The 70,726-nt window shown below is 35.3% G+C and overlaps 4 protein-coding genes across 4 annotated transcripts; 2 read left to right on the top strand and 2 right to left on the bottom strand.

Moving 5' to 3' along the window:
- Positions 1 to 6,069: 6,069 nt before the first annotated feature.
- On the bottom strand, positions 6,070 to 6,861 carry LOC143572236 (uncharacterized). Its single transcript, XM_077057452.1, has one exon. It carries the CDS (start codon positions 6,859 to 6,861, stop codon positions 6,070 to 6,072), a length of 792 nt encoding a protein of 263 aa, XP_076913567.1.
- A 13,732-nt stretch (positions 6,862 to 20,593) lies between these two features.
- LOC143572223 (glutathione transferase GST 23-like) lies at positions 20,594 to 24,790 on the bottom strand. The gene is made up of 2 exons (XM_077057440.1): positions 24,460 to 24,790; positions 20,594 to 21,091 (listed from the first exon to the last, which is right to left on the bottom strand). The coding sequence occupies exons 1-2, from the start codon at positions 24,769 to 24,771 to the stop codon at positions 20,726 to 20,728; spliced, it is 678 nt and encodes a 225-aa protein (XP_076913555.1). The 5' UTR covers positions 24,772 to 24,790; the 3' UTR covers positions 20,594 to 20,725.
- A 1,676-nt stretch (positions 24,791 to 26,466) lies between these two features.
- Positions 26,467 to 27,105, top strand: LOC143572234 (uncharacterized). Its single transcript, XM_077057451.1, has one exon. It carries the CDS (start codon positions 26,467 to 26,469, stop codon positions 27,103 to 27,105), a length of 639 nt encoding a protein of 212 aa, XP_076913566.1.
- Positions 27,106 to 27,840: 735 nt separating this feature from the next.
- Positions 27,841 to 28,464, top strand: LOC143572233 (uncharacterized). Its single transcript, XM_077057450.1, has one exon. It carries the CDS (start codon positions 27,841 to 27,843, stop codon positions 28,462 to 28,464), a length of 624 nt encoding a protein of 207 aa, XP_076913565.1.
- The last annotated feature ends 42,262 nt before the right edge of the window (positions 28,465 to 70,726 follow it).

The raw sequence follows: 70,726 nt of genomic DNA, 5'->3' as shown, positions 1-70,726 counted from the left end.
GTTCAAGATGCTGGGATCTAAGCAAAGATGAATCAAGTTCACCCCGTATGGTTTGCCTATCACCCGAGAATTCAATCCTTAACTTTCGGGTCTTATGCGACATTGCATAGCTAATGATCTCCCTAACAAGCGGAAAGCCAATGAAATTGGATCGGAAGTCAATGGTGGAAAGTTTTGCAACGGCATCACGCCTAGTTAGAAACTTGTGCACAAAATCTGGAAATTTAGAGCCACTTGCCCGATTGGGAGATCGAATGATCTCGGTGCTCAATTGGGACTGGGATTTCCAGGTATCTCTCCAGTTTCTTGACAGAGCACTAGATTGAACAACATGTTTAGTATCGATGAACGAGAAAATGTGTTGAATCAAATCATCTGGCAATCGGCTTAGTCGATCATCATCATTCAACGCTTCGCTACCCCTACGACTAATTTTCTTTGATTTTCTCTGCGCCATTTTTAGGGACAAGTGGACGGACCCTAGCGGAATTCTTTGTTCACCAAAAGAAGTGACGATAAAGGAATTGAAAGGAATCGATTTGGAGTGTGTGTGCCTTTGTGTTGGATAAAGGAATTGAAAGGAAGCGATTTGGAGTCCTAACTCTGTATAAGCCCTCGAGTTTTGATTTTGGGGATGCATATTGCCGCTTACCAAATTTATTTATTTGCGTTTATAGCTCTAGGTTCGCTGAACTTGGACAAATATGGATGCCGACAGAATTAATGCGGTATTCAACTGTTAATCAACACGCACATTAATGAATAATGTAACACGAAAAAGATTTTAAAGTGGGACTCTTATACAAAGATCACAACTTCTATAGAATGTAAAAAATGACATCCAATGTAAAAGATATACCTGATTTACATTACGATAGTGCAGCATGCTTTAAAGAGAATTTTGCTGACAACATTATAGTATCCTGAATTGATTTAGCAAAGCCAAAAGTGCAATTATCATACACAATCTGAAAATGTTTTGGATGCATATTCAGAAAGTATACATGCCAATCAAGATTCAATCTTTTTTTTGCAAAGTAATGATCCCAAATGTAATTTTCAACTTGAAGTTCAGGGTATGCATAAACTCTTTGATATAAGATAGAAAACCAATCAAGATCCAATCTTTTTGTATGCATGCTCATGCCACCAATTGTAATTTTCAGTTCAAGATTCAAAATATTCAATTTTTTTCTTGAAATCCTAACATGGGTATGTATAATTCCTGAAAAGGAGGTCAAAAAACCAATCTAGCTTTCAACTGAAAAATCAAATTTCCCTATATTTTATCATGAAAATCTGATATGCATGTGTACAGTTGTTGTACATCATATCAAAATACCAACTAAGATTCAGTTTGTTTGGTTGCAGACTTGCAGTGTTATTGGACAGTTTCCAAACAGCAAGAACAATATAACAAATAATGGACATAATGGAAAGACTAATGGAGGAAGTGGCTCATGTGGATCACAAGGTGAACTGCAAGCAGTCACAGCTATATGTAACTGCATCCACATAGTCCCATCTTGGCCTTTGATGCCCCTGTTTCCAGTTTTCCAGGGTCAGCAAGTTATCCGGTCTTCAATATAAAATGCCACCATATGTGAATCCATGATCAAATTATTTTTTTAATAAAAATAGCTGTAACAAACATATTCTCTAAGATGAAGATCACTCCATTGATCTTTTGTGTGTATATCAGCAGTGGCTGCAATTTATCTTCTTCACTAATAATCAGCCAAAGCTACAAGATCCATTCTTGAACAAATGAAAGCGTCAAATTAACCGATGCACATCTTTAACCAAAAACTCCCCTTGAACAATCGTACAAACCCGTAAATTATTTATTACCTGAGACAATGTTCTAGGTTTATCATTTTACAATCCAAATGAAATTGCAAGTCTTTCATTATGCCCACAAAAATATCTTTTTTTTTTTTTTTCATTTTCATTGACCTCATGAAACACAGATCTAAAGTTAGCAGCATACCCTTCTTTAGCTATTAAACCATAGAGAACCTCAAAAAATTTCTTAACCTCTTCATATTGTTCAAAAACCTTATATCTGCTACTAAAAGCATTAATATTTTTATCAATATCTACCCAACTTTTATGAGCATCTTTTCTTGTAGACAGAAATGACAATAAAATAAATCGAGTGGGACTGGCTGAACACTTGGCAGAAAATTAAAAAGCCCATGGGACGAGCTCCAAATAGGATGCAAACTAAATTGGACAAATGGGTCAAATGGGTCAAAAGTGGCAAGCAGCCATCACCTGCATATCGGTTTATCATTTTTAAATGCGATAAACACGGGAAAGAGGAAATACATTTGAAACCTGCCAGGCTTAAAACAGTGGATTCCAACTTTTCTTTTAGGCCCGTTAATGCAAACGTCCAAGATGTCAAATCTTCATGCGCACTTTGACCAAATCATAGGCAATTGGAAGAGTAAAGTCACATAAATCAAATGATAAAATAAAAGAAAATTTTGCTATTGTGTCAGTATAGCAAGTTCTTTATCATCCATATATTAAACACCAATCTGACCAAATCAACTGATCATCATAAAACAATCTGTTATCAAAGAGTTTATGCACCCTACATAATTATATATCTTCTGGTAACTGTGAAAGTAATTCATTACCACCTTAGCAAGGGCGCTAAACTTTCAAATTCCATGACTCTAAATTCATTCCTAAATGACGTGGTGCGTATTTCAGTTAGCTATCAATAACTCTCTTCAAATTATTCATCAACGCTTGAAATTCAAAATTTCATATTCCTTCTCTAGTCATCAGCATATCTAGAGGTATACTGTTATGATACGTCATCTAGTTTTGTTCTTAATCGAATTATATTAATCGCTTCCATCCACCAACACATGTGTCACGACTACGAACTCGTCATAATGTGAGAATCGTGGTCGACTTTTTCAGATCTTGTTCCCCCTTCAAATACCTGGACTTCTAAATGGGTTAACATTCCCATCCACTTGAATATTGATACACCTACGCGTCACGGATCATGAAAACTTTCTAACTTGAATTTATGAAGATTGATGATCGAGGGGTCAGAGTCGATACAAGATATGGAAAAATGTTGAATATCCCAATATTGATAGCCTTTGTGGACCTGATCATACATGCTATCAAAACCTTAAACTTCCTGAGATGGGTAATAATAATATGATCATAGGGATAGAAGCAACCTAGAAATCATTGAACATTAATACAGTTAAAGAATTCTAAAATAATTCAACTGGAAATCTAGGGGTTTGTAAGAATATTCGTCATACAATATTATGATTTAAAATCCAAATCAAACCAATTTTAGCTGGTATGGAACTATATCAACATCCAATTCTATAATCAAATTGTGGTCTTATTAAATACTTATGATCAGGGTGTTCATATCGGTTTATTGAGAGCTTGAATAAATCGAGCTTTCGTTTGTTAAACTTCATTAATATTTAAGATTCATTTTGATGATTTATGAGGGTCTGAATGTGAACTTTAGATATGGTTGCATGGAGTGCCAACGGGGTGGGCTCGGGCTTGGTCTCGGGACCGCGGGGAGCACCACCCCGGGATCCTCGGTACGTAAAAAAATTCCACCCGTGCGGCACAGTAAATCCGACATCCCGAAATGTTTGCTAAGAAAATGGAAAAATCAGAATAGATGCTTGGTTATACTTTTGGCATTGACCCAAAAACACCATTTCGAACCTCACGGTACTAACGCAAAACTTATCCCGAACCACCCCTTCCAGAATCACTCCCATCACCCTTAGGGGTTTCGAAAATGTTAAGTAATTTTGCGAGTTATCGCTAGAATTTAAACTATTGGGCATATCTTGATACTTTTTTTTAGATAAATGCATCACCTTGGGTGTATATGAACTGTTAGAATTAATTTGACGTCTTTATGAAGACAAATTCAAGATTTCATTATATGGGCTTTGGAATTTTTGACCCAAATTGATGATTTTGGAAAGTTTAAGGTTAAACAAATTAGTGGGTGCGAAATGTCATGATTGTAAACATAAATGGGTGAGTTTCAGTGGATTGATCACCAAATGAATCAATGGGTCAAGAAAAGAGGGAAATGGTGATGAATGAGCTAATATTGGCGCTGAGGTGTTGATAATCAAGTTCTAGTAATGAACTTAAGTGATCATATGTTGTAGTAGTGTTTTATGCCTTTGAATTGCTTTTAAACATGTAAAAGTCAACAATTAGGGGAGATATTGTGCTATAAAAGGGTCATCAAGCAAATATGAGTGTTTACTCAATGCAAACATGCAATAAGAAAGTATTTTTGTTTAAAATATGTGGAATGGACCAATTTGTTTTCACTTGTGAAATGGGTGTGAATGTAGGTAAAAAAGATTTTGAACGATGATGACTATTCAAGATGTTTACCTAGAGCAGGTCATCTTATGATGGCTGTGAAACTAGGCAAATAATGTGCCATTGAGACTACGGATTCACAATAGGTATATGGTCTAACAGGGAATTTTGTTTCACAAGAGAGTTGTGGTAAATGGGTGAAATGTGTTCCACACGAATAGATCAACACAAAATTTAGCACCTGTGGGAGATGTGATTCGGGTCACATGGAAATGTGCCCCAACACTGAACATGAGAGAAGGGTATTGTACGCCTGTACGGTGATTGTTTATGGCATGGTGGGATGGCTTGAACTTAGTAAATTACTTAACATGTGTATGGTTGATGTGTGTGTACACACACAAATAAAGGTAGTGGTGGTGGTGTCGTGTGATGTTCGACAAAGAAGCCACGTGGGTTGGTGGTGGCGGTTATTTGGTTCTTGAGGACGGCACAAATAGACTTTGCCAGAGTATGTCCTCGCCATCGAATATCACAAAATAATCACTACTAAGTACTAACTGACAATTAATTCAGTCAGCTGCATGTTTTTTCAGGTTGCTAATAATGTTGTGCAGTAATGTAGCCGGCTTACTTGGTAGCACAAAGTCTTCCACGATTAACAAATATGCATTTCTGAAAAGAAAATAATGTGTAGACAATAACCAAGTAGAAATATTCACAACCCAGAGGGTCTTTGACCTAGTGGTAATAAGGCTTAACCTTTCCGAGCGGTGAGGGATCAAATCTCATGGGTGACATAGATATAAAAAAACATTTAAAGAAAAAGGGAAAATCTTCCACAAGTAACAAATAGAGCATTTCTTTCTGAAAACAAAAAGAATATCTGCTAAAATGCATATCACAGTGCTGCAATATTAAAAGTAATGCAAACTAATAAGCTAGCCAACATAAAAATATTCCACAAACAGAAAACTTAAAATACCTGAAAACTAAACATTGTGTGCAGACAATAACAAAGATAATTTTTAAGCAGGGGAACACCCTTGTATTCTTGTCCACAGTACGGCTTCATATCCGGTATCAAAATATTAAGCAACCTGGAAAATAAAAAAATACATAAAAGAGTGGGTAAGTCCAAAATATGAACATATGAAATTGATCTATTAGTTTATACTCCCTACATCGATATTGGGAAAATTGCTACCATTTGGCATATTCTTGTATATGCGCATGTTCATAATATGTGTCGTAATCTATTGTGAAAAATACACTAGCTTACATTCTATGCAAATCACATGATCATAACATATTTTTTCTAAAATTTACAAGTCACTTTGTATCAGCTTCATGTCACTGGAAAATAGACCGGCCGAAATGTTATATAAATATTTTAATAGAGAGGATAGAAAACAGTCACGACAACTTTCCCTACACCAAACATTCAGTTACGTTGACATGTTGTACCTGTTCAAGAATATGTAAGTGAGAAAATATAGACCAAAAAACAGAGTGATTATTTCAAATACGAACAAGTTTAGTGATTATTTTAAAAGCCAAGATCATAACAAATAATACGGCATGCTTACTCATAATAGACGACAATAGCAGTTGTAAGTTTAATAACAGTACAACCAATATTTAGCAAAAATAAAATAATTTATACTGAGCATACCAGACGATGATTTCTTCAAGCTGCAGGTAAATGATCAATAACTAGAACACAAATGATTCCTCCATCCATGGCGGTGTTAGTTGAGTTTTAACAGGAAACTTTAAACCTGGAGAGCCGCGACAGAAATAATTGATGACAACAGCAAACTCAGCTGGGGAAATATGTACCCAGCGTGCAACAATAGTCATATTTTGCAGACTCGTGAAAGGGCAACTTTGTAATTCTGGGAACTCAGAAAGAACCCTCAAGGTGCCTGAGTTTAAAGTAAGAGAGTCTGCCTTATACAGTTGCCTGAAAGTTTTGATAATCATCTTAAGAACCTTTGGTTGCTTCTTAAGAGATCTACGATAGATTATCTGAAAGTTTACTGTCTTTAATGAAAGAAGATCATTGACAGATAATGAGAACTGAGCCATGCCAATATAGGTGAAAGATGAGAGATTTGGTGTTGAGACCACAAACTCACATGAATTAGGAAGATTTATTAATGACAGACTCTCTAACACACTTGAATTGATGATAGAAGTATCAATATTAGCAGACATAATACAATTTTCCAAGATAAGAGTTTTTAGATTTGGAAACTGGGAAAACAAATCGATAGACTGTAACTCACTGGCATCATCCAATTTGAATGTGACGCGGCTGATACCCAAAGTGGTTAGAGCCGGAAGATCCCAAGTCGGAGGTGGACTTACTTTTAGCCCAAAGTCAATTCTCAAAAAGAGATGCTTGAGATGTTGAGAACTAAACAAAGTTGAGTCAATTCCACCACGTCTTGTTCGCTTCTCACCCGAGAATTCAATCATTAGCTTCCGGGTACTATGCGACATTGCATACATAATGATCTTTTTGAGAAGCGGAAGACTGATGAAATTTGATCGAAATTTTATGGTGGAAAGTTCGGGAACGTCGTCACGCTTAGATAGAAAACTGCGAACATATTTGGAAAATTTGGAGCCGCTTGCCTCATAGGAAGGTCGATTGATATCAAAGTTCAAATAGGGGTGGAATTTCCATATATTTCTCCACCTACTTGATAGGCGACCACTTTGAGCAATAGATCTGGTATCTAAGAAAGAGAAAATACGATGAACAACACCGTCTGGCAATTGGCTGATTCGATCATCGTCATTCACAATTTCCATAGCACAGCAGCTAACTCTTGATGATTGCTAGAGACAAATGAAAGGTACACAATGTAGAATGGGTTGGAGTTTCTGTTGGATAAAAGAATCGAAAGGAAGCGATCTGAAGCTTTAATACGGTATAAGCCCTAGAGTTTTGATTTTGGGGCTGCATTTTAAGGATTAGCAATTTTGTTTACTGCACTTGTAGCCTAGGTTCATTGCACTTGGACAAATAAGGATACCGTCGGAAATGTGCATATACTCAATACACACGCTAAGAAGTTAATAGATCATCATATATATGAGGATGGTTAGCCTTTGCTTACTAATACATAACTCCTATGAATGATAATGAAGTAATGGACAGTAGATCAAACTTCAAAGAGAATCTTGGAGAGGTGAGAACCAATGTAATTAGCACTACAAAATAATCTGTCATGAATGCAGCACTACGAAACACAAAACTACCACAAATGACTATTTTAATTAAACAGAACACTACTTATGCATGTTCTTAATGAGGCAATATGCTAAGATCGACAAATGAATAATGTAAAAATATTTATAGTGGGATTATTCTTTTAAAAAAATTCCATAGAATGTAAACAGTCACTTCCAAAGAGAAAGAAATACCTAAATTTCATTAGCAAAATGCAGAGCATGCTTCAAAGAGAATTTTGACAATGGCAATATAAATATCCCGAAATGATTTGGCAACGTAGAAGGGCAACCACCTTCCACACCTGGAAGATTTTTTTGGTACTATGCTACATTACGGAATGCCATATCAAAAAACTTCAACTTGTGAATAAATATGACTATATAATGGTTTGAGATTGTTAAAAATAAAAAATGATTCAAAATACAATGGTTAATGAGCTGAAGATTACCAAGTAACAAGGATTGCTGAGTCTTGCTTCTTTTCAAGAGATACTTATTAATGCATCTTGATTGAGGTCGCTAATGATCTGTTCCATCTTTTTCCTGTGAAGCTGATGGGAACATTGCAATCTCATGAAGAGAGAATTAATAGTCGATTAACTAAAAAGCATGAAGGTGAAGGTGTTGTGAAGTTTGAAGGAAGTCATGTGGATCATAAATTCGTATCTGATGTTTATATGCCCCCACAACTAAAATATAATCTAAATTAGTGTCCGACAACAAACGAGGAAGGGGTATGCCCTGCAATTTGATAATGATGCTTGTGTGATTAAGAATAAACAAACATGTGTTGCACTTACGAAAATTTGGATTGGTGCTAAGAACATGTTCATGCATGTTTAATGTGTCCAAGCGCACCTGTATGCTCTAAGGCCCCGAGACAATTAATAAGAAAGAACAGAAGCACAAAACGCAAGATGCATTTGTCCTCGTAGCAAGATTTGAAAAATTCGATTGTTTTTGGCGATTACAGAACACACTGGTTTGATAGTGCATCAACTAGATGCTAAATCAGCATTTCTGAATGGAATGTTACAGGAAAAGATTTATGTTGAACAGCCACAGTGATATGAAGTTAAAGGAGAAGATGGTAAGGTCTATAAGCTAACAAAAGCCTTGTATGGGATTAAACAAGCCCTTCGGACTTGATATGCTAAGATCTATAGAAGTCAGAATGAACGAACGGCCAAAAGCTTATGCAAAAGAAATTATGAGTACGATAGCATTGCTATTGGTGGGATATACTGAGTACGATAGAGGTAAGGCTGTCTACATCTTACCCTCCTCAGACCCTACCATAGCATTGCTATTGGTGGGATATACTGAGTACGATGATGATGATGATGATGAGAATGAACGAACGGCCAAAGGCTTATGCAAATAAGTAAATTCTGAAATTATTTATGTATGCTTAATACGAATCATGTTAATATTGTTGCAGATTGATCAAGCTAATGGAAATCAAACTTGCAAGAACTATAGCAGAGGGTTGAATATATGATGAATGGTCAGTTGGTCACATATAAAGCATTAAAAAGATATATGATGGTCCGAGGTTTCTAATGTTCTGAACTACTTGTTTCTATATAAATTTGCAATTTGACCACATCACAGCTAATTGAAATTTAAAAGTGTAAAGTAACAGAAATCAATCAATACTAAAAAAAATGATTTTGCAGGTGTGTCAGTTAGGTCACATCTGTGGTTATCCATATATGATTCAAGTAGGTATCACTGCAAAATTAACAACAATCTTAGAAACACGAAACATTAAAATGCAGAAGAAATTATGAGTAATTTACAACTGACTGTGAAATCTGCAGTAAGATCATAGTTTTAGAATAAGATTAGCAATTCCGAGTCAAAAATGAAAACACAAAGACCTCAACTGATTTCCTCACATCAACAGAGATATCGAACTCAATTTAGCTTCTGAAACCACACAGAGCAATGCAGTAAAAAGGATCCGAAAATAACATAACTGGAAACCTAGGGCTTATTAGAATTGTCATACAATCCTTATGATGATCTTAAATCCAAATCAAACCAGTCGATAAAAAAAACTTACTGGAACGAAGGTTGTTTCCGGAAAATGTTAATTGGCTGCGGTTAGGGTTAGTTATCTGTCATATCGGTTAATTAAACTTTAAATTGAAGATTCATTTCGATGATTTATGAGGGACTATAGGTGTTTAAGAATATATATGGGATGGAACTAGTAACTAGAAAATCACTTGCCCTTCTTAAGGCATTAACAAAGGCCATGTCCAAGATAAAAATGAGGGAATAAGATATCAAGGAGGATGATTGAAGGTTTTTAATAAAAGTAAATATGGAAATCAAAGAGCTAAGATGAATGAATCATCTTCAAGTGAAGAAAAGCTAGGTAAGTGATTTTCTAACTTAAAAGGCTAAGCGCGCGTCTGGATCATGGAATTCGATGAAAGTGAAATTTAAGTTCGTTCTCTTGATGTTTGGTTCGTAAAGTTCGTTGAAATTGGATTTCAGTTTCATTTTCAATGTGTTTAGTTCGTAAATAATTGGAATTTAAATTTAATTCCAGCGAATTCCTTCGGATTTCATAAATCCTTCCAACATGTTCATGATTACACCCAAATTAAATGGGATCCCCTCCGATGCATATCAGCCTGGATACATTGGCAGCGATAAAAATAAGCGCCCAACTCCGGGAATGCGTTCGGCCCGGTAATGCGTTTGGCGCGTGTTAACACGTTTGGCATCCTTTACGCGTTCGGCACTGGTTACACGTCCAACACCAGTCTGGTTTCCCAGGCTGTTTCGTGTCTGGTGCTGGTAACGTGTCTGATGCCAATTAACACTTAAGAAACCAGTTACACGTCCGACATAGGTTAAAGAAGCAAGCGTTCATTGTTGATTACGCATCCGACACAGTACCTGTTTATGCGTTCGATACTGGTAACCGGTTAAGCGCCCGACACCGGTTTCACGTCTAACGTCAGTTACTCGTTCAACAATGGTAACGTGTCTAGCAACGGCCGGTTATGGACCCGGCGCCTGCCAGTTCCATGTCCAATAACAGTAACCGCCTACTCAACGTTAAGATAAATCAAACAGACTCAACCAGCCTAAAAATTAAAGACAGAAAACATTGAAATGCGGATGAGATGATATGAATAATTATTTTACAACTGAATCTGAAATCTGAAGTAAGATCATATTTCATAAACAAGATAGCAATTCTGAGTCTAAAATGAAAACACACTTACCTTCAATTGATTTCCTCACATCTATTTAGCTTATGAAACCTGCATACAGCAATACAGTTAAAAAGATCCTTATTGAAAATCTAGGGTTTGTAAGAATCGTCATACAATCATTTCAAATTCAAATAGAACCACCATATAGAACAAAGAAAATAAAATCACACGAAATTAGGTGGTTTGGCGGATGATATAATATAATCTATATCTATATCTATAATATCTATCTATTCTAATAAAAGACTACTCATTCTTGCCACTTGTCAATCTCTTAGCCATCCTCACATTTTTTTCAACAATTTCAATATATGGTTATTAGCTTTTAAATCATTTCAATATATGAATTCAACTTTTATTAAATGTAAATCTTAACTCATTTATTCATTAACATTACTTGTGAAATAAGAAAATGAGAAAATATCAAAATTAAGGTTGTAAGCCTATTAGAATAAAAATTTTAAAGTCACAGGTAATTGCAAATTAAATAAAATAAAGGTGCATCATTGTCGAAGAATTCATATTTGTATGGAAACTACAAATTGTTTTTAAACTGAGATTCGGATCACAATGCATAAATTTTTTTATATAAGGTTGGTTTTAAATTTGGATTTAAAATTTTCTCATATGCATTTGAACTCTAGAATTTATGTATTTTTCTTAATTTTCTTCGAACATTTTGTATAAATATCGCAAACATGAAAATACCTATTATATATATCTTTAACATTATAATTATAATCCATATGTATAAAGATTAACTATATGAATGATTTGTCATTTATTTATATGACTTTTTTCGGTAGTATAAATGGTTTTAGCGATAAGAAGATCAATATTTAGTTTTCAATATTTTCTTCCATAACTCAGACCGAGATGCTTCAAAAATATATATTTTATGGTTTGATTAATACTTTTTTAATATATTTAATTTAATATGTCTTATAAGACAAATTAGTTAACAAAAAAACATTTAAAATGTCAAACCAAAAAATTTGTTTCAATCTCATTCCACTGTTTTCGTTTGCCAACAGCAATTTATCATGGTTAATCAATTTCAAATTCTTAAGATTCTAAGGATGATTATCTCATCAAAGTTAAGGTAATGTGGCTTTTGAGATAATCATGATTTTTGGATAAATATGAGTAGATGATCTCAAATAACATCATATTAAATGATTAAAAGATATGATATTTTATGTGTGTGAATATTTTTTTATTAGTTTCATTTATTTATGGTTGGTATGTACTTGAAGAACCTTACTTGTCACATGGAATAGTTATAAGCAGAGCTATATGTTACCTTATCTTACAAACAGACATGTACTAAAGATTTTGATTTTTAATAAACAATGTATATCGGCCAATACAATCACAAATGTAGTGTACAAAGAAGGTTTTACTTATTTGTAAATATTTGTATAATCTTAGTTATGTAAAATATTTCATTTTAATGTAAATTTTAATTTTATTAGCAATATATGATCATGTTGTTGATTGTATTTCACTTAATGGTTAACGTTTAAAATTTTCATCAATTACCCTACCCGTGTAATACACGGGCCTCAAACTAATATATAAATGACAACATAAAAATCATATGTGTCGCGATGTGGTCGCTCCCCTTTTTTTTGTAGTCACCAGATTTGCTTGACTTTTAATTGGAGGCTTCTCATGCATTTGACCCGAATTCACGGGTATGGGTCTCATCAAACCCAAATATTTCTTAAACGAGTTATAACATCCCATTAAACTAAAAACTAATCTCACCAAATATTTGATATAAAAATCCTATAAAGTAGTGATATACTAGAAAGTAATATATTTTCCCTTTACTGATGTATTATATATAATATAGATATGAATACTATATTGACAGAATTACAAATTTTGTCCTTTAAAAAAAGCCAAAATTACGGTTCGTGTCCTTTTTTTTAGTTTCTTTGCAGGCGGTGTCCTATAAATATTTTTTTCCTACACGTTATGTCCTTTACGCTAACTGGGTTACAAAAACTCAATTAAATACCCTCACGTGAGACGCATGTGAGGCCATATTGGTCTTTTCAAAACAAATTTATAAACTCATATTAATAATAATAAAAATAAATTCACATACACAAACACACACACACACCACTCTCCCTATCCAAATCTTCTTCACCCTTCTCTTCTTCACATCCAATCTACCAAACAACAATAATAATCAACAATAAGAACAACAAGATGACCAGAAGAACAATAATAATAATAATCGACCACCAATCACCGGAGAAGATAACGTCGGAAAAGAACCCACAAACCCAGATCCAAACGGCTACGGACCCACAAACTCAGATCCAAACTCCGACGGCGGAATCTAGTTTTTCGGTCAAACTCGCTGTGATGGCGGACACGACCGGCTGAAGAGAGTGTGTGTGTGTTTGTGTATGGATAGGAGAGTGGTGTTTGTGTGTGATGGAATTAGGGTTTAGAAACCATAATTCGGAAACTAGTGGTGGAAATTTTGGGGTTTTAGGTTTGATCTGGAAGATGGAATTGGGTTTTGGAGGGGAGGTTGGTGGGCGGAGGTGGTGGTTGCTTGAGGTTGAATGGTGGTGTGAAGGTGGGTGATGATGATGGGTTTGGTGGTGGTGGATGAGTTCTGGAAGAAAAAGATAGTTTTATATAAACTTTTTGCAGGTGTAGACGAAAATACCAGTATACCCTCACATGCGCCTCACGTGAGGGTATTTAACTGAGTTTTTCTAACCCAGTTAGCGTAAAAGGACATAACGTGTAGGAAAAAATGTTTAAAGGACACCACCTGCAAAAAAAACTAAAAAAAAGACACGAACCGTAATTTGACTTTTTTTAAAGGACAAAATTTGTAATTCTTTCTATTATATTAACTATATTATGCTTTAAATGTAAACATATATTAGTAATTGTTGTTACAACAAGATATACAAGATATAATTGTTATACGTAACTATGAAAACCAAGATTGTATAAAATTACTTGCAAATTCATATAATTTCATTATAAAATATTTTAATTTATAGTTTAGCTTTTATGTTTTTTTTTATTATTATGTGTATCAATCTATTTTTCTTTGTTCACGAGTCATGTTTATGGTGATGAATTTTGACAATACAATAAACTGAAAATTTAATAACTAACATCTACCTATACCGAACATTTGAATATATAAAGATTATTAATCTATCCATCTATAATATATATAAACGAAACCTTTAAAAGTTCTCTGCTTGCTCCTTAAATTCTCTCAAGCCATCAGATTGCATTATTTATATAAAACTAACGACTTGGTGTTTCCCACTTGTTATACGCAGAAGACACCCTTATTATTGACAAGTAAGGTGCTTAATTTGAGTCGTTTGTTAACTTAAGGTGTTTCATTTGGTCTCGGGACTTAAGGGGTGTTTGGGATTCCTTATTTTCATCAACTTATAACTTAAAAACTTTTTGAAAAGTTAATAGAGTGTATAAGGTGTTGGCAAACCATAAGGCCTTATGAATATTAACTTATGAAGAATGCAAAATAAAGGGGTTTTGAAAAGTTTGGAATTTCTAACTTATTAACTTAATGGTTTGATTTACCTATTACACCCCTATAACCCTTAAAAGTTAAAACCCATTACATTTCTTTTTAAAAAAATGTCATTTTGGTTTTCCCCAAGTCATAAACTAATCCAAACATATTTTTAAAAACTTCTTTTAAAAAATCATAAGTTAATAAGTACTTTTAACAAAAGTCCTTTTTTCACTTAAATAAGCAATCCTAAACACACACTTAATATCAATTTCAACAAGTCTAGTTTATTTTGTATAAAAGTGGGCCTTAAGGGTATTCTGCAGCAACGAACTCTATTGACGAACTCTATTGGTTGTTCTGTAGCCTCGTTGTTCAAATATCTCGATCTTATGGTAGGAGTCAATATGAACCGAACCAAACCTCGAATTGGGACGATATTTGGGATACGTTTGATGCTAGGCTTTCTGGATGGAAATCCTCTACTCGGTTGGGGTACGTAGCCTAACATTGTTGAAGTCGATTATGGAGACTCTTCCTACACACTTTTTCTCACTTTATAAGGCTCTATTAATATTATCAAGAAGTTGGAGGCTAATGGCATGAAGTATTATTATTATTATTATTATTATTATTATTATTATTATTATTATTATTATATATATTTTTTAAAGGGGGAGGGGGGTGCGGAGAACAATAAATATACCTTGGGTAGTTGGAGTAAAATTACGACTTCGAACGAAGCTGATTTGTAGGTCTCGACACCAAATCCGAAAAACGAATGGATTTTGTTCTTAATAAACGATCAAGATGGGTGCGGTGAAATCAAACGAACGATGGATAACATAGAGATAATATAGATAACGAATGATACCGTTATCGGTAAAATATTTAAATATATTAAAGGAATACTGACCCCACCCAAGGTGAGCTCCAAGGTGAGCTCCCTTGGGTGGGTGATTAATTACACCATACAACACACACATACATATGACTATTTATAGCTAAACACAAATATTCCAACATTCCCTATTTATAGTTAAACACAAATATTCCAACATTCTAGAAGATCTCCTCCTCGTTGAAACTAAATGTGCGCACCAAAGCTCTCGTCTCGTATTAGGATGTCTCTCCCACTTTAATTGTTAATTTGACCATAAATATATTATGAGTTTCGCATTTTGATATCGCAAGTCAAAAATTATTGGCCTTACAATCACCCCTTGACTTGTAATATCAAAACTTTGTCAAATCGTATCTCGCATCTTCACAAATCACCCGATAAACAGAAGACTCTTCGTCTCAATTCACCCCTCAAGGTATGACCCGCCTAATTTCATCCATGAAGGAATTCTCGCTTATTTATCCATTCTCTTGAATCTTAAGCAATATAGGTTGAGATGGCTCGAATATCCACAAATCGTTCTCTAAATACCGGTTTCAATGGTCGAATGACAAAGCTTATTAATTTGTTTGAAGTTCACATTTTCCAACTTCTCAAACGTAATATAGAAATAGCAAGCTTTGAACATAGTCAAACAATGACAAAACTCGAACAAGTTTGACTTTCTTCGGTTTGGTCATCCCGAATAATAATTCTAAAAAAAGCATTTCACATAAGTGACCCAAGCTCTTAAATATTAGCTTTAGAAGAGAATCACATCATAGCCCATCATATTATATAGACCAGGTCCAATAAATAAAGAAAACTCATTCAACCCAAAATGGCACAAGCCCCAAAACAACCCAAAAATTATTACCCCGCTGGCCTAGATGTCGTGACAGCCTGGTTTGTTTCTCATTTGAAAGAAGCAAACCCTAGATTCCAGCAGCCAACATCATCATCACATCACACCAGAAAATCTGGTCACCGGCCGCCGTAAAGTCATTCACAAAAAAATTCCGGTTCTCAGCCCCCGTAACCTCCTTCTTCTTCCACCGTGGTTCATAACCACCAACAAACTGAAAAAAGAGTCGGGTCTTCGTGAAACAAACGTGCACCACCCTAACGGCATATGGATAGCCGCCACTCCAATCTGACCAGCTGGAACTAGTCGGAGTTCACAGCCGCTGATTCGACTCAAATTTCAAACTCAAATCTCCAGAAAGTACACTTTCCACCTTTCGTGTATGGAGCCTTTTCCAAACACTTTCTTACCCAAATTTCAACTTCCAACACCTTAAGAAACCCGGAGAACAACACAACACCCTTAAACACAACTTTTAACCACTTTGCAAGCTTGCACAAACACGTTGTAAACCCGAAACCCACTTACAACACTTGAATACTCTTTGTTTCATAAGAAACCACATAACGAACACTTAAATAAGATCAAAATCCAAGGTTGTGACCCAATAACCTCAACTAGCAGAGCCGAAATTGTAGGTCCCAACACCGGATCCGACAAACAAAAATATTTAGTTTTTGATAAGCGATCGATACGGGTGCAGTGAAATCAAACGATCGATGAATACTATAGAGATAATATATATATAAAAATGATCTCGTAATCGGTAAAATGGATATATATATATATATATATATATATATATATATATTAGAGGAATACAAGGTGAGCTCACCTTGGTTGGGTGATTACACTATATAACACACAAATACATATGACTAGAAGTCCCTGTTTATAGCTAAACACAAATACTATAACATTCTAGAAGATCTCCTCCTCATTAAAGCTAAATGCATGCACCAAAGCTCTCGTCTCGTATCCGGATTTCTCGCCCACTTTAATTATTAACTTGACCATAAATATATTACGAGTTTCGCGTTTTGATATCGCAAGTCACAAATTATTGGCCTTACATGGTTGATTGCTCACACCCTTATGGGATGCGGATATCTCCCTCCTTATATAAATGATTGTGTGGGTTTAAAATCGAGCAAACACATTATGGAAAATTCATTTAATTAGTGATACGTGGATCAAATCGAACTTGGCCTATTTTGCCTCATTCCAAACGTCTCAATGTAGTTTGGGACACCGTTGTAAGTTGGAGAATTCTCTAGTTTTTAAAAGTTAAAATCTTTCAGTTAATCTCGCAATAGGTAAAAATGGAGATGGCTAAAACATCCAATTTCAGGCCGATTCTTGGATCTCACTACAACCTCTCAGAGTCCAGTTCCCGAATTTGTTTTCCATTTAATATTTTAACGTCATAAGAATATAATGGCTGCAAAGTATTTTAACTGGAAAAACCGACCATGGGTTTGGAAGTGCATGGAAAAGGCGAAACCTAATCATTATTGAAACCGCTGGATTCACATATTTGAAGAACCTTTTATCGCATGTGAAGCTATCGAAAAATAGTGACAAATGGGCTAGACTATGGTTATTCCGATTCCTTTGTATTGCCTTGGAACAATTGGGTGCCAAAATATTAGATATCTTCATTTGGAAGGTGGAAATGGATAGGTTGGCTGCTAAAGATGCCTTTTTCCCTATAAACATGCATGTTAATTTGACTAGTTATCGCTTATGTGGTGATAGTGTTGATACCTCATACCATCTCTTTACTGTGTGTCCCTTGCAATTGCGGTTCGGGATGCTATAAGGTTTTGCTGTCGGATACCCTGATCTATGCCTACTCTGTTCGAGACCTTCTTAATCTTTAGACCATGACCACATTGTGTTACAAAAAAGAAGAAAATGTTTTGCTCTATATCGTTGTCAGATCTTGTTGGCGCAATTTGAAGATAAGGAACAAGGTGGTTTTCTCCGGTATCTCAAATAATGTAAGGCCATGTTTCCGGTGCCTTACTTTTGACGTTGGATTTACTCATAAACACAGTTCTAAATATCAGAGTTATTTAAAACTTTCACGGAATAATAATAATAGTTAACCATTTATTACAAACATTCGTATATTGTCTTTTTAAAACAAAAATAAAACATAGTATCAAAACATCATGACAAATCTTCAGATGTCAGCCTCTTCAATCATGCCATGTGTCCCGCTCAAACCAGCTGTCTCAGTCGATTAACCTACGTGCATACTAAAAGTCAGCTACGCTCCACGTCTCGTCGACGTACTCAAGAATCACAAGGGACTCGCATATGGGCGTTCAATCATGCAACAAAACCGGGACTTTTTTGTAAATTGGATTATATCGAGTAGTAAACGACTCTTGTTTCCAAGATCCTTGTACATTGTCTCGTACTCTATGCCTTTTATTTTGAGGGCCTACACAACCCTTTGAGCATATGGGCTTGACCATGTCCAGAAAAGCTTTACCTCTCCCATATCTTTACCTTTGTTACTTTGGCCTAAATCTTCCTTTTATGACTCTTTTTATAGAGGGTTGATAAGGTGAATTGGTTTTTCATCACAACTGTAAATTAAATAAAAATTTGTATTAGTGAAGACCAAGGTTGGTCTGGCCAAAACAAACCAGTCAAAACAGTTAAGTTAGATTCGTTTGTTTTTGCAACAACAAAAGTCGATATGAATCCCAACACCACACTTAATAATTCAAGTCTATGGCCAGTACACTTTCACACCAACCCCCCACACCGCTCCGGTGGGGGAGTGACCCTCTTTCTATCGCCTCTCCCTCCACGGCGTGAGGTAGTTTGTTTCTTTATTTACTTTTTGTTATCCAATTACAAGCATACACCTCACTTTCCTTTTAAAAATTACGAAAAAGTGGAACCCTTATAACACCGTCACACACCTTATTGAGTGTCACAAGGAGAACCACTTCTTTGTACGTGGTGGTGACGTGACAACACTTTTTACTTTTATAGGTGAGAACATTACACGTGTCACAAGGAGAACCACTTCTTTGTACGTGGTGGTGACGTGACAACACTTTTTACTTTTATAGGTGAGAACATTACACGTGGGCTAAGGGTATCTTTAAAGGTTACGATTATGACGTGGCAACAAGTAACCTTTTTAGTTATATGTACGACAATGCAGGGAAAATACAAAAATTTTGAGAAAATGAGAATTCGATTTTCTAAGTAATTATCTTTATTAAACCTGGGGTTGTCACATATCTATATGCATACAGGTATTTTTATATTTTTAACAACCAAATCTTTGAAATTCAAACCATTTTAACCGATCAGACAAAAATTAAGTCCTGAAATTTTCTCATAGAGATCAGAAATTTTTTGCTCAATACAGAGTTATATAAAAAAATTTCCGGGTCAAGTCAAACCGGTATATAATTTCTTTTTGGTCAGGTTAGGTCATTTCGGTCATGTCGAATTGGGTCGGGTTATATACAAACAAATAACCAAACAAAATATTATTAGAAATACATAATTAACATACAGTATATTTAAAGTTGTTCTATACGAGTTTTCATTTTTGAAATCTAACCAAAATATCATCTACTTTGGCATTCTTAAACAAGTCTTTCTCAATTAAACAAATATAACTATCGATATCATCACTAGTGGCCGAACCAAAAATTTTCAAATGAAGTATAGGGTTCAGGTTTTTTTTTACATATTCACCACAATCATATGTAGGCTATTTTATTTTTAAATAACCGATATACATCATACACAGAATGATTGTTGACCCGTTACTTTAATTATTTTTTTAGGGTGTCAATAAATAATATTGTAAGTTTTTCAAGAAAGTAGTTTAGTAAAAGATATATTTTTATACACCAAAAAATGTTAATTCAAATATTAAGAAAAAACGAGGCTTATTTATATTAATTAATAATAAACAATTTACTAACTGATGGACAAAATTTAATTAAAAATAAAAATAAAACGAAATTAGCCTTGTTCAAAAAAACCAAAATAAAACAAACATAGTGGAACAAAAGTTTGAAAACAATCATATATTCAAAGTTTCATTACTAAGTGTTAATTTAATATTTTTCTTGGACCCTTGAGGTAATTTTGTTAAATATTGGGCTTGTGGTTTAGAGTTTGAAGAGCCCAATAGTTCTTAAAGTAAAATTAGGTCGTCTTCTACCTATTTTCTACATCTTTTAATGGTCTGACTCAGCTTTGCACCAATGACCGGAAAACGCTGCTAAGTTTCACTTTTGGTTCCGGTAATGGTCATTACCAACCCGATATCGAAATTTCGCAGGGGTCGGTATCAAAATTTCATAAGGATCGGTCGTGATTTTAATACTACAATAACACTAAAAAGAAAATTTTCACAGGGGTCGGTCGACCCCATAACCAAGAAGATAGGTCCGCCCCAGATTTTAACTCTAGATGTGTACCAAACATACAAAATTACAAATTAGCATATCATTTCAACTCTAGAAGTCATCAGCATCTGTCACCGTCACTTGAAAAGTATCAAATAATTATTGATCCAAATTTCCTTAGAAACGTTCATGAAATTGATCGCGAACTTATTAGTTGCAGCTTGCAGCCACGGAAATGAAATACTCGCGCATAAGCTTAAACTTGGTGACCAACTCCTTTTGATCCGGCCAGTTTTCTTTAATGACTAATATATCACAAAACTTGTCCTTCCATGCTATTATTAGTGGGAACCTCTCTTCTTCTAAGATTTTAATGCCACCCGTTTCTTCAAAAATGCCAAGATATTTGGCAATCCATCCAAACACAAGATCTAAGAAAACGAAAGATTCTCCGTTGAAGAATCTTTTTCCGATTAGCTGTTTTTCAACAATGTCTAGATTTTCTAAAGCTGGACCGACTGCTTTTTTTTGTTTCACCCCTTGGCTCACATAAGCACGGAATATGGATGGTGCAACCTACATTTGGAGAAAGTCGTGTACTAACTGTTAAGAGTTCTCCTTAGAGCGCTTTTATTCAACATAACTTTGACCGAATATGTTTAGGGTGTAGATGAGTCGAGTCATTTGTGATCGACCTCAAGATCAGCTCACAGCTCAAATCGAACCGAGCTTAAACAAGCTCGAGCTTTTATTAGGGCTTCACATATTGAGTTTGATCTAGCTTGCAAGACTATACGAGTTTTTATATAATTTTTATTTTGTATTAAATACATATGTATTAGTAATTATTATTATGTATTAAATATTATGTTATGATCCTAAGAAAATTTTTTGAAATTGAGAAATTTGAAAATAATTTTGGACCAAAAAAACCCCTTTAAAAAAATTATGAAACAAAAAAAGCGACAATTTTAAAAAATAAAAAAAACAAAAAAAATTATTTTTTTTATCACGGTTTCATAAAAAAAACTCATAATTATACACATATGTATATTTTTATTTAATCTTCATTTTACATAATATACATATATGTACATTATCATTTATCTTAATTGTACATACGTGTATAAATAATATGTATAAAATTTAAACATAAATATTATACATATATGTATAATTTTGCTAAACCGATATACACACACACACACACACACACACACACATATATATATGATCATGTGAATTATTTTGAAATTAAAAACTTTGAGAATCATTTTGGACCACAAAAAAAACTTCTTTAAAAAAATTATAGAACAAAAAATGTGAAATTAAAAAAAGTAAAAAAAACCAAAAAGTTAAAATTTTTCATCCCAGTTTCATAAAAAAACTAAAAAAATATCGGTTTATCAAAATTATACAAATATGTATAATACTTATTTTTTTATACATGTTATTCTTTATATACATATGTACAATTAAGATAAATGATGATGTACATATGTGTACATTATATAAATCTAGATTAAATAAAAATATACATATATGTATAATTAAAAGAAATTAAAGTATGAATAAATTGTATTTGTGTTAGATAAAATTTTCGTGTGTACAAATATACATATATGTATAATTAAAAGAAATTAAAGTATAAATAAATTGTATTTGTGTTAGATAAAATTTCGTGTGTAGGTTATATGTTTTTCGTATGTAGGTTATATGTTTTCTTGTGCGTGTAGATTTTATTGATGATGAATTTTGTGTGTAGGTTATATGTTTTTTCGTGTGTAGGTTATATACTGCCTTATTCTTAGAACAAGGGTAGATTATACGTTTTTATGTAGGTTGTATGTTTTTTGTTGATATCTAATGCAAACACATGTAAAATAGTTTTTTGGTATTATTCATTATAATGTAAGTATGTGTTAATGGATGTTAATATATTTAGTTGAAGGAAATTAGTTTTGGATAGAAAGAAATTTTAATGTGAATAAATTATACTTGTGTAGGATAAAAATTCAAGACACAAACAATAAGTTACAAAAATAAATAATATTTTCCAGTTATAATAATTTAATTAGTTATATTAATTAAGTAGATAAGTATTATGGTTTATTAGTTATATTAATTGAAGAAAGAGAATAATTAATACTTTCTTTATTTAACTTTAAGTATTTAAAAACTTAAAACAAAATTAGTAGCCCATATTCATTTCTCGCATTGTTTACAGAATAACCATCCCATATATATATATATAATATTATATATGTTTATGTTTATGAATATATAAATATAGGGGATGGTTCAGGAGATAAGTCATCTTACTGCGAGAAATGAATCTGGTCATTGATTATGTTTGATCTATGGTTCAAAATGATAATGGCAATCTTGTAATAAATAACAAATTATTTATGAGACTTTTAATAGAAAAAAGGTAGTTTGGTCTTGTTGTTTTATAACAAACATTTAGAATAAAATAGTTTCCTGAAAATTGCTTTGAAAATCATATAATGATTACAGTTTCCGTAATCTTCCTATGCTAAAATTCATATATCAAGATTTTTCATTTCAATGTATCAATCAAAGCATGTTGATTTTTTCCCCAACTAAGCCTATTCTTTATATTATGTTTTTTTATTTTATAACTTTTGTTTTTTTTGACTACGAGTTAGTAACAAACAGATAATTAGCTTTGGTGGGAGTGTATGGTGGTCTTCTTTCTGTATAGGTATAGTTTTGATTACTTACTTTGGTAGATTTCGTAATAAAAGGTGGTTGTTCACAAATGTGAAAAGATCCACGAATTGTGTAGGATGTTTTCAACTAACGTAGGATAGATTCAAATACCAATGATAATGATTTCTTAACTGTGTAGGATATTTTCAACTTATATTTGGTATTGTTAACGAGAATGTTTCATTATTTTGTTTAGAATAATTACCTACGTATGATATATTCAAATACCATTGTGTATGGGTTCTTTAATTTTGTGTAGGAAGGGTTGTATGTTTATTCAGATTTTTTTATGTGTAGTATGATAAACACTTGTGTAGGATATATTCAAATACCATTGTGTATGGGTTCTTTAATTTTGTGTAGGAAGGGTTGTATGTTTATTCAGATTATTTTATATGTGTAGTATGATAAACACTTGTGTAGGATATATTCAAATGCCACAGTGTAAGATTTTTTAAATTTGTGTAGGAAAGGTAGCATGGGTTCTTTAATTTTGTATAGGAAGGGTTATAGTGTTACATGAAAAAAAAATGATTAAAAAATATAGATTGTTATATCCCGTATAACTAAAGCATCTTTATGCTTTTAAATTTAATTAAAAAATAAATATTTTAAAAAAATGAATTAAAAGTTAATATGAATGAATTAGTATATGAATAAAGGAAATGAACAAAGAAAATGAATAACAATAGTTTCTTAAGTTAGTTAACAAATAATATTTAAACTTCAAATAATATCATAATATAAACAATTTAATTAAACAAATAAATTAATCCATCAACAAAAATAAAATTTTCCATATAAAAAACTTATGGGATTTTACCTTCCTATCCCTTCAATTAAATAAAAAGAAAAATGAATAAGAAATTTCTTATTAGTTGAAGCCACTTCTCTCATTTCTTGCAATAATTTGATTTCTTTCTTGAACTTAACCTATATAAATAAAACAACTAAATAATAAACGAGTGGAGATCGAGCTTGAATTAAATACTCACGTGCCGAGCTCAAGTTGAGCTGGAGCTCTCTTTCATAGGGCTGAGCTCGTGCCTAAACGAGCTTCGACTCAACACAACTCAGCTCGTTTACATACTAGATATATAAAAATGAACAGACCAAAAATCTATGTTTAATACCATAAAACCTTCTAACTCGTGACATGCATTGTGATTATTATTGTAAGAAACATTGTTTTATATAACTTAATTCTTTACCTGCTCATCATTAAACTTAGCCCAAAATCGCGCGGTAGCTCTAGCAAGTGGATCCTCAGGTAAAAAACGAGCAGTTGTGTTCCATTTCTCATCAATGTACTCGAGAATCACAAGTGACTCGCATATGGGTGTTCCGTTGTGCAATAACACCGGGACTTTCTTGTGAACGGGGTTGTATTCGAGCAATAAAGAACTCTTGTGGGAAAGATCTTCATAGATGGTCTCATACTCTATGCCTTTCAGTTTCAATGCCCAAACAATCCTCAAAGCATATGGGCTTGACCATGTCCTGAAAAGCTTAACCTCTCCCATCTTTTTAATTTTTACTTAAAGGTTGAGATGGATCCGGCAAATTCATGTTTGATCGATCTCTCAGCCAGTTATTATAGGATCTAACACGATATAACCAATGTTTTGATGCTATTTGGCCGGCCTTGTTTAGATAATAGTTTCCAAACAGCTAGAAATACAAGACAACGTAGAAAAGGTAGGAGTTTCCATTGTGTGAGCTAGCTAGTATTGGATGCAGTCTTGTTACAAAAATAAAAATATTTGTCCGTCATTCAAAAATCAAGTATTATTTTAATCATACAAATAATATATATGGATAATACGGTTATGGGCGGCAATAAACGTACATTTGTGATGTTCTCTCACTAAGGATATGTATACTTTTGCATCGTTTCTTTTGTAAACTTCTAATTATCCTCCGTCTGGTTATTATCGGTTTGTTGCTTCTTTGAAGGTTTTGAGCTGTTATGTCTTTTAAAAAATGAAATAATCGGCACCTCTTCAACATTAAACCTCACCGTCATTGTCATCATCTTCTTCTGTTTCTGAGGTTTGACTGTTAACGCCGGTAACAATGGTGGTGGTGTTAGCATGTGGCATTGGTTCTCCAGTATCTTAATAATGTTAATGCTTCCATAGTACTTGGGAAAGTCAGAATCTGAAGCAACCTGAAAGAATATTGAAAGTAGGGGTAAAAAGGGAAGACGACGGAGAGAGTTGGTGGGTTTAATGAAGTACAGAGGCAGAGCAGTGAAATACTAAAGTTTTTTCTCTTTTTACCCTCGTGAGTGTGGGAAAGAGAGAGGTTCATTAAATATATATAAATATTATTATTATTTGGCAATATTATGTCTTTAACGTTTTATTTAAACTAGTTTTACTCCCCAGCGCGTTACACCCAGGGGCGGAGATAGTAAGAAGCTATGGGTGTCTCTCGTCCCCTGTGAAAAAAAAAATTTAGTGTTAATATACCGAAAAATTCCCGACCGACCTCTGTAAAATTTTGACCCCGACCCCTGTGAAATTTTGAAGCCGAACCCTGTATAATTTCAAGATGATCTCCATGAGATTTTGAGACTAACCGTATTAAAAAATACAATGGAAATTTTATAAATATAATTATATAAACGTTATACAAACAATTTTTTCTATTAATATCAATAAGCCCATTTGTTTAATATCCAATCCAATTTTAAGCCCAAGACCCAACTAAAACCCTACTCAATTTTTTAGCCAAATACCCAATCCTATTCTAAATTAATATTTTCTTTTAACCCCTTTACCGCCTCTGATGATTCTGATGATCGCCCAAATAGGCAAACAACTGAACAAGAAACAATTGAACACAGCCTCTGTCCTCGTCCCTCTGTCCCTCTGATCAGTCACACACTCACACCCTCGACCTCGTCCCTCCGTCCCTCTGATCGGCGTCGGCCTTTCTCGGCCAAACAACTCAACCCACGGCCTCTACGAACTGCGGCTATGCCTCCTCTGACTCAATTTCCAACATCCATCTTTGTGATAATGTATAACATAAATACATAATACATTTAATTTATGTCTAATTTAGTTAGGCTTTAAGATTTTTAGGTTAATGATGTTTAGATTATGTTAAAATAAATGGGGGAATTTTGTGATTTTAGGTTAATAGTTTGATTACTTGCTAAGTTTGTTGTATTTTTGATCTTATAGGAAGAAAGAATAATGAGTCCGATAATGGAGAGATTTCTTAAACAAAAAGGAAATCAAGGATCGTCTTCTAAGACTCTTGAGTTTGTTGAATTGGATGATCTTCCTTCGGATCCCGCCGATAGAAAACCGATCTCTAGTTATAACGTGAATCAACGAGATGCAATAAGAAGAACATATCTACTAAGAGGACCATGTCAACCAAGCGGTGTGGCATTTCCATATAGAATGACCGGTAATGATTCAAGACGTTTTCCGGTTAGTTGGTATACTAATTTTAAGGGGTGGTTAGAGTATAGTATAAAAAACGATCGTGTTTATTGCTTACATTGCTACTTGTTCAAGGATCAAGTTAGAAATCTCCAAGAAGCTTTCATTAGCGAGGGGTTTTACGGTTGGACTAGACAAGATAAAGTTCAACGTCATCAAGGGGAGTTTAATAGTTTTCATAATAAAGCCTTTAAAATGGGTGAAGATTTGCTTAACCAAGATCAATCGCTACAAACTTTTGTTGATAAAAAGAGTGAGAAGGAAAAGTCCAATTATCGACTTAGATTAGGTGCTTCTAGTAGTCTTACAAAAAGACTAGTGAAGGCAGGGGCACCATTCCGTGGTCATGATGAATCAAAAGATTCATTAAATAAAGGGCTTTTCTTGGAAATTTAGAATTAATGGGAGAACAAAACGAAGGGCTTGGCAAGGTTATTTTAGGTAATGCGCCCGGGAATAGCCAAATGACAAGTCCAACAATTCAACAAGATCTTAAACATTGCTTTGCTCAAGAGGTATTAAAACAAATTTTTGAAGATCTTGGTGAAGATTATTTCTCTTTGTTAGTTGATGAATCATGTGATGTATCCAACAAGGAACAAATGTCCGTGGTTATTCGATACGTGGATAAATATGGGGTGGTTAAGGAAAGGCTTATTGGGCTTGTTCATGTCTTGGAGACGTCGCGTTAACTCTCAAATCCGCTATTGATGATTTATTTAGCCGACATGGACTTAGTTTGGGCAAGATTAGAGGCCAAGGTTATGATGGCGCAAGTAATATGTCGGGTGAGTTCAACGGGTTAAGGGCTTTAATTTTAAAAGAAAATGTTTCGGCTTTTTATATACATTGTTTTGCTCACCAACTTCAACTTGTTATTGTGGGTGTTGCGAACAAACATAAGCCTATTTGGAGATTTTTTGAAATGGTTGCACCTATAGCAAATGTCGTTTGCGCATATAGCAAACGACAAGATAAGCTTCGAGAAAGTAAAAAAAAAAACACTTGAGAGGTGTCTTGGTTACCGGAAGTGGGTTGAATCAAGAGCTATCTCTTACAAGGCCCGAAGATACACGTTGGAATTCCCACTATAAAACACTTGATCGTTTGGTTACTTTATATCCAATGATCATGGATGTGCTTAAATATGTTGAAGAAACGGGTAAGACGAAAGCTATCATGAGCCAAGCGCAAGGACTTCAATTGGAAATGAAAAAATACGACTTTGTATTTTACTTGCACTTGATGTTGCATATTCTAGACGTCACAAACTCATTGTCTCAATGTCTTCAAAGAAAAGAACAAGATTTGGTGAACGCGAGTTCATTGGTTTCTTCAACCAAGCGGCAACTTGAAGACTTTAGGTTGGAGGGGTATAACAAGTTTGTGGAGAAGGTTAGCTCTTTTTGTGAAAAACATGATATTCTAGAGGTAAAGACGGATTATGACTACATTAACATACTAACGCTAAGAAAAAAGACAAACATGAAAAATCGCCACTATTATGAGTATGATTGCTTCAATGCGGTTCTAGATTTGCAAATCCAAGAGTTTGGGGACCGTTTTAACGAGGTAACATCCGACTTACTTCTTTCTTTGAGTTGTTTAACTTCTTGTGATAATTTTCGGGCATTTTCTATTCAAAAAATATTACAATTAGTCGAGTTATACCCATATGATTTTGATGAAAGTGATAAAAGAAGACTCCCGGTTGAACTCGCGACATACATCGATAATTTGAAAGGAGATAAATGATTTGAAAACTTGAATGGTTTAGCAAGTCTTGTTCAATTGATGGTTCAAACAAAGAAACACCATTCATTTGCATTGGTGTATCGTTTATTAAAGTTAGCTCTCGTATTACCCGTCGCATTCGCAACCGTTGAAAGATCCTTTTCGGAGATGAAGTATGTGAAGTCTGATTTGCGTAATTGAATGGGTGATGAAAATTTAAGCGATAGTTGTATTTGTTAAATTGAGAAAGACTTGCTTATCAATGTTAAAGTCGATGATGTAATGGTTAGATTTCAAAAAATGAAAACTCGTAGAGAACAACTTTGATATATTTGTTATCTAATATTTTGTTTGGTAATCCTTTTTTTTATATATATTTGACCCGACTCGACCCGACAGTTGTATTAGTACCGACCATAAAAATTCCCGACCCTTGTGAGAAAAATTCCTGGATCCGCCACTGGTTACACCGGGACAACTGGCAAAACCCCAATGTTGAAATTCAGCCGTTGGTAAACCCTAACATTACGACAATGAATCGACACGAATTCGGTCACGACCTGCTGCGTTCATTACGATATAAACACCATTGATAAAATTTGACGGTTAAAACTTAAAACCCAAAAAAATTAATTCTTCAATTAACATATAAGAAAGCAAAATATTTAAGACGGTGTTTATTTGTTTGGCAAACCCGTGCGGTGGTAAAACCAAGTGTTGTTGGTCCCGAGCGTTGAAGCGGTAACTTGACACGAATTCGATCGTTTTGATGACGTACCTTACGGTACCGGAGCTAAAAAACGAAAATAATATTAAAAATGAAGTAGACCAACGCCCAAGGGGGGGGGGGGATCGCTAGCGTTGTCGTTCATGGGCTTTAAATAAGGCCACGGGTTTGCGCGAACTCGGTCGGATACCGGCTAGTTCAGTCAGATACCGGCTAAGCAACCTCTAAAGCAGTGGTTTCATTACATTTATTATGTTAACTTAACAAAAAAAAATCACCCACACGTTACCACCAAGTGACGTAATAAGCCACTTGCGACGCCAAACTTGTTAATTATATATAGTAGTAGTAGTAATAATAATAATAATATTCAAAAAGGTAATTGCCATGTATAATTCACACAAATGAAACGCTTTACACCATCATCCACCAAATATATAAAAAACTAAAAAACTACAAGTAAGCCGGACTCGAACTTGCGTTCCAATTAATTTGTAAGTAGTTACGATAACAGTATGACCACTTGACTTTCACAGAACATACGTTTAAAGTCAACAATAATATATAATACACCGAAAATTAAGTCCATAATTCTCTTGCTTTCAGCGGCGCCAACATTCACATTTACTATATATAGTGATTTACCCTCGTGTTGCGCGGTGAAATTGTCGGTTAATCCGGGTGTGATACCGAAGTGTCAACGCGAATTCAGTCGGTATTGGCAACATTAGTTACGATACCAGAACTAAACCTAAAAAATAAAATCGTCAAGTTAACATGTTTAAACTAAAAACAAAAAAAGAAATAGCGACACTTGTATAGCGTATCAATTAGCATATTTATTCGGTCGATAAACCGGTCCGTTGGTTTCCCGGCATTGGTAAAATCCGAGTGTTATGACGGTGAGTCAACATGAATTCGGTCATCGTTCGTTGGTTACGTTCGTTATGGTATAGACGATGTTGGTAAATCCCAATCGTTGAAACCCAACTAAATTAATCAAATTAACATATAAGATTAACTATTTAAAACAACATCTGTTCGGTCGGTAAAACCGGGCGGTGGTAAAACCCAAGCTTTGTTGTTCCCGAGCGTCGAGGCGTAATTCTGCGTGAGTTCGTTCGGTTTCGGTTACGCTCGTTACGATATCGGAACTAAATCAAAAACAAAAAAAAGTATAGAAACTGAGGTGGACAAATGGGGTAACGTTGGTCGATATCCATCACGTTTGTCACAGTTTTGGTCGGTTTAAGTTACGTTAGTTACGATACTGAAACTAAAACAAAAGAAATAAAATGGTGTTCGGTTGGTTACCATTACGTTTCTTATGGAATTAAAAAAAAATCACACAAATCAAAAAAAGAATTGTAAAAGACATTTACTTTTGCGAAGAAGAATCACACAAATCAAAAAAAGAAGAGACATTTACTTTTTTCCCAAGAAGAATCGAACCCGGGTCAATCAAAAGTAAACACCTATCAACTTCACAACAACCAACACACCACAACTAACTTAGTTGATTTTGTTGCACAAATATCTGTTATATATGGAAATGTTGGAACCCATTTTAGCACCAACTTTCTCTTTTACTCTATACTAGTTAATTACTCGGGCGTTGTGCGCCGAAATTAGCCGTTAAAACCTAAGCATAGTAGTTGATAAAACTCGAGCATTGAAACCGGGCATTGGTAAAACGTCATCATTGGTAAAACCCAAGCGTTACGACGGATAGTTGACGTGAATTTATTCGGTTTCGGTTACGTTCGTTATGGTATAAACAATGTTGGTTAAACCGAAAGTAAAAACCCAAAAATTTCGTCAAATTAAGTTTTAAAAAATAAAACTTTTAAATAGACGATTATTTGAACGATAAAACATGGGTGTGACGTTGTCGTGTTGGTAAAACAAAGCTTTGTGGTTCTTGGGTGCTGACATGGTCAATTGGTTTTGATAACGTTCGTTACTTTTCGGAACTAAAATAGGAAAAAAAAAGTTTGAGATGACCAATGGGGTGACATCAGTCAATGATACTCGGGTGTTGGTAAAACCCGAGCATCGTTGAGGCGATGAGGCTACGCGACATCGGTTAGTTGCCATACATTAGTTGTAGTGCTAGATCTAAAAAATCAAAAAATAGAGTGTTAGTGAAACCCGAGCATTTTCGGGCCAAGACATTAAGGATATTCGTTTACGTAACATCATCGATCGGTAAAAAAAAAAAAAATACAATCCCAAAGTCAAATTACAGAAATAGAAAAAGACAATAAAAAACCTTAAAATGATTTGTGGCATCGGATGTCTCATTTAATCAATATAAATAGATATATACGCAGAAAGTGAAAAAAAACAATAAAAGATCAATTTGAAAAAAAAAAAACAAAACAAACAATATAAAACTCAAAATTCTTCAGTGTGGCGCCGACACTCTCTCTTACTTATATTAGAAGATAGATAATAGATAATAGTTCTCTCTTACTTATATTAGAAGATAGATAATAGATAATATAATAACTAGTGATTAGTACCCGCGCGTTGCGCTGGGTTTTTAAGAGTGTATTAAACAGTTTTTTCAACTCAAGCTTTTTCAACTCAAGCTATAAATATACACGTTTCTACAAATGAACCGACAACGAAACCAAATCGGACGCGTTATGGCGGATCAACTACATGAACATTATAACAGTTGATATATATCATAGGTTTATGCATCTTACAAAAGATAATTAAGTTGACATAGGTTTATGCCATTGGTCTCATAGTTACAAAATATTGGTTTGTGGGCATCAATCAACTCCACAGTTACAAAAAAAATGGCATTCAGTAATAAAAGAGGAATGCATTCTTGCTTTCCATTTCTTGTTTTAACATAAAAGAGGAATACATTCTTGCTTTCCATTTCTTGTTTAACCTTGTATGTTGACTTTTCTTGCAGGTTTTTTCATACCTGTATTTCGAACAAAACTTTACAATATAAGAGCAAAGAAAATATTTTGCACCAAAAGCAATAGCAAATTTACAATATAATAAACGCAGAGTTTTTGGTCGGCATAGGTAATCGATAATGATTTAAAAGGACACTAACACAAAATACAAATAGGAAAAAGAAACTTATTAATTTCATTTTTCCTTTTTCATTACAACTCTAGTGTCCCTTTTAATTGATCCAAACCACCCGACATGAACTCGATTACTGAGTCTGACACAAAGTTGAACTTGATTACTGAGTTTAACCCAAAGTCACATGAAACATGAGTACACAACACCTGAATTACCCTATTCAATAAGTGAACCCAATCTGAAGCAAACCAAAACTCAACTAAGCAAAACCCCACATACCCGAACCCGATTAAACACACCAAACTTATCCGATTCTTCAAATCCAGTCATCACAGTGTTCTCATTCTTTTTGAGAACGCAAGGCAACTAATTCGTAATCGGTTACGATTAAAAACTAAAACTGGTTAACTAAAAAAGTCACAAAGAATGTCATAGCTTGGGTTTGGGTCGGGCAGGTCAAAACTTTTATACTAAAGCTATTTTCTTTTTCCTTTTTTTAATATCGATTACCGGAAATGACCCGAATCCACCTGAACAAAAGAAATAAAACATGAAAATGATAATACCTTTCTGTAGGCCTTTTCAAAGGTTGCCACCATCTCCAAAACAGATGTTCCTCGACCGGCTCCCAAGTTCTAGACCTCACAACCCAAAAAATTACAGTAGGTGTAGCAAGGTGTGAATACCAGAAGAAGAAAACTTTGTTTCCTGCTCGACACGTCAAATTTTTAATGATATACTTTGGATTTAAATAAAGAAAAACCAATGAAAAACATACCCAAAAACACAACTTTGCTTTGTAAAGAAGTAAAGAAGGCAAAACGTAACGGAAGGAACTTGCTGCAGTTTTGGTTCCTGGCGCAACAGCTAACAAAAAACAGAAACGTGATTATAAATAAAACACTCAGTTATGACATACAAATATAGCATATATTGCCATGTAGTATTATCATAGCGTCGCCAACTGTTACTGTAAATTCGTTTATGTTGGCAGTGGCTCAGGTCCAGTATACGGCTGCAAACAAATTGCCACGCCATAAACTGGAATATCATCACAACCAAAGACCGAACACAATTCACTAATTAAACAATAGTTGTGGCTAAGAGGCAACCATGAGAGATATGAGCGACAATTAACGAAGCTAACTGTTGCTTATGGAGCCCCCAAGCCACAAAGAGAAGGAGGTTAACAAAGAGGTATTGTCACACATTCTTATGTCCGGGGAGGGGGAGGCTCAGATATCACTCGTGAAGGTATGATCTACATTAATTATCATAATTAATGCCCCGCCAAGATACAACAAAGGGACAAACATATGTGTTCGTGTCAAGGCTGCATATAATACAAATTCAGATTTCCATATGATCATAGCCTCTATTAAAACAAACATGAAATTAGGCATAAATATTTAAAAACCACAACCGACTTTATGTAACCGTGATACCGATAAGCTCAATGCTCAGTCACAAAATCATTGCATCACAGACACAACTTATCTTTTGTCAAATGTAGTTTGCACCTTTCAGTTTGCTTGTTGTACCATCTGAATTGGACAGGGTACTCGTAAACAACCACAATCAACCAATTCAAAGGTCAAACTTGAAAGTCAAAGCAAAACAATATATATCAAACAAAAAGACATTAAAAATCACAACTATCATCCATACCTTGAACAATATTTGACAGCCAGCAACAAATTCGAAGGCAACAATGGTTATTAGGCGCAAAGTAATGACATCAACAACACCGATACCGCCGTCTCTTAGGATTCCAAAACGGAATCCGGCAACAACGGTGATTGCAAGAGAACTACAAATGCAAGATGATGATGATGGTGGTGACACAAATGCAAGATGATCTGGGTGAGTCTTCTGATCATCTGATGAAAGAGACTAAATGTTATCATAAGGAACCGAGACAGGTGTAAAGCAACATCACACGTGTAGAGATAACAAACAAAAGAATAATATACAATTGACTAAGCACGCAGTACACACCATTTTGTCTAGAAAAGTTCAAAATTAATATATATATATATATAAATACCACATGGTTATGTTGAATGTACTTTTTGATTTGTTTTTTTCACTGAATGTATGATGAAGATCAGATGTTGCAAATGAGTTGGGTTGGGTTAAATGGGTTATGAATTAAAACGAGTTACTTGTTGAAACGGGTTTGATTCAGAATGAGTTGGGTTAGAACACATCAATTTAAGAAAATGTTGTTTTGGTTTGAGTCGTAACAGGTTCGGGGGGTTTATTTATGGAACGAGAACAACGACGGAAACATTTTAGTTTTTTTAATGGTGAGTTTCCTCTTTGATAGTGTTCATGGACGAATAAGGTTTGCAACGTCAAAATCAGTATAGACGGTTAACATGACGTCTCAAAAAAACTCACTCGAGTATATGAGATAGTTCCAGATGTTATTAAGAAACAGAGAGAGCCACATAATGTTTGGCCAACTCGAATACTAAATTATTCAAATACTACACAAAACACCAAGAGCTACATGCTTGTAAGGGAAAAAAGACTTTTAAAATCAAGAAAATTTTAACTTCATTCAAACAAAGAATATGACAACAGTTACCAAATGCAAATGCACATTAGGATATAAAAAGGAACGTAATGTGTATTGTAACAAATAAAGTTTTTAATTGTATTAGTAACTTTTTAATTGAAATAAAAGTATAAACATCAAAAGTAATCTTTTAAAACCACGAAGCAATGGACGTACGATACATGTGAAAACCATACGCTTTACTTTTGAATCAGCACAGGATACGCAATTTTACTTTATACTATGTAAACATTATGTGGTTTTAATTAAGGGGTTTCTAGATACACTATATGGTGTTTTCAAAACACCCACTTAATTCGCCACGGATTGGTGAGGTGTTTTGGAAAAATATGTTTTTTTTGTCTTTTTTATTACTTTATTGTTCTTTTTGTCTTTTTGCTGTCTTTTATTTTCTTTTATTTCTTTTCTTTTGTTTGTTTTTTACTTTTGTATTAGTAATATTTTAAAAATACTACTTTTTAAATATTTTTCATTTTAAACCAAGTTTTGGGTAAAACCAAGGAAAGTCGAACTTCTCGTTTTAACGAGCTAGTCACTGTTCAAATCACCAAAAATATTTTCTAACCTTTTTAAATTATGTTTCGTTTTATAATATTTAAATTTCTAAGTTTGTGGTGTGTTAGAACAAAACTTGGTTTAATATCAAGATCGAGTGGATTTACATTCGCTTAAACCCGAGTTTGGTACTTTAATTAATAAAATTTCTCAAATTTGTTTAAGCTACTGATTTTATTGAAGTAATTCATATATTTAAATATAGAATTGTTTGACGAGCTGAATAATACGAGGATATAAAATGAATTAAACAAAATTAAATACTCATAAATACGAAAAATTGAAACGAAACAACATAAACAAAACAAAATTTATATATAATATTAAATAAATAACAACGAGTTCGAAAAAAAGAAACAAAACACAAAAACAAATCTAAACTGCAGCACTACCCGCGTCGTCGTCTCGTCTGCGTGTGGTGGGCTTATCCCCAGCATCATCACCGTCGTCGTTCTACTGTCATTGTAACATCTCGGATTTTCGTATTTGTATTCGTTTATGTTAACCTGGCTCGGAAATGTAATTCGGAACTTTCTTATTAATAAAAACTTGTATTTATGATTATTTAATTTCGTTTAATTCATTTTATATCCTCGTATTATTCAAACTCGTCAAACAATTCTATTTAAATATATAAATTACTTCAATAAAATCGGTAGCTAAAAAAAGTTTGAGAAATTTTATTAATTAAAGTCCCAAACTCGAGTTTAAGCGAATGTTAATCCACTTGATAGTGGTATTAAACCAAGTTTGGTTCCAACACATCACAAACTTAGAAATTTAAATAATATAAAATGAAACACGAGTTAAAAATGTTAGGAAATATTTTTGGTGATTTGAACAATGACTAGCTCGTTAAAACGAGAATTTCGAATTTTACTCGGTTTTACCTGAAACATGGTTTAAAATGAAAAATATTTAAAACACATTTTTTTAAAGATTATTAATACAAAAGCAAAAACAAACAAAATAAAAGAAATAAAAGAAAAGAAATAAAATAAATGAAAAGAAAAAAAAACAAAAAAATAAAAAAAAGGACAACAAAAGGACAAAAAACACATTTTTCCAAAAGACCTCACCAATATGCCATGGATTGCCCAATCCGTGGCGGATTGGGTGGGTGTTTTAAATTTGGGGTGATGTCTCTAGTAAGACCCTTAATTAATAACACAGAATTTTTGCAAAAGCTAATACGGAGTACTTTCATGATATTAGTGTTGCATTGAGTGCGTAAAAGAGGCTATAGAAACCCAACATACCGTATTTTCTTGTTTCTTTAAACCTCGTGAGTAGTGAGACTTGAGGTGATGATGCATCATCCTTGTTAACCAAAAACAAAAACAAATTCGTTAGCTCTTCGTGGGCAGAGAGGACAATATTGGTGGTGCGAGGGGCCGGATATTACTGGTGGTATTAGATCTACTCTTGTGCCATTCGGGATGATGGGACACGCGTCATCGAGGACGATGACGGCAGTGAGTCAAAGTCAACGGTCGTCAACAAGTCAAAGTCAAAGTCAACGGGTTAAACTCAAACTCGATTAGTTTGAGTCAAACTCAAACTTGATCACTTTGACTCGATTATTTTGACAACACTTTGACTCGATTAATTTGACTCGAACACTTTGACTTGATCACTTTGACTCGATTACTTTGACTCTAACACTTTGACACGACACGACCACTTTGACTCGACTCGAACACTTTGACTCGACTCGATCACTTTGACTCGACTCGATCACATTGACTCGACTCGAACACTTTGACTCGATCACTTTGACTCAATTCGATGACTTTGACTCGACTCGAACACTTTGACTTGTTGAAGGGTATATCAAAGATGTAAAGCACTTCAAAACTAATGAGTAACAAGTAAAACAACCTCAAATCTACCAAAAACTAAGATCAAAACCTGAAAAGTTTGATCCGAAAACCACAAAAGTTGAGCCGAAAGCTCTGATACCAGTTGTAGGTCCTCTTTGGATGGATCTAACAACTTTACTCGGATCAATCCGTGCTGTTAGCTAGCGGAAATCACTAAGAACACTCGGATCTCGGATCTTAGTTTGTATGAACACAAAAGATGGAAAGATAAAGTTGGGTGTTTGGTCGAGAGAAAACTCTCTTTATTTCCAAGGTGTTGTTTATTTCAAATGAGATGTGTGGAGTTGGTTGTGGAGAAATGGGTTAAATGACCCTTTATATAGGGTCTCCATTTCTCCAACTTTTACATTTCGGTCCGTATAAAATAAATGTACTTAGGTACGTAATACACTGAATATTAGCAAATTTAAAGAAATACACAATCCTAATACTTATATAGAATATTAGCCCTACAAAACCCGACCCCACTAACCTCGTTAAGTTTGATTATTAAACCCATCAGCGTGCCATTTACGTGAGGTGCAATTTTGTCCTTTTCCCCCTCAAATACACCTCAGCCCCTCACGCGAGTGGTTTGTAAATTAGGGTTGGGTTTTATTTGGGTAGAAAAAGAACAAAGATGTCTCTCACGTGAGGGGCACACTGATGAGTTTAACGACCAGACTTGACGGGGTTAGTGTGGTCGGGTTTTAATTGCAAGTAAAATAAAACCACATGGACGAAAATCTCAGATTTAAAACTATTGGACTACTACCGTAGATTTGGACAAACTAAAACTACAGGGACGAAAACCGCAGTTTACTCAATTTTTAATACAACTACACTACTACACATGACAAAAAAAGTACATTGACTGAATTTGCCACAGATTCAGTAGAGACGGTTTTGTGAACCACGTAGACTCGTATAAGAAAAGACAACCCAACCCCCTCCCCTATCTTATGAAACATACTCCAATAAGTCCATCCTCGCAATCAAGAACCGAACACCATGACCACCTTTTGTCTCCGTAACTTTACAAAAACTCATTACTTACTTATGACATGACATTCCCTCGTTGGTCTATTTCTTTTAATAATTTTCCATAATTCTTCATAAACCTGTTTAAATCTTAATAGTCTTAAGGTTTTTTTTCCCGAACTTTTAATAAAGCTATATACTATTTACACTTTACACCCTTGATCATAAACACATTTATTTTCGAAAGTAATAAATATTTCCACTCTTTTAACAAAATGAGAACGATGGTTTGGTCATATTTTCTAACCGAAGGAGTTACTCTCTGGTGAGTTAATCTACATTTTTCAAACTCTAGCTTTTGGCATCGATTATAGAACAATTAGATACTAATATTCTTGGCTTCCATTGGTTTGATTTGATTTGGAGTTGAATTCATCATATTGTATGTCGATTCTTACAAAACCCAGATTTCCAATTGGGTTATATTAGGATCCTTTTAACTGCATTGTTCTATGACTTCTGGATTGCTTCTAAAAGATAATCAGATTTGAGTCCAAATCTCAATTGTATTATTAATTGTTATGATTAACTTGGTTACAAATAACCCCTGTTTATAACCTTTTAAACTTTAACCCATACAATTCCTCGTTAGACTCACTACGTCAACTAGGTCTCCGTACTTACGCAAGATCACACTAACAACATATATCCAGATTATATTATTATTATTATTATTTATATACCAATAGGGCAGTACTCATCTCTGGAAGTTTAAGGTTTTGATAGCATGTATCAACTCCACATAGGCCATCAATATTGGGATATTCAACATTTTTTCATGTCTTGTATCAACCGACACTGTTGTGTTATGGGGTTTTAACACAATATGGAGTTAATAGAATAAGAAATTATCGGCTGCTTTATATTGGTTCAGTTTAAAATCATATTACAGAGAGGCAGATGGGAAGAAGATCACACAATCATATCATATTTGTTGCCCTTATTCTCTCTATTTGTCATATTAGACACGCGTTGGTGGATGACAGTGATTGTGTCTGGTTTCCACAGCTGCTATGAGACGAGGCTGATGCTTTTGTCAATACACCAGAGTTGATAAATCTAATATTTTCAGGGCTTTGGTATAAATCGATTAAGAACAAAAGTAGGTGACATATTAAAACAGTATGCCTCTAGATAAGCTTAATGTCCAGATGAATAAAAAACGTTTTTGTTATCCAACTGAAATATGCGCCACGTCATTTGAGGATGTTTGAAAGAAGAATCGGCTACGTCAGGGCCAGAAGGGGGATTGCTTGACACCAAGCACTAGATTTCATCTTCAATTCGTGGACGTCAGAAGGGGGATGTATCTTGAGTCATGGAATTTGAAAGTTTAGTGAACTTGCTAAGGTGTTAGTGAATTACTTTCACTGTTAATAAGCTAATTTTACTAGTGTGATTTCAGTAATGATGAAGGGTGCATATACTCTTTGATAACAGATTGTTTTATAGTGAGTTATGTTGGTAATTCTTGGGCTTGAAAATTCCTGTATAACCAAACTGACATAATAGCAAAATATTATTTTCTTTTATTAATTGATTTATGTGACTTTATCCTTCCAGTTGGCTACTATGGTCAAATTGCACAATTATAATAAAACAAGTAGTTCAGAACATCAAATAATAATAAAGGGGTGAATGAAATTTTTATGGACAAAACACAGTACCAAGAAGGCAAGAACATTAAAAGATAGTACGGCAGATCTGTTAGAAAGAACAGAGTTGCAATGTAGATTATCATAGTTGATAACAAAGATTCTACTAATGAGGGAATGCTTGCAAAATTGGTGTTTTTATAACTTCAAACACATGGGATTTATTTCACTAGGCACATGAAGTACTTGAACAATTGTATCAGTTAATCTAGGTGCAGGTTTTGGAGTACAATAAGCATGGTAGTTATCTCCTGATGTTTATGTAAGCTATATAAAACATTCTCATGTTCTATATTGTAAGTATTTTTGTTTTTGAAGTGTTCTGTTTGTGTTCATATATTTCTGACCAGTTCTTTATCATATGACTTTTTAATGCTTTATATGTGACCATTCAAGGTGATTATTAGTTTATATGCTGACTTGCACATAAACTGAAACTTTTGGGAGAAAATCTTTTTATACAGTTATCTCTTTGTTTGAATTCTGATTTTTAATCTTTTAGTATTTTATGTTTATCTCGTTTCTTAGTTTATCTTTTTCCTTGTTTAGTATAAACAGGATCCATGGTTGTTTGGTTTCTTCGTGTTTGATTAAGTTTGACATTGAACATTGTTCTTAGGACCGTTGGTTCGATTTATCGTCTTTGATTATCATGAGTTTCTTGAGCCATTGATTGCTTCTAAAACTTCATTAGAAGCAAGTTTAAAGTATTGGATAATATAGTATTATAGTATTTAAGGTTTATTAGTATTGGGCCCACGAGCCCGATTAATCTCTATATATTGTCATTTCTATTTACAAGTTGAAATATTTTGATATGGCATCCTATAATTTATTGTATAAGTTTTCTGAAATGCACACAATCTCACATATTAGAGTTTTAGTAATTTTATTCAAAAGATTTCCCTTGAATTAGATGCCTTTGCCTTATATCATAGGCATTTTGAGTGTGCACAAGCCGTTGGAATCGGACAGGGGAGGCTCACAAGGTGCTTGCTGTTGCAAAATTGATTATATGAATATTTTTCGCATCAAGTAGTGCAAATCAGTTTCATTTGTTCAAGAATGGATCTTGTACCTGTGGTGAAGAAGTTGAAGTTGGATCTGTCAGAGAATTTGTTTGTTAGTTATTTTACTAAACAAATAAATTTATTATGTGTTTTTAGATGGTGGCTTTATATATTTAAGACCGGATAACTTGCTGATCCTGGAAACAGAGGCCAAGATGGTACTATATGGTATATTAGTTCAGCAGCATGGAAGCTAATACCTTGATTGGGTATGTATAATTTCTGAATATGGCATCCGTAAACGTCTCAGGATTTAGATGCTAGTTATCCTTTCTGCTTTGCCAAGTGTCATTTCAGGATATTTATAATGCTGCTGTCAAAATTCTTTTTTAACTCATGCTGTTAATGAAACTCAGCTGTTGTTTTTCTTTCTTTTTTTGCATTGGAAGTCACTGTTTACATGCTATGATAGTTGTGATCTTTAAATATCTTCTTCATGTTAAATTATTAATTATAGGAAATTTCCTCAATGAGAACATGCATAAACAGGGTTCTGTTTGATTAATTTGTATCTCTGCATTCATGACCGATTATTTTGATTCTTTTTACTCAGAGCTATATTATTCGTTATTTACATAGATTTTTTGCCGTTACATCGCTTGATTCCTTTTAATAGCTAATTACATTGGAGGTGTATACACAAATGAATTTTTTCTTTCTTCTTCATTTGATTAAAAACTTGACTTCACTGTGATCTTACCTCTCTGAAATTCGATCTTCTGTCCATTACATCATAATCATTCACAGGAGTTCTGAGTTTTAGTTCAAGGAGTTATGAGTACAATAATACTTGCAGATTTAGTCAAGTAAAAACTAACGATCCTCGTATATTTGATGATGTATTGACCGCTTAGTGGCGTATTGAGTATCGACCGAATAGAACATTTCTGACGGTATCCGTATTTGTCCAAGTTCAATGAACCTAGAGCTACAAGCGCAAGCATATAAACCGCTAATCGTCAATACAAAGCCCCAAAATCACAACACTAGGGCTTATACAGATTTGGGGCTCCAATTCACTTCCTTTCAATTCCTTTATCCAACACAAAGGTACACACACTCCAAATCGCTTCCTTTCAATTCCTTTATCGCCACTTCTTTTGGTGAACAAAGAATTCCGTTAGGATCCATCCACTTGTCCCTAAAAATGGCTCAGAGAAAATCAAAGAAAATTAGGCGTAGGGCTAGCGAAGCATTGAATGATGACGATCGACTAAGCCGGTTGCCGGATGGTTTGATTCATCACATTTTCTCTTTCATGGATACTAGATATGCTGTTCAATCTAGTATTCTATCAAGAAACTGGAGAGATACTGTGACAATCGTCAATTTCAGGTTAACTCCGTTAACTCAACTCCGTCAATTCAAACTTTAGATCACTGAACCTATAACGCACACCTCATTACATTTAAACTAGGGTTTAAATGACGCTTGACACTTACTACATGTGTAGTCTTTCGGGAATTGCACCGAAACGCAAACGAGTTGACGCAAACAATTGGTGAATAAACGAAAAACGTCAAAACAATAATTATGTGATAATTATGTGTTAGACTTATGTGTTATGTGATAACATGTTATATAACGTTAACTCAATGTGCAAACTAAGTTAATTAAGCTAGAAAAGTAACATTTGGAAGTGGAGGGACCTAGATGTAACTTGATTATTATTAATAATATTATAAAACCCTAAACTCCTATTCCTTTCTCTCACAAAAACCGACGGCATCCCCTTGCTCCCCCTCTCCTCACAATCGGCTCACATACACACACATATCACTTGGTTTTGATCTTGGTTTTTCACAATTGAAGCATCCTACATCCGTTTCTAGCCATCTCCTACCTTCCTCTTGCTTGTATTGGTGTTTTGAAGGTATAAATTACAAACCCTAGGTCCGATTTTTCCTATGTATGGTGTTCATATGATTGTTGTTGATTTGATGGTGTATTGATGATGATTTGATAACTAGTTTTGATATTATTGCATGTTAATTGTTGTGTCTTTGAGTTTGAGATAAAATAAAACCCTAACTATGTATGTATGGTGTAATTGATATGCATGTATAGTAGTTATGGTGTCTAGAATGTTATATGAATGATTTGTGGTCCATAGATAGTTAAATTGTTGAGTTTGGATGCAAACAGTTTCTGAACAAATTGTGTTATTGATGTTTGATTGACTGTAACGGGGTGTAAAAGTAAAAATTGATTGAGATAATTGATACTACAGTAAACTAGGTTGAGTCTAGTTTCTAAATAATGTAAATTTGCAATTTTTGGACGTGTAAAAGTTAACCTTTATGATTTTACAAAAACGTTGTGCAAAGCTGAGTTGTTAGACCTGCTGTTGGGTTGTTTTGTAAATGTTATATCTCATGAACTACGAGACCAATTGGGTTGGTTCCACTTCTGGAAGTTGACTTATTGAGTTAGGAACCTAACCCAAGTGGTCTTGCATTTATTGGATTTTTCGTTTAACAGGAATTTCAAATAACATTCTGTTGCGCATGAATTTGACTGTTATGAGTTTGCTGTAATGATTTGATTATTGTGAGAAACCTATGTGGAATATAAATATAATAAAATATGTTCTGGAAACCTAGGACATATATGCTTTTGTGATGATTTTTGGTAAATTAATTGTGATGCTATGATCGGTGGAATAGTACAATCTTTCAAGTAGAATTTCTGTCTCGGTGAAACTAGCTGCTGAATTTTGTGAAAATGCATGAAACATGATAATTGCTAGTTGATTGCTATGTTTTGACCAAATTGCCCATATGGGGAATAATTGCTAGTTAATTGTTATATGTGACCAAATTGCCCTTACGGGGAGTAATTGCTAGTGATGTACATTTTTAATACATGACACGTACATAATTGCTCACGCACGTATTGTATCACAAATGTACTTGTTAAGTCACACACGATTCACAAACAAACACGAAACGTATCTTGTGCTTAGGAATTATGTGCCGGGTCTAGAGACTCGATATTAGTTCCGATACTTAGAAAATCTCTTTGTTGTTTTAGAACGCTAGAGAGAGTTTTCTGCGACACGCAACACTTGGTGATTTATTTTTGGGAATACTTCGCAAACAGTGAGTTCACTTACCCCTTTTAAACTGTTTTCAAACGCTTTTCACTTGGGGAGATAACATACTCCGAAAAACGCATTTAAGATTTTGTTAGTATAAATTATATATCACTTGTAAAGACTAAGTGGCAAACGCGTTAACTAAAGTCCTTCATTCACATCGAACCGTTTAATATTGGATAATAGCGAGTCATTGTTGAGTAGTACTACTGGGTTTGACAAACCCCACCCAACGCTAAACTCGACTGGAGGTCGAGTGGGTGTAATCTTGGCTAAACACATACCATGGTCGGGATAGACCTGGTGGCAAGGCAAATGATAAACAGTCAGCTTCGGTGTCGAACACTTAGTAATACTTGTTTTATAGGCTAGCTACCTATAGATATATAATTGACAAAACACTATCTGGTAACGCAAAACGCTTAACGCAAAACGCTGAACGCAAAACGCTGAACGCTGAACGCAAACGCTAAACGCTTTATTTTATATAAACTTGTGAACTCACCAACCCCGTGTTGACACTTTTAGTATGTTATTCTCAGGTAGCCGAGGCGGGCGCGCGGTTAGGATCATGCATTGCTTGAAACACTTTTAATTATGCAAACTTATTTTAAACTGTTATCATTGGGTTTTAAGTCGTCCTGCGTGACGCAACATTGGTTTCTATGGTTTTACGCTTCCGCATTTAATTACTCGTAAACGTTTTTATGGTTTGGTTATAACTAATGAATCCGATCCTGTTAGTTCACACTCTCTGACGGTAAACCCCGTTAGTAGATTTTGAGGGTGTGACAGATTGGTATCAGAGCCATTGGTTATAGCGAACTAGAAATTGCATGCATACTAGACTATAACCGCGACGACCCATTAGTTATAATGATACGCACTGCATAGATTTGTGTAGTCTTTGTTATCTTATCTCTTTACCCCTTTCACTCATACGCGCGCATACACGGCTTACCTGAAGGAATGTCGACGCCGCCATCATCATCATCATCCGATCCGATGACTCATGCTCACGGGAAAGAATCGCAGATACCTACAGCATCGCCACCCCGAGTAGTTCCGGAACTCGAAGCTCCCGCACCGAAGAGGTATCGCTTATCCGGAGGCATGTACGAAAACGAAGTTAGCTGGGATTGGTACCCTAATATGATCAGACGTATGGTCTATCGCGAACAAGTTCCCCCGCTACCCTACCCGAACCATCCTGCTTATCCCAACACCCTACCACCCATAACCGAACCTGTAGAGCGTGTGCTCGCAGCTGTCGTTTCTTGTTTGGAGCGTGATGTGGGTTACATGCGCTATACGAGAGCGAACGTTTCCGGACTGTTAAAAGATGGAACCGAAACTAAAGAGGAAATTTCCCGCATGACAGTGGCAATGAAGGAAATGCAAGAGGCTAGTGATCAACAGATGAAGATTATGAGAAAGACGCAAGCCGAGATGATAGACTTGCAAGAGCAACTCCAAGTAGCAAAGACCCGAACCGAGATAGCTTTAGAGCGCTGCGATGTCTTACAAATGCAAATTGCTCAGAACGCAGCCGAACCCTAGGCAGAGCCTGAGGCAGAGCCTGAAGAAGAACCGGAGGAAGAACCGGCTGAGGAGGAGGCACACTCAGAGGTGTCCTCAGACGATGACATCTAGACACGGTCGCGGTAATATCAACTTGACTGCAGCAGAACTCCAAACTCTGCTGAATGACCACGCTGCGGCCGCTCTAGCCGCACATGTACAGAACCAAGCTGGAGGTCCAATTGGAACGTGTACCTTCAAGAATTACCTTGACTGCAAGCCCAGTTCGTTTAAGGGCACTGAGGGAGCTATAGACTTTCTGTGTTGGGCCGAGAAGGCCGAATCGGCGTTTGAGATGTGTAATTGTCCCCCTGCCAGCAGGGTCAAATTTGCTGCTGGAACACTTAATGATTCTGCCCTCACTTGGTGGAATTCAAACGTGCAGATCCTTGGATTGGAACTGGCTAACGCTATGAACTGGGAGGAGTTCAAGAACATGATGCGAGAAGAGTACTGTCCGAGAGAGGAGATTGCAAAGTTGGAGTCAGAGTTTTGGTAATTGAAGATGGTGGGTTCAGAAATCGAAGCCTACACTACCCGTTCTCACGAGTTAGCTGTGATGTGTCCACGGATGGTAGACCCGCCGAGGAAGAGGATTGAAATGTATATTGATGGGTTGGCACCGCAAATTCAGGGCATGGTGATGTCTTCCAGACCAGCCACGATTCAACAAGCGATTCGGTTAGCTCACAAACTGATGGATCAAGCAGTGACCCAAGGTGAGCTACCACCTAGGGGTTCAACCACTAAAGCCCGTGACAACCCGAACACTGACAACAACAGCAACAACAACTCGAGCAGCGGAAAGAGAAAGTTTGACAATACCGAATCCTCATCCTCGAACCCCCCACAACAACAACCCTACCGTAAGCCCGAACTCACTCGGGGCTTCAACAATCAGGGTCACAATAACAATAACAACGGTGGCGGGCAGGGTTCGAGCGGATATGCGGGGAAATATCCGAAGTGCAACAGGTGTAATTATCATCATGCTGGCCCGTGTGACCGCGTCAAGTGTCTGAGATGCGGAAAGATGGGTCCTCAGGCAAAGGAATGTAGAGGAGACCTTGCGGCAAAGGGTGCTCCTAAACCACCTATGACGAAGAAGGGATGTTTCGAATGTGGGCAGGAAGGTCATTTCAGGAAAGGTTGTCCCAAGCTGAAACAGAACGACAACAATGGAGGTAATGGAAGCGGCAGTGGTGGTGGAAACAATGGTAAATGAAGAGCTTTTTTTATTGGGTCGGGTCAAGCCCGCAACGATCCGTACGTGGTGACTGGTAAGTTCCCTGTGAACGATTGTTTTGCTTCTGTATTGTTTGACACTGGAGCTGATAGGAGTTTTGTGTCGAAAACCTTTAGTCAACTCTTAGACTTAACCCCAACCCCGTTAGATGCTAAGTTTCCTGTTGAATTAGCTGACAGTAAGACTATAGTAACGACTCATGTACTTGCGGGATGTAAGTTAAAACTGTCAGGTCATGTTTTTGATATCGACCTTATTCCTTTTACGCTTAGTAGTTTCGATGTCGTTGTCGGCATGGACTGGTTATCCGAGAACCGAGCGGAGATTATATGTCACGATAAGATAGTCCACATTACTACCCCTTCCGGCGAGATCATTTCGATCCGGGGCAAGAGAAGCGGCATGACCACCAGCGTCATTACCCTCATGAAGGCGCAAAAGTATCTACGAAAGGGTCATCCGACAATTTTGGCGCAGATTGTTGAGAAACCCGCGGAGGAGAAGCGAATTGAAGATATACCGATTGTGCGAGATTTTCCGGAAGTTTTCCCGGAGGATTTGCCTGGACTCCCTCCTATACGACAAGTCGAATTCCAAATCGAGTTGACACCCGGTGCAGTGCCCATAGCACGAGACCCATATCGACTCGCACCGGCGGAGCTTCAGGAACTGTCCACTTAGTTGCAAGATTTACTGGATAAAGGTTTTATCCGACCTAGCTCATCGCCATGTGGAGCCCCTGTCTTATTTGTCAGAAAGAAGGACGGGACTTTCCGCATGTGCATCGACTACCGGGAGTTGAACAAGGCGACGGTCAAGAACCGTTATCCTTTACCCCGAATTGATGATTTGTTTGACCAGCTTCAAGGATCGAGTTATTACTCGAAGATCGATCTGCGATCTGGTTACCATCAACTAAGAGTGCGCGAAGAAGATATTTCAAAGACGGCTTTCAGAACACGGTATGGTCACTACGAGTTTTCCGTTATGCCTTTTGGACTAACCAACGCACCAGCCGAATTTATGGATCTCATGAATCGAGTATGCAAGGCGTACCTCGACAAGTTTGTGATTGTGTTTATTGACGATATCCTGGTCTACTCCAAGGACAAGGCTGACCATGAGGAACACTTAAGGGTAATTCTGGAATTATTGAAGAAGGAACAACTGTACGCAAAACTCTCGAAATGCGAATTTTGGCTTCGCGAGGTTCACTTTTTAGGACATGTGATCAACGAGAATGGTATCCATGTCGATCCCGGTAAGGTAGAGGCCATCAAAAACTGGGAAGCACCTAAGACTCCGACTGAGGTGCGGCAATTCCTAGGACTGGCCGGCTACTACCGGCGTTTCATCGAGGGATTTTCAAAGATTGCTCAACCCCTCACCGCTTTGACTCACAAGGGTACTAAGTACAATTGGGGAGACGCGCAAGAATCCGCTTTTCAACTATTGAAAACCAAACTCTGTAGCCCCCCTATTCTAGCCCTACCCGAGGGAACAGAGAATTTCGAGGTACATTGTGACGCATCGATACAGGGTCTCGGTTGTGTGCTGATGCAACTCGAGAAGGTTATAACCTATGCCTCTCGACAACTACGGGTTCACGAGAAGAACTACACGACCCATGATTTGGAACTCGGAGCTGTGGTGTTTGCCCTTAAGATATGGAGGCATTACTTGTACGGTACCAAGTTTACCATTTACACCGACCACAAGAGTCTCCAACATATCTACGATCAGAAGGAGCTGAACATGCGACAGCGTCGTTGGGTCGAGCTGCTTAGGGATTATGATTGTGCCATCAAGTACCACCCTGGCAAGGCCAATGTAGTGGCCGACGCCCTTAGCAGAAAAGAAACAGATAAACCCAGACGAGTGCGAGCATTGCAACTCACGATTCATACCAACTTACCCGACCAGATTCGCGATGCCCAACTCGAAGCTTTGAAAGATGATAATCTTCCATCGGAACTCATGCGGGGCATGAACAAGCAACTTGAAACCAGATCGGACGGGGTCCGATATTTTGAGAACCGGATTTGGGTTCCACGGTACGGAGAGTTGAGAACTCTGGTGATGGACGAAGCACACAAGTCCCGATATTCTATCCACCCTGGCTCAGATAAAATGTATCATGACATAAAGGCACTTTACTGGTGGCCAAACATGAAAGCCGACATTGCCATCTACGTGAGCAAATGCTTGACTTGCGCAAGAGTCAAAATAGAATACCAGAAACCATCTGGTCTACTACAACAATCGGAACTTCCAATGTGGAAATGGGAACACATCTCAATGGATTTTATCACGGGTTTACCTAAGACACCGACGGGATGCGATACCATCTGGGTGATCGTTGACCGGTTGACTAAGTCTGCACACTTCTTAGCGATTAAGGAATCAGACAAAATGGAAAGATTGACTCGCGTCTACATGAAAGAAGTGGTGTCTAGACACGGAGTGCCTGTCTCAATCATTTCTGATCGATATTCTCGTTTCACTTCGCACTTTTGGAAGTCACTACAAAGCGCACTAGGCACACGCCTTAATATGAGCACATCATACCATCTTCAGACGGATGGGCAGAGTGAACGAACTATTCAAACCTTATAGGACATGTTGCGTGCATGTGTGTTGGATTTCGGAAAAAGTTGGGAACCTCACTTACCTTTGGTAGAGTTTTCGTATAATAACAGCTACCACGCAAGTATTAAAGCAGTGCCGTTTGAAGCACTGTACAGACGGAAGTGTCGATCACCTCTCTGCTGGGCAGAGATGGGTGACAGCCAAATCACTGGTCCAGAACTGGTACTCGAAACTTCGGAAAAGATTGTTCAAATCCGAAATCGCATGGCAGCAGCACGAGATCGCCAAAAGAGTTACGCCGACAAGCGCCGAAAACCTCTCGAATTTCAAGTGAATGACCAAGTGTTACTCAAAGTCTCACCTTGGAAAGGTGTGGTTCGCTTTGGGAAGCGAAACAAACTCAACCCACGATACGTTGGCCCTTATCGAATAACTGAGCGCATTGGTCCGGTGGCGTACCGACTGGACCTACCAACGGAACTCAGTGGCGTACACAATGTATTCCACGTATCCAATTTGAAGAAATGTCTATCTGATGAAACCCAAGTAGTCCCTTTGGATGAACTGCAAGTTGATGAACAATTACGCTTCATTGAAGAACCAGTCGAAGTTTTGGATTGGGAAACCAAAACGCTCAAGCACAGCAAAATTCCAATCGTTAAGGTTCGTTGGAACTCGAGACGTGGACCGGAGTTCACGTGGGAACGCGAGGATCAAATGATGAAAAAGTATCCTCACCTTTTGAAGGGCTGACCAAACACAGAAAACCGCGAAACCCGACAAATCGTCAGAAATCACCAGAGGTATGAATTAAATTTCGGGACGAAATTTCTTTCTACTAGGGGATGATATGACAAACTGAAAATTTTTCTTACTTTTTTAGACACTCATCACGACTTGACTCAAATTTTCGGGACGAAAATTCTCTAACATGGGAATGATGTGACAATCGTCAATTTCAGGTTAACTCCGTTAACTCAACTCCGTCAATTCAAACTTTAGATCACTGAACCTATAACGCACACCTCATTACATTTAAACTAGGGTTTAAATGACGCTTGACACTTACTACATGTGTAGTCTTTCGGGAATTGCACCGAAACGCAAACGAGTTGACGCAAACAATTGGTGAATAAACGAAAAACGTCAAAACAATAATTATGTGATAATTATGTGTTAGACTTATGTGTTATGTGATAACATGTTATATAACGTTAACTCAATGTGCAAACTAAGTTAATTAAGCTAGAAAAGTAACATTTGGAAGTGGAGGGACCTAGATGTAACTTGATTATTATTAATAATATTATAAAACCCTAAACTCCTCTTCCCTTCTCTCACAAAAACCGACGGCAGCCCCTTGCTCCCCCTCTCCTCACAATCGGCTCACATACACACACATATCACTTGGTTTTGATCTTGGTTTTTCACAATTGAAGCATCCTACATCCGTTTCTAGCCATCTCCTACCTTCCTCTTGCTTGTATTGGTGTTTTGAAGGTATAAATTACAAACCCTAGGTCCGATTTTTCCTATGTATGGTGTTCATATGATTGTTGTTGATTTGATGGTGTATTGATGATGATTTGATAACTAGTTTTGATATTATTGCATGTTAATTGTTGTGTCTTTGAGTTTGAGATAAAATAAAACCCTAACTATGTATGTATGGTGTAATTGATATGCATGTATAGTAGTTATGGTGTCTAGAATGTTATATGAATGATTTATGGTCCATAGATAGTTAAATTGTTGAGTTTGGATGCAAACAGTTTCTGAACAAATTGTGTTATTGATGTTTGATTGACTGTAACGGGGTGTAAAAGTAAAAAATTATTGAGATAATTGATACTACAGTAAACTAGGTTGAGTCTAGTTTCTAAATAATATAAATTTGCAATTTTTGGACGTGTAAAAGTTAACCTTTATGATTTTACAAAAACGTTGTGCAAAGCTGAGTTGTTAGACCTGCTGTTGGGTTGTTTTGTAAATGTTATATCTCATGAACTACGAGACCAATTGGGTTGGTTCCACTTCTGGAAGTTGACTTATTGAGTTAGGAACCTAACCCAAGTGGTCTTGTATTTATTGGATTTTTCGTTTAACAGGAATTTCAAATAACATTCTGTTGCGCATGAATTTGACTGTTATGAGTTTGCTGTAATGATTTGATTATTGTGAGAAACCTATGTGGAATATAAATATAATAAAATATGTTCTGGAAACCTAGGACATATATGCTTTTGTGATGATTTTTGGTAAATTAATTGTGATGCTATGATCGGTGGAATAGTACAATCTTTCAAGTAGAATTTCTGTCTCGGTGAAACTAGCTGCTGAATTTTGTGAAAATGCATGAAACATGATAATTGCTAGTTGATTGCTATGTTTTGACCAAATTGCCCATATGGGGAATAATTGCTAGTTAATTGTTATGTGTGACCAAATTGCCCTTACGGGGAGTAATTGCTAGTGATGTACATTTTTAATACATGACACGTACATAATTGCTCACGCACGTATTGTATCACAAATGTACTTGTTAAGTCACACACGATTCACAAACAAACACGAAACGTATCTTGTGCTTAGGAATTATGTGCCGGGTCTAGAGACTCGATATTAGTTCCGATACTTAGAAAATCTCTTTGTTGTTTTAGAACGCTAGAGAGAGTTTTCTGCGACACGCAACACTTGGTGATTTATTTTTGGGAATACTTCGCAAACAGTGAGTTCACTTACCCCTTTTAAACTGTTTTCAAACGCTTTTCACTTGGGGAGATAACATACTCCGAAAAACGCATTTAAGATTTTGTTAGTATAAATTATATATCACTTGTAAAGACTAAGTGGCAAACGCGTTAACTAAAGTCCTTCATTCACATCGAACCGTTTAATATTGGATAATAGCGAGTCATTGTTGAGTAGTACTACTGGGTTTGACAAACCCCACCCAACGCTAAACTCGACTGGAGGTCGAGTGGGTGTAATCTTGGCTAAACACATACCATGGTCGGGATAGACCCGGTGGCAAGGCAAATGATAAACAGTCAGCTTCGGTGTCGAACACTTAGTAATACTTGTTTTATAGGCTAGCTACCTATAGATATATAATTGACATAACACTATCTGGTAACGCAAAACGCTTAACGCAAAACGCTGAACGCAAAACGTTTAACGCTGAACGCAAACGCTAAACGCTTTATTTTATATAAACTAGTGAACTCACCAACCCCGTGTTGACACTTTTAGTATGTTATTCTCAGGTAGCCGAGGCGGGCGCGCGGTTTAGGATCATGCATTGCTTGAAACACTTTTAATTATGCAAACTTATTTTAAACTGTTATCATTGGGTTTTAAGTAGTCCTGCGTGACGCAACATTGGTTTCTATGGTTTTACGCTTCCGCATTTAATTACTCGTAAACGTTTTTATGGTTTGATTATAACTAATGAATCCGATCCTGTTAGTTCACACCCTCTGACGGTAAACCCCGTTAGTGGATTTTGAGGGTGTGACAGATACCTGGAAATCCCAGCCCCAATTGAGCACCGAGATCATTCGATCTCCCAATCGGGCAAGTGGCTCTAAATTTCCAGATTTTGTGCACAAGTTTCTATCTAGGCGTGAATTCCAATCCAATTTCATTGGCCTTCCGCTCCTCAGAGAGATCATTGTCTATGCAATGTCTCATAAGACCCGGAAGCTAAGGATTGAATTCTCAGGTGATAAGAAAACCATACGGGGTGAACTGGATGCATCTTTATTTAGATCCCGGCATCTTGAACAACTCTTCTTGAGCATTAAATTCGATCTCAAACTTAGTCCTCCTCTGACAGTGGATTTTCCAGCTCTAACCACTTTGAACATAAACCATGTTAACTTTATATTGAATGACGTTAGTAAGTCTAATGATTTTTGTTCCCAGTTTCCCAATCTAAAAACTCTTGCCTTGGATGGTTGTTGGTTATTTTTTGACACTTTCATCATCAAGTCTAGTAAGTTAGAGACTCTGTCCTTTATAAATCTTCATTATATATCATGTAAGTTCGTGGTCTCAGCACCAAAGCTCTCATCTTTCACCTATAAAGGCTTTGCTAAGTTCTCATTATCTGCAAAAGATCTTGTTTCCTTAAAGACAGTATGTTTTCAGACAATCAACGAACCACAGGTTACTGATTGGATGCACACCTTCAGTCAACTCTGTACGGCAGAGTCTCTTACATTAAACTTAAATGTCTTTAAGGGTCTTTCTGAGTTCCCCGAATTGCTCGAAACACGAAATTGACCTTTCACGAGCCTGCAAAGTCTGACTTTGCTTTCACGCCAGTTCCCTCTATCCTTGGCTGCATTTGATGGTGTTCTCAATTATTTCCGTCGCAGCTCTCCAGATTTAAAGATTCATATTGAACATGATCCAATACCACAGGGTCTCCTGTACACCTTGTGATCTAATCATTTGTCTGCAGCATGAATATATCATTGTGTGGTTGCTGGTAAGCTCAGTCTAAATTTTTCTACTCAGTCTTGATAAATATATATATATATATATATATATATATTTTTGAGCTATTATTAAGTTTGCAACTGCTATTGTCGTCTACTATGAGTTTGCATGTTTTAAAATTTGAAATAACCACTATTTTTTTATATTTTAATATTTTCTCACTTATATGTTTTATAATATATATACAGCATTTAACTGAATGTCTATAGTGAAAGCTGTAGTTTGGGCTTTGGGAAATGGGCACCTAACTCAGTATGAATATAAAAGAAGAGATTAAAAATCAAATTGGGTAAAGGTGTTAAAACACAGTTTTAATTTAAACTCGTGGGCTTGTGAGCAACCTTAAAAATTGTCATTCCCGACTTTACTCTCTTTAGAAATCTAAAAAGATGTGCTAATCTGTGACATGTATATTCAGTCGAACGAGGAGAGATTTTGGGCGTGGGTATGGAAAAGTCAACTGAGGGCCAGTCGCGAGGTTCAAGAACTGCATAATTGTGTAGATTTGATCACAAGTGGTTGGGATTGATCAGGTGGAGATTCATTTATTAGTCAAAGTCTGGAGATGGGAGATCGATAATAACAATAACGAGAAGTCGGTGGTTAATTTTCAATATTGGCAGAGATGGTTTTGCAGGTTAAGGCTAAAGAACTGCATATTTTGGAGTTTCTGGTTAGGCTAAAGATTATCAAGAAGAAGAGTGAAGCTGTTCAGGCAATTATGGGGGTGTGATTGTAACATCCCGATTTTTCGAAACCCTAAAATTTAATATCTTTAATTAGTTAATTAATTTGAAGAAGCTTAATATGAGACAATTGAAACCTATTTTATTGTGCATTGGGTATAAGTTTCTTTTTTTACAGTTTACGATGATTAGCATAGTAAAAGGGTTGATTTGGCTATTGTTAAAAGTTTAAACATAAACTTTGAACTCCTTAAAAACTTAAGGGGGTAATATGAAATATTTGTTTTTCTTCAAGATTTCTTTCCTGCTTTCATCTTAATTTCCGTCACCATATATAAACCCGTGATTTCCGTATCAAACCCAAATCAAGCCAGTAAACTTGCTAAAGAACTCATACGTGTGACTCTCAAATTCCGTGTTTATAAATGTCAATGATCGAGTTAATTCGGGATATAATTATAGACCCAAATATTTTCGGGATTTATCGACTTGCACTACACGTTTGGAAAACCCTATAAGGGCATGCGAGTCCGCTCGTTGGTATCACACCCCAGCCGCTACCCCTTTCCCTCACCCAAAATCGCCCTTAGTCATTGAGTTAAGCCGCCGCCGCCGCTCATTCTCCTGCCAAGCTCAGCAGGCCATCTGTTCGAGCAGTTTTCGAGGTAGATATTATATGTTTCTGCCCGTTTTCGCATACATAATAAAAACGTTAATTTCTTTATTATTAATTTTTATTATCGAAAACGAATTTTAAAACTGAAGTCGGGGCTGGTTCGAGGCTATGATGTTTTTGAAGATGATGATATGTTCACTTATAATATATATATTACTCTTACATCCACCGTATTATTATTATTATTATTATTATTATTATTATTATTCATAAATGAAATCAAGTAGCCTCTGAGTTCTCGATTTGAGATTTAACTATAAATCCATTTATTGATTTACAACAAAGTATTAACATAGCTTTATTAAATAAACATGTATGAACTTAGTTATTTTATTTATTTTATTTCTTAACGAGGAGATTATAAAAAGAAGGAATTAAACTCTTTAATTCGATTATATTATAGGCTTGCGTTTACTTTTCGCTCAAGGATTCTCTATTTGGTTATTGATTTTCGCCAATTCAGGTTTGGATCTCTTAACAACTTATGTGTACGGATTTGGTTTCCATTACTTCGTAATAGGGAATTTTAATTCGTTATTTAAATTGCTTATGTGATCATAGTGTATTTATTGTATATATAAATAGTTATATATAGATATATTGAATTATTGACGCATTGAACAATTGATTGCGACGCACCACACGGTGCCGCGCTGAAAAAGTGATTGCGACGCACCGAAAGGTGACGCGCTGAAAAAGTGTATGTGACCAAGTGAATGTGTTTATTTTTACAAAGTGAATGTGACGAATTGACCAAGTAAATGTGACCAAGTGAATGTGAATTATTGAATGTGTACGTATATATTGATTGTTAGCTATTATTTAAGGCATTGTATTATTTTACAGTTGTTTGTCCCACTGAGTAATCTTTTACTTAGGCGTGCATATTTTGTTTTTATGTGCGCCAGGTAACAGGGCTATCTGGAAGGATCTGATCGATGGTTCAAGGGGAAATCAAAATGATTCAAAGATTTTTAAGAATAAATAACAAAAATATGTTTCGTATTTGATATTTTTGTAATTATTGTAAGCGATTTAATGTTTTGTCATTAATAAGAATCAATGCTTTGAGTTCTGACATACTGTAAAAGTGACACGTCAGCCCTATCGCGGCGGGGTGTTACAGTGATGTTGGTTGATTTGGAAGATGAATAATGGTTTTTTTTTTAACAAGCATTGCCCGATTACAAAACTGATAAGAGTGATGTTTGAATATCTACTTCCTTTGGGTAAAACATAGAAGTAAAAAGACGAGCTTGAAGTGGGAGAAACAAGGCAATTTCAATAGCGATTTAAAGCTCCAGCGGATAGCGGATGAAACGGGTTCTAGTGATAATAACCCCATGGGATTTTCTTGTTAGAACTATCGCTAAAACCATGTGACTTTATTTCACCTATTTTGGTTCGATTACATTTGTATTTCAACTAATATCATATCTAGGTTTAATTAGGTGATTTTGCTAAGTTCTTCGTGTGATTTGGATTGTGAGACATGCGTTTTGGAATATATGTTCCATTGTGAAGATCGGATGGTCAGTTTTGAGTGAGTTGGATCCGAATATCATTTCTATTGTATTTGTATATTATTTCTGTCATGTTTTGAACATTATTTGAATATCATTATGTCCAAGGCCGTCCACGAGAACCCTAAAATATTTCAGGGCCTGGGACGAGTAGAAAAATGGGCCTCTTTTATTTCTTATATCAATAAGTCCTTTATTGGTGATATCATCAGCAATAAAAAAAAACAAGAAAACGTTGCTATAAACATCTTCATATGATGACAAATGTTGCTATAAACATGTCTAGAAAATGATATAAAAAATATATAAAGTGATAATCGCAAGTAATAAATACAGGGCTTAATTTTCATTCTATTGTAAACAAGGAATAAACATTAAAATTCATTATACAATAAAATAAATGAAAAAAAAATAATCAATAAAAATGATATTACTAAAAAGTATATATAAAGGCTACAATATTTTGTGGTTCAGTTTTAAGACTAAATGCGGTAAGTTGGAAGTAAAATAAAATTAATTTGACATAGTGAGCCAAGTTATTAAAATAAGCGCATAGTATCTTTAGTTATTTAACTTTATCTTCTTCCTTAGATCTAGGAAGAACACGCCGACCAAGAGCACTAGGTAAAAGTTGATGGCTAAAACTCTATTGCAATTGCTTTTCTTCGCCTCTTTGCTCTAATAACTCTTTACAATATTATTATATATGAAATTTATAAAAAAAAACTTGTATATATATATACATATATATATATACACATATATATACACACTATATTAAAATGCATATAGGAAAGACATATTGGTAATTTAACAGAAAAACTCTTAAATTTAAGAGGTACAACTTATTTAAGCATGATGTACAAGTGTATTTAGCACCTTTAGCTTTTAAAGTTAAAACACGCTGAATCTAATCCACATTCAAAATTCAAATATGAATCTCACGCCTGCATACAAACGTGAGAGCTCTCAGAAACCCTAAATAGAATCCAGCCCTAAAACCGACATTTAATGGTACCAGTAATGCACTTGGCTTAGAATCGTTGGCCTAGGTTCCGATCAGACTTCCTTCTAGAGGTATGTTTTTGGGTTTTTTTTTTGTTTCGATTTTAAGGTACAATTATTATTCTTTTGAGGTTCAGTTGATGGTTAACAACCTCAAATGATTCAAACTCCTGACACAATTTCGTATTTATATTAAGTAGATGCTGAAGCTGCTGATGTAGATAAGATTCTCATGGCCTCTTGGATATAGTGTTTACCAGCTTTCCATTTGTAGTTCTAAATCACTTTACTGTTAGGGTTTTAAATTTCTTATCTGATTTTTGCCGAGCTATGTCATCAGTTTCATCTATAAAGAAAGTACACAAAATTGATTATTTGTTAGATATACAATCTGTACAGCATCTTCGTTAGTGAATTATAAAACCACATGAAAACCTAATCAATGGATTCTCCACTTCTATATATAACCAATTTTTTGGGCCCGAGAGACAAGCCAAAGACTACGCGAAGGAAGAGGCAGTTACGAGTGCAATTGTGCTCGCCAAAACTTATATGAATTCTATTAGCTCTCCTCCACCCCCTTGTCAAAAACAACATATATCGAACGAGGCCGTATTGAAGGCAACAGCCGGTTGATGTCGGATTCAACTACCCGCTAGGATACAAGAACCCGAAGACTCTTAGGTGTCGCTTTCGGATGTCTAAAAATTAATTTATGCGCATCACCTATGATTTGGAGTGTGAGCTTGATTACTTTAAGCATGGCGCTAGGATTCACAGCTACTCAGAAGGTTACGTCATCCATATGCGTGCTCGCCTACGTAAACACATCCGACATCAACGTCGAGTATTTAAAGATGGTCCATAAAACAACTCGGGACACCTTGGAGTATCGGGACACCTTGGAGTATTTTTGTTACGGTACATTTTTTAAAATATAATTATATCACTTGTTTACTTTAATTAATTATTTTAGAAATTGTATAAAATATAGGAATATTAAAACTATATGGACCATATTGTCTAAAAGAGCCCAACTGGAACGATGTACGTCTTTATGAGGCACATGCAAGGGTGCATGGTTTACCCGGCATGATCAGGAGTGTAGATTGTATGCATTGGAAATTGGCTAATTGTCCAACTGCGTGGTGAGGTCAAGACACACGAGGTGACCAAAAGGGACCAACGGTCAGCCTTTAAGCGATTGCTTCATACGACCTTTGGATTTGGTCGACATTATTTGGTGTTCCGTTCCAACAATGACATAACCGTCTTAGATTAGTCGTCTGTGTTCAAGAGTCACATCTCAGAATCCGTTCCCGTCGCTTCGTTTTGTGCTAACGATAACTTCTACGATCATGGGTACTATCTAGGCAATGAAATTTATCAAGAGTATGCGATTATCGTGAAAACTTTTAGAGATACGTCGGATGAAAAAAGACAGTATTTTAAGAAAGTACAAGAGTCCGCGAGAAAGAATATCAAGAGGTGTTTTGGGGTTCTTCAACAACGCTGGCAATTTGTTAAAAAATCTTGTCGTCTATGGTCTTTAGAAAGAATGAAAAGTGCTATGTATGCGTGTATCATAATGCATAACATGATCATCGAAGACGATGGAAGATCAATATGTCTAACTTTCATACCAGACTCGGATCCCCCCACAAACTCCAGCAAGTATGGAGCAAAGACTTGAATACGCGTATATTGTGCGGTCAAGATAAATACATAACAAACTTAAGGGGGATTTGGTCCAACATCTTTGGATGAATCAACGTTTTCCATATGAAAATGAAAACCAAAATGAGGGCAACGATGAATACGAAGACGATATCGATGATGGAGACGACGACGAGAGTGACGATGGATACAAGTAGTTTTTGTTTTTATTTAATGTAATATTTATTTAATAAAATATTATTATTATTTTTTGACTTTTAATAAAAAAATAAAAAAAATGTAAAAGTGACGGGGCGCCACGTGGTGGAAAATGCCCAATGATGGAGAGTTATGACTGTACCATCTTTTATGCAAAATTTGGAAAGCTGACTGGACGCCGCATGGTGCAAAATGCCTACATGTGGAGAGTTATGACTATACTTGGACTAAGGGTATCAATTGGTGGCGAATATACAACATGTCAACATCAGCTTCATCTATATTTGCAAGTTATGTTTAGTGGATCGAATAACTCTTTGAAATGCATGTGATATTGTAAACATCTTGGTTCATCTCCCTGGTTAATTTTTTGGGTTTAACTTATATGGGTTCCAATTTATTCTAAGTTATGCAGGATCTAAGACGAAAATTGTAGGTGGCAGAACATCCTCGAAGTGAAACAAAAATTGTAGGTGGCATCAATTACCCATTTTTTTAGTAACTGGTAATTTATTTATTTTTGTGTTTTATGTAAATTACTGTCATTTGTTTTAGTGTCTTATTTCTTGTAGTCTTTGTTTGGCTGAAGCTATCCAAGTTATCTACTCAACTGAATTGTTTTTCCCACACTTTGCTTGCTATATCCCTTTTATTTTCTTTGTACTTGTTAAATTTCTTCATTTTTCGTATAATCTTTTATCTTCACATTTGCTAGATACTACCAGAATCAAAGTTTGAAAACGACTTTTAATATTGCTCCTATTGATCCAATCGTAGACTTGAATATGCAATTGTAAGTTATTACATAAATTAACTAGCTACTGAATTTCCAAATTCTAATTAAAATAAAACAACAAGTGGTTATTTAATTCACTTTCAAAAGTTTGACTCTCAACTTTGTTTAGAAGAACTAATCTTGCTCATAATCTTCTTTTTGGTAAATGTTCTGTTCCAGTTGTTCGCAAGCATGTTGATAATAAGTTACCTTAATTTTGCCTTCTTATACTTTTGTTGTTAAAAAACTCAAATTTTATAGTGGTTTTGAAATTAAAATATACTTTTTAACTGAATTAAAATTGAATTGAACTTAATTTTCGAATCGAATCGAATTTCGAATGAGCTATTCTGAATTCGAATCGAATCGAATTTGCCGAATTTATTTCGAATTCGAATCCAACTTCAATATTTCAAAATTCGAATAAGTCGATTCGAATAAATTCGAATATTCGAGATTCGATTCGTTGAACGCCCCTAATTCTCATCGTCTCATGTAATTATTAATGTGAGATTTTAATTGGTCAATAGGATTCGGTCAAACAAAGCACTTGAGGTCAATAATGGAAAGCCTTTGCCTTTATAGCGGAAAGCTTTATGCGGCTAACATCTGGAGCAATTGGAGCTTCTGTAGGAAGCCTTGCTTACCTGGAACTGAGTTAATATACGGGTTAAATTTAGCGTTACTTGCTGCACAAAGTCATAACTACACAAATGCATTTCATGCACTGTATTGGATTACTGCAAATGAATGCGTATTGGGTCAATGGAAAGGTGCGGGCCCTACAGTTGTCAGGGCTATATCTTTGAACATCGAAATGCTTGCTTCTTATGATCAAAGTGTTAAGATCTATAAGGATAACCTTGAGTTTGGCGAGGTTACTACAATATTAGGTAAGACTAAGTTGCACAGTTCTAACTTGGTTTTATTCTAGAACAAAATTTGAGGCATTTAGTTTATGTTCTTTTATTCTTTTGCTGGTGCCACTTACACTATACATGGTTGTGCATCAAATGGCACCCACACTCGAGACCTTGAATGTCTCGGATATTTACACTGAACACTGAAAACACTTTTACATTTACATGTATACATTTATAGAGTAATGTTAAAATAAAAACTCACTTTAGTTGAGAAAACCCTAGAAACTCTTTCTAAGTCATTGATTTCTTATAATGGATGGTTGAGATTAAATGAGCATTATTAGTACAATATTTATATTAAAAAAAACATGTTATAAGTGCAGAAGGGTAAAAGGGACATTTAACACACACTTACTTTATGTCTAATCATCCTAAATGTAAACAAAATATCTAAAAAGAAACCGTTCAAAATTTAAAACACATCTACCAACACAATTCATCCTCACCGCTTCATCTTCTTGTTCTTCTAGAGAGAGAAACTACAAAATCACTTGAAGACAGAGAAATCTCCAGCCGTCCGGTAGCCGTCGACTACATAATCGGTACGTTAGGTTAGTTCATATACGTAATTGAAGTTACAAAATGTATCTCTTGGTTGACAAGAAGTTAATAACGATTTAAGTTTTAGGTTTTTAACATTTTCATTCATCTTTCTATAACACCATATGCCATTGTTTCGTTTAAAAAACTTGGGTTTTATTAAAGTTAAAGAAAACATAGATGTATTCTGAAGGTTTTGTACTAGATTTTATTTTATGTGGACAAAAAATTGGGTCATCTTAAAGTTTAAAATAATACTAATTGATTTTGAAAGTTTTTTAAGCTTAACGGACAGCTAAGCAAACATAAGATATGTTTTGTGGTTAACCAGACATAAGAACTATTGTAATCAAATTTCGTAGTGAAAAACATGACTAAAATTATAAAGTTTAGTTTTAAAAATGTTAGGTATGTTTAAGGTTTAAGAATATGAAGTTTATGTTTGAATATTTTAAATAAGTTACATAATGTGAATCTTTAACTAGGTTAAAAAATGCATAAAAAGAAAAAGAAAACAACATAACATGTCTGTTAAAGAATCGGTATGTTTTTTTTGTTGAGTATAAACTGACGTCACAGAGTTACTGTAAAAAATAGCTTTTGATTTTATGGTATATTCTTGAATATATTTTTGGATTAGTTGTAGAAAATGAAACAAAGCACATAAAAGAAGAAGTACTTTGTAATTGACAAAAGAAGTAGAAGTATCTCAAAAGAAACAAAGAAAGAAGTTGAAAACACCTTAACTAACCCAATCTACGTGAAAAGCTTAAAGAAGAGAGGATGTGGCACCGCTGAGATTGAACAAAAAGGTATTGAAAACTTTAAGGGTACAATAAATGACCTTTCTTTTTTGGTATTTAAATCATAGTTTAAGTTTTTTTTTTTTTTGGTTTGTCTTTTTGGTACAATAAATGACCTTTGTTTTTTGTATTTAAATTATACTATAAGAATCATAGTTTAAGTTTGTTTGTTTTTTTTGGTTTGTCTTTTAGGTATAATAAATTACCTTTGTTTTTTGTTATTTAAATTATACTTTAAGAATCATAGTTTAAGTTTGTTTTTTTTTGTATTAATGTAGAAACTATGAAAAAAGGGTTTAGGAACACAATTAGAAATCCAATTTTTATAGAGTCAACCGACAAGAAAAAGACTAAAAAGAAAACAAAAAATGAACAAAAAGAAACAGGTAATATTAATTAAAACTGTAACATCTATAAGAGTAAAAATGATATTCATGCTGAAAAGCTATTAGGGTGATTCTTAATAAATACATATTTAGAAGAAAGCGTAGAAGATTTGGGCGATACTAGGTTGAAAAGCAAAGGGTTTTTAAAAAGAAAAGGAAACGAAAAAAGGAAAACCAGAACTCATAAGTATTTAGGTATTCAAAAAATTTGCATCATTATAGACATCTTAAAATTTAAAGAATTTAAATGTATTATTGAATGAACAGATTCTGACGTTAGTGAATACGAAGAGGATTCAACACAAAAAATATGGAAAGTGAAGAAACAAAAGCAACGGGAACAAGATTCCGAATCAGGTATAAGTTATATATTATGAGTAAGAACCTTTAAACTACGGTGGTGGTGGGTGGTGGCGTGTGACACTCGTCAATTTCAGGTTAACTCCGTTAACTCAACTCCGTCAACTCAAACTTAAGATCACTGGATCTATAACGCACATCTCATTACATTTAAACTAGGGTTTAAATGACGCTTGACAACTACTACATGTGTAGTCTCTCGGGAATTGTACCGAAACGCAAACGAGTTGACGCTAACCATTGGTGAATAAACGAAAAACATTAAAACAATAATTATGTGATAATTATGTGTTAGACTTATGTGTTATGTGATAACATTGTATAAGACGTTAACTCAAGATGCAAACTAATTACTTTGGACTAGAAAACTAATAATTTGAAGTGGAGGGACCTAGATGTAACATGTTATTATTAATAATATTAACCACAACCCTAATCTCTTTCTCTCCTCTCTCTCTACCCGATCGGCCCCCCTCCCCTTGCTCTCGGCTGCCGTCACTCACACACACACACATACATACAAGATTCTTCAAGTTTGATTAAATATTAAGGTGCTAGGAAGGTATAAACAACTATCCTATGTATTTTACACGTTTAATTTTGATCTTGCATGTTTTAATCTAAAACCCTAGGTCACGAAATTTATGAATATGATGAACTAGGGTTGATTTATGATAGATAATGATTGATTATGTGTTGATGATTGATATTGATGATCATATGTGGTTTTGAATGGTGAAAGAATATTAAATCATGGATTGTTTGTAAACCCTAGAGGGTTACTACTGATTTTGGATGAATAATTATGTTATTACATGTTTTGAGTTATGTCATATGCTTAGGATGCATGTTAGATGGTTGTTTATGCTTGCTGAGTTTTGACAGCAGTGATTGTTAAACTTGAACGATGTGTAACTTATTGAATATATAAGCAAACTGACCAAATTATGAGTCTACAAGGTAGTACTCTGAGTCTAGTTTTCAGAAAGTCCAACCACGTCTAATTTGGAGGTGTTTTGGTTGGTCAAACGATTTAAATGTTATTAAAGGTTAAAACTGGTACTGGACAGATTGTAAGTTGTGTTTAAACAATTGTAAATAATTGTTAATGTGGAAATTGGTTGAGGTTGTTAACACTACAGGGTACTTTGTTGAGTCTAGTTTTTATAAAGTCCAAGTTTGTAATTTTTGGACGAGTAAAAGTTAATCTTTATGATTTTGCAAAACTGAAGTACGAATCTGAATTGTGAGACCTGCTGTTAGGTTGTTTTATAAATGTCATATCTCATGAACTACGTGACCAAATGGGTTGGTTCCACTTCTGGAAGTTAAATTGTTGAGTTAAGAACCTAACCCAATTGGTCTTGCATTATTTGGATTTGTCATTTAACGGGAATAACAAATAACATTCTGTTGCGCATGAATTTGACTGTTGTGAGTTTGCTGTAGTAAATTGATCATTGTGAGAAATGTATGTGGAATAAAAACACAAAAAAATATGTTCTGGAAACCTAACACATGTATGCTTTTGTGATGATTTTTGGTGAATTAATTGAGATACTATGATCTGTGGAATAGAATAATCTCTCGAGTAGAATTTCTGTCTCGGTAAAACTAACTGCTGAACTTTGTGAAAATGCATGAAACATGATGATTGCTAGATGATTGTTATGTTTTGACCAAATTGCCCCTGCGGGGAATAATTGGTAGATATGTACACTATAAATACTTGACACGTAGATAGTTATTCACAACATGTAACGTATCACAAATGTGCTTGTTAAAGTCACACACGATTCACAAACGAAACACGAAACGTATTTTGTGCTTAGGTTATGTGCCGAGTCTAGAGACTCGATAATAGTTCCGACACTTAGAAAAATCTCCTTGTTGTTTTAGAACGCTAGAGAGAGTTTTCTGTGACGCACATCACTTGGTGACTTGTTTTTGGGAATTCTTCGCAAACAGTGAGTTTCACTTTCCCCTTTATACTTTTTAAACGCTTTTCACTTGGGGGAGATAACATACTCCGAAACGCTTTTAAGATTTTGTTAGTAGATTATATATCACTTGTAAAGGCTAAGTGGCAAACGAAACAATTGAAGTCCTACACATCGAACCGTTTAGTATTGGAAAATAGCGAGTCACTGTTGAGTAGTACTACTGGGTTTGACAAACCCCACCCAACGTTAAACTCGACTGGAGGTCGAGTGGGTGTAATTTTGGCTAACACATTACCATGGTCTGGATGACCTGGTGGCAAGGCACTTGATAAACAGTCAGCTTCGGTGTCGAACACTTAGTAATACTTGCTTTATAGGCTAGCTACCTATAGATATATAATTGATTTAACACTATCTGGTAACGCAAAACGCTAAACGCTTTATTTTATATAAACTTGTGAACTCACCAACCCCGTGTTGACACTTTTAGTATGTTATTCTCAGGTAGCCGAGGCGGGCGCGCGGTATAGGATCATGCATTAATTTGAACGTTACTGTTTATGCAAACTTGTTTTAAACCATTGTCATTGGGTTTTTAAGTCGTCCTGCGTGACGCAACTTTTGTCTTATGGTTTTTACGCTTCCGCATTTATTTACTCTTAAACGTTTTTCATGATGTGAAAACTTTATTTATGGTTTGATTATAACTAATGATTCCGATCCTGTTAGTTCACACCCTCTGACGGTAAAACTCCGTTAGTGGATTTTGAGGGTGTGACATGGCAGCAGACGGTGGATGTGTTGGCGGCGGACGGTGGGTGGTGGTGGTGGTGGTGTTGGACAGTGGGTGTTGGTATGATGTGAAGAAGTGTGAAGACGGTGATATCAGCTTATATTTAAAGACCATAAAAGTAGTTTTCAGATCGTTTTTTTAAACAAACAACATTCAAGAACTTATGTCTGCGAGCCCGTAGACATAGGCTTCTTGCAGACCTTATAAGCAAAAACAAACACAACCTAACATTACATACTCTGAATTCTTCAAAAGCTGTAATTCTTTCTCAACATGAAAATGCCTATTCTCACACACTCTATTGAACAAGATGATAAATTGTTATGGGCACGAAATTAGAATTACAGAAGAGACTAAGGGTGTTTAGGACTCCTTATTTTACCTCTTATAGCTTATAACTTATCTTTAATATATATAAACGAAAACTCTCTAAATTCTCTGAAGCCACAAGATTGCTTTATTCTTAAATGAAGGTTTCTCATGCATTTGACCCGAATTCACGGGTATGGGTCACACCAAACCAAGATAACCCTTAAATGGGTTATAACATCTAATTGTATTAAAAATTAGTCTCATCAAATATTTGATATAAAAAATCTTATAAAATAGATATATACTAAAATTAACATCCATTTAAAAAAATATTATATATAATTAAGAAACAGTTTTATAGTAAAAAAAATTAAATGAGTCATGGGTCTTACTAAACTCATATAACTTTTAAACCGGCTATAACATCTCATTTATTTGTGAAACCCTTTTAATATTTTATCATCAAATCCTAAGTATATTATAACTTTCTTACAATAAATAAAATTAAAATAAAAAAAATATAAATGAAAGCTCCCTAAATTCTCTCAAGCCACTAGATTGTTTTATTTGTAAATAAAATTTTTCTCATGCATTTGACCCGAATTCTGGGACATTGGTCTCACTAAACCCAGATAACCCTTAAACGCGTTTAACATCTCATTATATTAAAAAATAATCTCACCTTGATATGTAAAATCCTATAAAATAGTAATATATTAAAACTTAATATCCAAAATTTTTTTAAAAAATATTATTTATATTAAGTAACAATTTTATAGTAAAAAAAATAAGCGGGTCTTTGGTTTTACCTCATAGTTTTTAAACGAGTTTTAGCATCTCATTTAATTGTGAAACCATCTTATCATAAAATCCTAAGTATATTGTTAAATTTTTACAATAAATAATATTAAAATAAAAAGAACACAACCCCCGTAGTACGAGGGATAAAAACTAGTATGTTATAAATTATAAGGTGTTTGAGAAAGTTATGTGTTGTAAGCATATATGTCATGAGTTACAACTTTTTAACTTATAACTTATGACTTATATAAGTCCTAAGGAGGTTAAATAAGGAATCCCAAACACCCCCTAAGTACGTGTAAAAGAAAGAGAGGAACCCAATTTTTTATCAGCGACTTCTTAAGTCAGGGATATTGGTAAGTGTTTCGTTGTACACAATGTTTTACTATCTTGTACCTAATGCAAAAAGACCAAGATGTCCTTCAATTAACATAAGAACTCTAACAGTGTTAACGGGGGTTGGAACTGAATGCAACGAAAGTGAAAGATTAGAGATTGAGAAAGCAATTTCTAAACTATTAATTGAAATAGCGAATTTTAACAAACCACGTTAACTAAAACCCCAATTTGCTCTATATCCACCGTGTTCTCCCTCCTTAAGAGCATTCCCAACCCATTGTTGGGTTCGTAGGCCTTGTTGGCCGATTTATTATTTGAAGTCCAAAGGACATACGGGTGTAAGGTGGCCAGACCAAAGCCCGGCCTAGTTTAGATTTCTTGTTTAATAAGATACAAACCCTAAGTGTATCTCTATATATTATTGTTATGTACTTTTAATCATTGTCACTCAATAAAATAAATACCTAGTTGCCAACCGTGGACGTAGGTCAGTTTAGATAGAACCATGTTAAATCCTCGTATTCGTTTATTGCTTTCGTGTGTGTGTTCAGTTCGTGTGTGCGTTTAATCCTAACAAGTGGTATCAGAGCTTAGGTTTGAGATCACACGGAGAAAACGTTGAACCAGTTCAGCCGCTTGTTACGCTGTCGCACCAGAATAGGTTTTAGGGTTCCGCCGCAGTCTAGCAGCCACCACCTTGGTTGTGTTGTTACCGCTTGCCGTCATCATTTGCAGGTCAGCGACTAGGGTTTCTTTACCCATCCGTCGTCGATTAAAGGGCTGTAATTGGGTTATGTTTGAAAGCAATTAACCACAGTATAACCACCACCGTACGCGACCACTTGTCGATAGGGTTCCTATTTTTGGGAAGTCAATACGCAAGATAAGGTAGGAGTTCTTTTACTGCTAGGCCTAGGTGTAACACCGCGTCCTTTACCCTGTAAGTTTAAGCCTAAATATACTAACTTAGAAAGTATAGGGACTAAAAATGCAAATTCTGAAAATATGAACTCATCGCGATACGCGACGGGGTAACAAACAACCCATCGCGTAGCGCGATGGGCTTGCTGAGTCAGTGGACACGTGTCCAACACGTGTCAACACGTGGCAAGTTGTGACAGGCCACGTGTCACCACCGCATAAGGCGGCGTCATATTGCGGCGCCGCGGTACGCGACGGGTCCCGAGGAACCCATCGCGTACCGCGATGGGGTCCAAAATCGCCTATAAAAGGGGGTGACCATAAAGGGGGGGGGGTGACGGGCATGAGCTCCATTCATCCCAAAAACACCTCCATCTTCACACAATTAACCTCGAAAGGCGTGCCCCATTGCTGTAACAAGCCGACATGCTGTTTTCTCGTACTTTGTGAAAGAAACGAAGTTATAATCAAGTAGCAATCACTTAAGCGAGTAGATCAAGATCCTGCCTTTTTCTTATTATCAATCTAAGCATCCGAATTAAGGTAGGAATTATGTTTAAGTTATTTGAATTGTAGCTTAGACTATTGATCGAGGCTATGGCCTTTAACCTTGATCATATTTTACAAAACATTCACAATCATGTTTTCATAAACGTTACTTCATGATAAAGTAATGTTAAACGAAAGATATATTTTGACGGGCATGTAGTAACTGGAAGGGGGATATCACTAGTAGTAAGTTTCTTGCCTAAGGAAAAGTAATTCGTATAAATCCCAATCAACTGAGGGACCCGTTTACTTACCTGGAGAATCTTACCAACGTGATAGAACCTATTAGGCCAAAGCATGCTATATCAAACGTCACATAAAACAAGTGTTTTCATTCACAATCAAAGATAAACGATTTCAAGGTTAAGCTTACAATCATAGCTTAACATCATTCAAAACATTCATACGAACCTATTTATGTATAGGTTAAATATCATTCACAATCAATCAATCAATCGAGGTTTTCAACACCGACGGTACAGGTGAATACGTTAACCTTTTTAATCTGTCAAAACATATTTATACTCATTAAGACGAACGGGTGTTTGTCTTAACGAGTCAATCGAATGTCTATATGAGATCGAGTAATCTCTAAAACTTTATAATACAAAGTAGAAAATAAAGTCAACTCAGACCGAATACACATGTGTCTGGATCCAAACATAACCGTTCAGCCTAATCATTCTAAGGCTACGTGGCCGCGGGCTAATGGTCATAACTAGTCTCCCAGTAAGGGCTACGTGGCCCGGGAACAATTGTGTGTAGGGCAGTGGTGCATAGACTAGAAGTAGAAATGCTTCTGCTGAGCTTGTAGAGAAAACTATATTTGTATTATATTGTCATTCAAATATTCTATTGAGTCATACGTGTTCACCAGCATATAGCTGACGTATTTTTCCAACCCATTGCAGGTAACTAAGCATAAGTTTAACAAGGATTGGAGTCTTAATGAAGATAAAAAAGCATACCAGATGGCTCCGGTTTTGATAATTAATAATCCTTGTAATATGAACGTATATTTTGTAAACTAATACTCGGGTGTTTAATTCTCGAGTAAATTTTCAATTTAAATTAATATTCTATTCAAAACTAAAGTCTTCCGCTAAAATCAACCCAATACTCTGATATATTTACAACACAGGTACCAACTTGTGGTCACACGCCTAGGCCCTAAGTCGGGGTGTGACACTAGGAGATCTTTTCTATTTGGTTGGGCCGTGAATAGTTTTTGGCAGAGTCCAACACCAAGTTTGTGGATTGAAAAGGGGAAAACATATATATTGTTTTTTTGGCAGTTTAGCCTTGAAACTTATATTATTAATTTTACTTTTTTGGATTGGGATTCTAGTTTGCAAGAACGAGTTAAACAGTTGAATCAAGATTCTAATTTTGTTGAAGAACCGTTGTTAATCAGAAGAAGCGTTAAAGAAATCAAAACCAGTGCCAACCGCGTTTGTCAGATTTTATCATTTTAGTTAAAGTTTCAGTTTTCTATTTACAGTT

Source organism: Bidens hawaiensis, unplaced genomic scaffold (assembly GCF_021521415.1).
Source record: "Bidens hawaiensis isolate Kalapana, Puna unplaced genomic scaffold, B.hawaiensis_p1.1 tig00025779_1, whole genome shotgun sequence".
In the NCBI taxonomy this organism is placed as follows: domain Eukaryota; kingdom Viridiplantae; phylum Streptophyta; class Magnoliopsida; order Asterales; family Asteraceae; genus Bidens; species Bidens hawaiensis.
The sequence above is the reverse complement of the archived record's forward strand: the minus strand, read 5'-3'. Positions and strand labels throughout refer to the sequence as shown.

Bases quoted from the DNA above. Each gene is read 5' to 3' on its own strand.
- LOC143572234 (XM_077057451.1), top strand. From the start codon at position 26,467: ATGGAGAGATTTCTTAAACAAAAAGGAAATCAAGGATCGTCTTCTAAG.
- LOC143572233 (XM_077057450.1), top strand. From the start codon at position 27,841: ATGGATGTGCTTAAATATGTTGAAGAAACGGGTAAGACGAAAGCTATC.
- LOC143572223 (XM_077057440.1), bottom strand. From the start codon at position 24,771: ATGGGAGAGGTTAAGCTTTTCAGGACATGGTCAAGCCCATATGCTTTG. The intron at 21,092-24,459 runs GTAAAGAATTAA...CTCCAAATGTAG, and splicing joins CTAAGTTTAATGATGAGCAG to GTTGCACCATCCATATTCCG.
- LOC143572236 (XM_077057452.1), bottom strand. From the start codon at position 6,861: ATGTCGCATAGTACCCGGAAGCTAATGATTGAATTCTCGGGTGAGAAG.